The sequence below is a fragment of the Aythya marila genome, assembly GCF_965140915.1.
Source record: "Aythya marila genome assembly, contig: HAP1_HAP1_SCAFFOLD_154, whole genome shotgun sequence".
NCBI classification, from domain to species: Eukaryota; Metazoa; Chordata; class Aves; order Anseriformes; family Anatidae; genus Aythya; species Aythya marila.
The window spans coordinates 1,230,180-1,300,399 of NW_028137218.1; the positions used below are offsets into that span (position 1 = coordinate 1,230,180).

Genomic DNA, 70,220 nt, shown 5'->3' on the forward strand with positions numbered 1-70,220 from the left:
CACCTCGTACTCTCCTACAGAGCCCTTGTGTTGCTGCGAGGACTCATTGCTCTTGTCTCTTGCTCACCGTGCTGCTCCGGGGCAGTTCTGTGTCCACAGGCAGGGACAGGCCAGGGGCACTTCTCTAATACAGCTGGCTCTGTACCAGCATCTGCAGCATAAAAGGATCTGCTGAGGGCAGTGCCTGAAGGCTCAGATATTCTCCCAAAGCTACTCCCACAGATATTGCAAAGTAAAGATAACTTTTTGAAGTATAGATATAGTGCTAAATCTGGGTGGGAACAGGCAAAGGAGAGCTCTGCAACTGCAGGGAACACAGCATGTACAGGGAAAGCAGTCTGCTTCATTGTCATACCTCAGTTGACATTTTGTAGACTGAATACAGTGAATCACCCCAAAACATCTAATGACATTGGAAATAAGTTGGATGCAATGATCCTTGTGGGTCTCTTCCATCTTGGCTATTCCGTGAGTCTCTGACTCTGAAGGAGGCCAGCTATCTGTACACACCCTCCATGGCCAAAGAACCACTTGTGTGGGAGGCACTCAGTACAAGTGCCCCCATCCAGCTGGCTCTGCCTTCCCAGCCTGACCAGCACAACCCTGCAGAGTGCCCCACAGCCCCATGCACCACAGTCCCCTAGCTCTACAGAGCAGCACCGCCAGCTGAGGGGCTATGGGCAGCATGGGCAGGGGCTGCAGGAATGGCTGCTCAGGCCAGCCCAGACGTGCTGGCCTGGGACAAGGTTGTGTGGGACATGGGGTGTCCTGGGAGCAGAGCAGGGCTCTGTGTGTGTGCAGTGGTGGTGCCTGAGGAGCCCCAGGGCCAGCAGTGTGGTGCTGTTCTGGGGAATAAGGCTGGCCTGGGTGGTTGCAGGCTTCCCTGGTGAGTAGTGTCCTGGGGTATCTCCTGCAGATGGCAGCAGCAGGGACACTGCACTGACCCCCCACTTCTCCATTTGCTGCTTTGTTGCCATCCCAGCCTAGGCTGCTCTGCTGGGCCAGGCTGGGCTGGGCTGGGCTTAGCTGGGGAGACTAGAGGCAGGTGTGGAGAGCTGGGGAGGGTCTGGGATGTGCTGGCCTCCTAGGAGACACTGGGAGGACCAACAGGGTGGACACTGCCACTGTCCATTTCCACTTGCCTCTCTCACCTGGCTCTGGTCCCCCTGTTTGTGAGCACTGGCTCATTTGCCTACCTGAAGTTCCCTTCATTCTCCACCCCATCGACGCACCTGCTGGTGGCAGTTCTATACTCATCCCTGAATCTTTTGCTGGCGGTTCAGTACTCAGTGGTGCCTCCAGCAGTGACCTCCCTCATCTACTTCATAAGGAACCAGGAGCTCAGGGATGCAGTGAGGAAACTCTTTGAATACATGCTTCAAGCAAGTCTTTGCAGACATTCTTCTTCTACATTAATCACGTGCCTACAATCGTTTCAGGACACTGACGTTTTCTGAAATAAACTGTTACGACAATTGTCTTTAATTTTATTTATTTATTAATACCGTCTAAAGCTGGTGAATTTGACTTACTTTTATTCTTAGTGTCTGATATGTTTTTTTTTTTGTTTTGTTTTGTTTTGTTTTGCTTGGTTTTTTTTTTTTTTTTTTTTTTTTTTTTTTTTTTTTAAGTTTTGACCCAATGCTCTAATGTACTTATAGAACTGGGCTTCTTGTGCAGATAATGACAATAAAGAAGAGAACAGAATTTTACTGGTCTCATGTCCCATCTCCTCCCATCTCTTCTGCACCTGGGGGAGCAGCCCCAGCATGCACGAAGAGCTCAGACCGAGAGCCCAGCTGCCACATGGAGGAGCAGCCCCAGTGGCCTTTGGGGCTGTCCCTCACTGCCCACTGGGCTCTGCCTCTCTGCTGCCTGCAGGTCGGGGCTGCTGCTTCCCTGGAGCCATGGCCATGGCCAGCAGCAGGAAATGGCTGTTTCCCTGCTGCTCTCTTTGGGCTTCCACTTTGTTCTCTTGTTCCTTTGCATTTCTCTTAGCCCTCAGATCACGAGTATCTAGGTGACAGTCCTGATGTCTCCACAGTGGCATCTCTGCCATATCTTTGCACTCATCTTCCAAAGATAGTGTCAGAAATACAACCCAGGACACCTTCCCTGGACAGGCCTGTTACTTTTCTGGGCTTCACCATGGATCAGAGTCCCCTAGAGATCACTGAAAGACTGTGAGATGTCTTCTTGGTTGCACATAGCCTAGCAAATAGTAGCTGGCCTTTTACTAGCCTGGGAGTGTCCCAGATGTGCTGGGACTGATGGCAAATGGTATCCTGGAGGGGAATCTGGAGCTGCCCTGTGCCTGGGCCAGGTCTCTTGTGCTGGCCTGGGGACTGGGGCTGGACCTGTGGGACACAGGCACTCTGTGCTGGGGATCTCCCAGACAAGAGACCAGGAGTCCTACAGCTTCATGGACCTCCATTTCCAGAGCCATGGCTGGCCCCAAAGGATCTACGTCCTTCAGGTGAATTTTCAGGATCTATATTCATCACAGGAGAAGAAATACTGATGGTCACCTGTACTTGCATTGTCATCGCTTTCTCCATCATGGTGTACTCCCTCATCTTCCAGGTACTTCCACCCATCTCGAATAAACAATCCCTCTTGAATGTCCCCTTTCCAGATGCCTGTCTGGACCTATGCACTTCCCATGGTTCTCCTGCTTTGTCCTCCCCTTACTCTTTGATCATTCAGACCGCTCTCACTGACCCAGTTGCTGCTTTGAGCTTCATTGAGTTCAAGCTTGCCCATCGATTAGCAGTCTGCCTAATTGTTTCTGTAGTAAGCTCCTCATCATTTATCATTGAATTAAGATCATATGGAATCATACTAATCTTAATACCTATAAATCTGACTGGAGACATACAAGATGAGGTGCTTGCTTTGCTGTTTGGAAAATTGCTGCATGTTTTCCTGTTGTTTGTTTTAAAATAAGGAAAAACCCTTCTGTGTGTAGACAGGTCTCTAAGGAAAGGAGGTGGGAGCTGGTGCAAAGGGGCTCTAACATCCAGCTGCAGACTTCAGTGCAGAAGTGTGGTGTAAGAAAAAGTGATACAAGCACCAGGTGGCCAATGAGAGAAATGTCAGGGTTGGGGTTGTGAGGAGCAAGGTTGTCCATGCACTGTCAGGCCTCAAGACTCTGCTATTCCTCCCTATGGGTGTCTGCATAGGAGAAGCCCTGGATTAATATCAATTGAAGAAAGATGCTCAATACTGAAATGCAACAATATTCATCCTTCCAAATGAGAAAAGATTTGTATTAGGTGCTTTTTGAAATCTTCCTCCTTAAATACAGCATGAAAGCTCCCCAATTAGTTGTCCAAGTCTTGAAGACTTGAATAAAACTATGGAAGACATATGGTTCCTTAGGTGTTTCTGCCTTTTAATGAGTTCCATGGTGGATTTTGGTGCTCAGTCTGTGAACATCAGGTACTGAGAGGAGAATGATGCAACTACTTGAGAACATAAAGTCAGAAGGAAAAGTTGAAGTGACTTGGAGTATTAATGGGCCCCACTGAGGGCTGTTACCAAGAGATTCTCCTCAGGGACTTGTTAGGACAGATAATTGGAGGCCATGATTACAGATAGGCAAAGCACAGTGCTGAGAAAAGTCTGGGTTTGTTGTGCTGCAGTAAAAGGGCCAGGTCCTGACTCCAGCCACTAGAAGGGAATGTTCTGCACCCCCATGTCTGGCTCTGGGCTCCTTCTGGGGGTTTGTGGGGTGTGGTGGGCAGTGTGATGCCATAAGAAGAACAATGGTATGACACCTTCCTGCCTCTGCACAGGGTCTCAAGAAAGCAATGAGCCCCCTTGCAATGACTGTATCTCATCTCCTCAGAAGCTCTATCCAAGGGGACAAAAATGTCAGGGCTGCTGGTGCCTTCTCTTCTTGACAGTGCCCACCAATTTGTCCTCTCCAGACTTTCCTATGTTGCCCCACACTTTGCCCTATTTCCTTCAAATCTGCAGACACCCATCTCTGTTAACCACCTTGCTCTCATCCTAGCATTTCCGTGGTTTCACCAATGTCTCATTAACCCTCACCAGCTGTTCCTTGAAACACAAAACTGATCAAAGTGTCTGATCAAAGACACTCTTTGGGTGACCTCTAGCACCACAGCACAACTCTTTTTTTGGGACATTTTGTCTTCTTCATGGCCAATGCCAACCTTCCAAGGTGCATTTTCTGGCAGGTTTTTCTCTCCTGCTCTTTCCTACTACCAAAGAAAGTTCCACCTGGGTGGAAACCACTCCTAAAGTAGGCATCCCAACCCATTGGCCTTCTTGCGGCCTGTCAGCCAACCAGACAGAATTCACCTCACGAGCATCTTCCTAGCCATGGGCCTGCTGCTGGCCTTGCAGCTTCTTGTTTAGACACAGCCAAGCCTTGTGCCTCCTGCTGTCCAGTTGTGTACTCAAACAGAAGGGACAGGACATCCCACATTCAGGCCTTCTTTCTGTCTGGGTCCTCCTGGGTATGTGGGCAGAGGGGATCCCACAGTCAGCATGCCAACCAGGTGCCTTCTGCTGGCCTACCAGGACCATTGGCAGATGTCAGCTGAAAAGTACAGATCCCAGGTAGAAGTGTGACCTGTCAGCTACTTCAGACAGAAGTGACCTCAGAGCCCCTTTCTGTGACACGTTCTTGTTGCTGCCCTATCAACTGCAGAGACAGAAGTGACTTCACAGCCACTGCCACAGGCCAATTCCTCCTGCTGGTTCAGGAGATCCTGATGCAGAACTGAGCTCATCAGAGCATTCCCACCCATCTCCTCCTTGTGGCCTACAAGCTGATCAAATCCATGGCCCCTCACATTCATTTTGAATGCCATGTGACTGCACAGCAATCTCATGGTTCCTGTCCTGCCACAAGGGAACAAGAACCTAAACTTAAGGGTTAGGAAAAGGGTTAAGGGTGAGCAGGTTAATGCACAGGAAGACAGGCTTTGGATAATAGTTGTTCATGTATGGCATTAGAGACTATGGCGAACCTTTCTGGGTGAGAGATTAAACAGATGTTTAGTGGGACGGTTTGTTGTTCTGCTTGGGGTGTCAGGTCTGTGGTTAGGGTATGGGCAAGCTCTTTGTTTGAAGGTTTTATTTAGGTCTGCAAGAATACCAGGGTTAAATAGAGCATTTTAATGCTAGTGTTAAGGGCAGGGATGAGGGTGAGCAAGAGAGGAAAGGGGTTATGGACTAATTTTGGCTAAGGATATTGTGGTCAAAAATTAGAGCAGTGGATTCCTGTAAGGGTGTGGAGTGGCATTTAGATTTAAATATTAATGTAACAGGTTAAAATAGGGTAAGGGCCTCACATGACTATTTTGTCAGCTTTAAGGTGGATTCGACTTTACGTGAATATACTTACCTCTCCAAAATTGTTAGCTTCTGCTATCCAAGCTCTTCTTTCCTCCCCCAAATGTCACATCTCTCCTGGCCAGGCTCCTCCTGCCTTCCCCGTAAAGAAGTTTTTGCCAATATCCAACCTAAACCTCTGGCACAACTTTAGCCTATTCCCCCTTGTCCTATAAAAGGGCACATGGGAGAATAGACCAATGCTCACCTTGCTACAGCCTCCTTTAAAGTACGTATAGAGGGAGATATGGTCACCCCTGAGCCTCCTCTTCTCCAAACTGAACAAGCCCAGCTCCCTCAGTAGCTCCTCGTAGGACTTGTTCTCCAGACCCCTCACCAGCTTCGTCGACCTTCTTTGGACTCGTTCGAGCACCTCGATGTCCTTCTTGTAGCGAGGGGCCCAAAACTGAACACAGTACTTGAGGTGCGGCCTCAACAGAGCTGAGTACAAGCCAGGATGCCGTTGGCCTTCTTGGCCACCTGAGCACACTGATGGCTCATATTCAGCCAACTATCCACCAATACTCCCAGGTCCTTCTCTGCCAGAAAGCTTTCTAACCACTCATCTCCCAGCCTGTAGCTCTGCTTGGGGTTATTGCGCCCCAGGTGCAAGACCTGGCACATGGCCTTGTTGAACATCATACAGTTGGCCTTAGCCCATGCATCCAGCCTATCCAGATACTTCTGCAGAGCCTTCCAAGTGCTGCATGATGACACTCAAGATAACCTGTTCCATGAGCTTCCCTGGTACTGAAGTCAAACTAACAGGCCCATCGTTTCCTGGGTCCACCCTCCAACCCTCATTGTTGATGGGTGTCACATTTGCTAGCCACCAGTTGACTGGGACCTCCACGGGTAGCCAGGACTGTTGATAAATGATGAAAAGTGTCTTGGTCAGCTCTTCCACCAGTATCCTCATGTGGATCCCATCTGACCCCACTGACTTGTGTACATCTAAGTGCTGTAGCAGGTCTCCAACCATGTCCTCATGGATTATGAGGCCCACATTCTGCTCCCCATCCCCTTCCACCAGATCAGGGGGATGGGTACCTGGAGAACAACTGGTCTTGCTGCTAAAGACTGAGGCAAAGAAGGCATTAAGCAACTCAGCCTTTTCCTCATCTCTTGTCACTAAGTTTCCTCCCACATCCAGTAAAGGATGGAGATTCTCCTTAGTCCTCCTTTTTGTGTTTTTGTATTTATAAAAACATTTTCTGTTATCTTTAACATCAGTAGCGAGAGTGAGCTCCAGATGAGCTTTGACCTTTCTAATTTTGTTCTTGCACATCCTCATAAGATCCTTATAGTCCTCCTGAGTGGCCTACCCTCTTTTCCAAAGGTCCTAAGCCTTCTTTTTCTTCCTAAGCTCTAGCCACAACTCTCTGTTCAGCTCTCTCTCCTTCCATACTGGCTGGACTTTGGGCACGTGGGGATGGACAGTCTGCTCCTGAGCCTTGAAGATTTCCTTCTTGAAGAGTGTCCAGCCTTTCTGGACTTGTCTGCCCTTCAGAACTGCCTCCCAAGGCACTCTTCCAACCAGTGTCCTGACCAGCTCAAAGTCTGCTTGTAGAATGCCTCATCTGTCTCCTCATCCTGGTTTGGCGGTCAATAAGATATCCCCACCACGATGCCTGCCTTGTTGGCCTTCCTACTGACCCTAACCCATAGGGACTCAACAATATCATTCCCAGATTGAAGTTCTGCAACATCAAAACACTCCTTAATATAGAGACCCACACCACCACCCCTTCTGTTCTGTCTGTCTCTTCTGAAGAGCCCATAACCATTCATTGCAGCACTCCAGTCATGGAAGTGGTCCCACCGCATTCCAGTGATGGCAACCAGGTCACAGAGTGCCTTTTATTTCTTTTTTTCTTTGCTTTTGAGCAATGGCTACAGTTATATTATATTGTACATGCAATAATAAAATCTCTGTTTATGACCCAGAGGAATTAGGCACTTCAAATGTCACTCAGATGTCACTCTGCCATCTCCAATATCACCTGGTGTCTGCCTCTGAACAGCTCCCTTTTGGCCTCTGTCTCCATTCAAAGTGCTGAAAGCTGAGACAAGCAGCTTACATACTGCCTGGTTTGTGCCCACCTGAACCAAGGCAAGAGGAATCCCAACTACAGTGGGATTCTGTGAGGCATGGGAGAGGAAGATAAGCCCCCTTCTAGCCTCTGAACTGCATACAAAGTATGAGATGCCTGGTTTGACTCAGCTGAAACCCTTCCCTCAGCAGGGGGAGGGAGATCCTTGAGTGGGTGTTCTGCCCAAAACCAGGACATGGAAAGGTGATCCTTGGACGTCATACCTATTCTGAAATGAAAAAGGACAGTGCTCCCACTACAATGGAGGGAAGGAACATAAATGATTACTTTAGTGTTTTTCAAAGTTGATTCCCCTGGAGGCCCAGGGACTTATCAAGCACTCCCTATGCTGATGAGCTGGGCCGGGCTCATGGGCCCAAGGGGAGCTCCTGGCAAGCGGGCAGTGCTGCAGAGAGACAGCTCTGCCCAGGAGCAGCTCCTCTGCACAGCGCAGCAGCAGGGCTGGGGGCACTGCCTGCAGGGGACAAGAGCAGCTGAGAGAAGGGAGGGAGATGTTAAAGGCAGTGTGGAGGGGGGATGCTGAGAGCTCACTGCAGGAGAAATCTTCACAGCCCTGAACAGGGTAAGTCTGTGGCTACAGGGCCATGCAGCTCTTGTTCCTGATTCCATGTCCAGATTTGCTGGCAAATCCTGCAGCCTATGGAATTTTTCAGGAGCACTCTCAGAGTTTCTCTACTGCAGAGGAGTATGACAAGCTCTAGAGCAGGGATTGCCTGCCCAAACTGTCAGAGGGACAGGACATGAGGGTTCCTTCTTTAAGGGCCAGCTGCAGGCTGTGCAGCCAGGGTGCAGGCAGGGGTGGCCAGGGCTGTGGTACAGAGCAGGGTTTCTGCCATGCCCCAGGGGCTGTGTGCCGGGGCAGAGCCTCTGCTACCTGCCAGGCTCAGCACTCAGCCTGCTCAGGGAGCTGCCCAGGGTGTTATGGGGAGAAGCTGTGGGTGGAAGGAGCCCCCTAACAGGACAGGGTAGGGCAGGGTCCTGCTGGTGCCCAAAGGCTCTTGCCTGGGGAAGGCTCCTCAGAGCTCCACAGCACCCCCAGGGAATTTTGTGGGGAGATTCTTGTCAGGGAAGTCCAAGGCAGGAGCTACCTGAAGGGAAGGCACTCTCTGGACTCTCTGCTTTCATGCCTGCCATGAGGGTGAATCATGGGGATGATAATGATGATAAGAGTTGTCAGGTTATTAGAAGGGGCAGAAGCTCAAAGAGCATGCCTCTGGACTGTGGGCATCTGAGATCCATGTGCAATGCACTTTACCACATACCGTAGCACAGTACTGAATCATGCTGATCACACAGATGATCCACCTGATCCCTTAGGCACCCTTAGACAGAAAGAAACAGAGCTCATAGGGAATAGACAGTACGTCTTGTGGAGAGGGTTTCTGTGAAACACAAATGAGGTTTTGTGCAGAGAAGTTTTTCTAAGTTGACACAGTCTTTTCCTTCGTGGACAGCCAACCATGTTCTGAGGAAGCAAATGTCCAACAGCAGCTTCCCCACTGAGTTCCTCCTCCTGCCATTCGCAGACACACGTGAGCTGCAGCTCCTGCACTTCGCGCTCTTCCTGGGCATCTACCTGGCTGCCCTCCTGGGCAACGGCCTCATCCTCACAGCCATAGCCTGCGACCACCGCCTCCACACCCCCATGTACTTCTTCCTCCTCAACCTCACCCTCCTAGACCTGGGATCCATCTCCACCACTGTTCCCAAAGCCATGGCCAATTCCCTGTGGGACACCAGGACCATCTCCTACTCGGAATGTGCTATACAAGTTTTATTCTTTTTCTTTTTCATCTCAGCAGAGTTTTCTCTTCTCATCATCATGGCCTATGACCGCTACATTGCCATCTGCAAACCCCTGCACTACGGGACCATAATGGCCAGCAAAACTTGTGTCAACATGGCAGCAGCTGCCTGGGGCAGTGGCTTTCTCTATGCTGTGCTGCACACTGCCAATACCTTTTCCCTCCCCCTCTGCCAAGGCAATGCTGTGGACCAGTTCTTCTGTGAAATTCCCCAGATCCTCAAGCTCTCCTGCTCAGATGCCTACCTCAGAGAAGTTGGGCTTATTTTGCCTAGTGTGTGTTTAGCCTTTGGGTGTTTTGTTTTCCTTGTGCTTTCTTACATGCAGATCTTCAGGGTTGTGCTGAGGATCCCCTCAGAGCAGGGCCGGCACAAAGCTTTTTCCACATGCCTCCCTCACCTGGCTGTGGTCTCCCTGTTCATCAGCACTGCCTTTTTTGCCTACCTGAAACCCCCCTCTATGTCCTTCTCCTCCCTTAATCTTTTGCTGGCAGTTCTGTACTCGGTGGTGCCTCCAGCAGTGAACCCCCTCATCTACAGCATGAGGAATCAGGACCTGAAGGAAGCCATGTGGAAAGTGATGAATGGAGGTTTTTCAGAAGGAATAAACTGTCTGTGTTCTTAATGTTAACTGTATACAGACCCAGAAATCTTTCTATTTGTTTCTATTTTTTTTTCTTTTTTACTTTGCTTTACTTCTCATAGTGTTCCCCACAAAGAAACATCGTTGGTCATACCTTCGTACACTGTATGTACCTGTCTCATGTGACTCCAAGTCTTTGTATAAATGGTGGGTCAGGCTTTCTGTGTATTTTAATAAAAGAAAGGATCATACATTGACTTACTTGCCTGATACCCTTCCTTGTAGACCTGTGGTGGAGCTTCAGAGACACATGGCAGAGGTGGAGGGGAGAAGAATCCTGCCACAGCAGCACTGCCAGGGTGTACCTGTGATTGTTCCCTATTCTTGGATAGCACCACAGAGACAGTGAATTCACCTGCCTCTGTACACAATAGGCGAGAGGAATGATGGCAGGCAGGCATCTTTCTGGAGGAAAGCGGGAGCTTCCTGGAGACCCCAAGCACTTGGCAGGGACAGTGTGTGCCCAGGATTCAGTAGCACATGGAACCCATAAAGCACGGGCACGTCCCAGGTGGAGCCACCCTGAGGTGCTAAATCTGGGTGGGAAAAGGAAAAGCAGAGCTCTGCAACTCCAGGGAACACAGCAGGCATAAGGAAAGCTCTCTGTTGAATTGGTTGTTATACCTCTGGTGAAATTTCATAGATTGAATACAGTGAATCACCCCAAAACATATCCTGACATTGGAGATGTGTTTGACTCGATGATCCTTGTGGGTCCCTTCCAGCTCGGGCTATTCCATGAGTCTCTGACTCTCAAGAAGGCCGGCTATCTGTGCCGGCTATCTATGGCCAAGGAACCACATGTGTGGGAGGCACTCAGTGCCAGTGCCCCACACCAGCTGGTTCTGTCTTCCCAGCTTGACCAGCACGGCCCTGCAGAGTGCCCCCATGGCCCCACGCACCACAGCCCCCTTGCTCTGCAGAGCAGCACCACCAGCTGGGGGCTGTGGGCAGCATGGGAAGGGGCTGCAGGAATGACTGCTCAGGCCAGTTCAGATGTACTGGGCTGGGGCAAGGCTGTGTGGGACATGGGGTGTCCTGGGAGCAGAGCAGGGCACTGTGGGTGTGCAATGGTGCTGCTTGAGGAACCCCAGGGCCAGCAGTGTGGTGCTGTGCTGTGCTGGGGAGTGGGGCTGGCCTGGGGGGCTGCAGGATGCCTGTGGGAGGGGAATGTCCTGCAGATGGCAGCAGCAGGGACACTGCAACTGCCCTCCACTTTTCCATTTGATGCTTTGGGGTCTGCCCAGCCTGGGATGCTCTTCTGGGCTGGGTTGGGGAGAGGATAGGAGATGAAGGTGTGGAGAGCTTGGGAGGGTCTGGGCTGAGCTGGCCTCCTGGGTGAGACAGGGAGGACCAGCAGAGCAGGGGCTGGGATGGACCATTGTTCTCTGCACACTCTGGGAAATGCTGCCTCAGGGCAATGATCCCAGAACAGCTCCTTGCAACCACCATTCCCAGACTGGGCTCTTGCCACAGCTTACACAAGTGGTTTATATTTCCTCCTCTGAGGGATATCGAATTAATGTATCAGGAGTCCATGTCTTTATTCTCCATATGAGAGTGCACAAGATGTGGGCGTGGAGAGATGACTACCAGTGAGCAGAAGTTCCATAAGATATTCCCTAGGAGTATACTGTGGGACAGACAGTGACTCAAGGTCATCTTCCTTTGCAGGCAATGTGCCCTGGGAATGCACTTGAATGAAACAAATCTAGACATAAAGACTTTCTCACCTACCACAGAGAGTTTTGAACACTTCCCTAACATGTGCACTCAGTGCTTGATAAGTTTTTGCATATTGAGGTGGTCATTTCCTTCAGGATGCCCTAAAGGAGCTGAAGAACTCCCAGGGAAATGTGAGTCCAAAAATGTGGGAGGCCTTCTGAAGCATGAGCTGCTTGGCCCACAGGGTACCTGAGGAATTGTGCAGGGCATCCCCTACACCGGGTATTCCTGGATGGGCTGGGAAGAGGCCTGCTGAGCACAACACCTCCTTGTAGCCCTGTGGATCCTGGCTGTGAGGTAACGTCTGTCCCAGCAGCTGGCTGGACAACAGCAGGGAGGCAGAGCCTCTGAGGTCATAAAGGCCTTCGGAAAGCTGCCCCCAACAGGGTGACACATTTGGGGAGACCAGGGGAAAGCTGAGAGAATAAAGGTGGGAGATTTGGGGGAGAGAAGAGGGACTTGGCTAACAGAAAGGAAAGATCTGGAAGAGGTGAGAGGGGTTCAGGCAAGGCTGTGCTGCTGCAACACTTACTAGGAAAACATCCATGTCAAGCCCTGGCAATATTTTGAAGCAGTAACCATCAGCCCTACTTACCCCTACATCTAAATGCTATCCCTCTCTCTGCAAGGAATTCACTACTCTTACTCCTAACCCCAAATCTCACTTGGCGTGGGTTTGCCAAGTCCCAAATCCATAAGGCCTTACCATACACTCTTAGCTCAATTCTCACCCTATTCCTCAGCCTTTCATCCCTAGCATTGAATTCCAGCCTTAACATGATTCCTCAACAGAGCCCTGAAGAAAATGCCAACATAACATAACATAGTCTCTACACTAGAAACAGACTAGAAGCCAACGCAGTAAACACAGACCTCCCTCTAATACTCTGCCCAACTACTAACCCTGGAAGGCAAGATCTAATCCCTAAACCCTAACCTGAACACCTAATCCCCAAATGCTGCATTCCTGCGGTCTAGTCACCTAACTGAAGCAGTTTGGCCTCATGAAGCTGAGAGAACAACTCTGCAGACACCAAGGTCAGTGAAGAAATAGGCTGTGGAAGTGCTCCAGGTGGTAGAGCAGAAGTTCCCCTGCAGCCCATGGTGCACCGTGTTGGAGCAGATCTCCACATGGCAACTGATGGAAGACCCCATGTGGGAGCAGTTGTATGTGGCCTGAAGGAGGATGCAGTCCAGGGAGAGGCCCTGCAGGAGAAGACTCCAGGTCAGAACTGTGGAGAGGAGCCCAGCTCTAGGCAGCCCCTTGTTATGGGGCCTTTCTTCTGAGGACAAACTTGTATTGACCCTTTGATAGATGCACAGGCAAGGACAGGACTCAGGATGGCATCGCCCTTCAGGAAGGAACTACCTTTGCAATTCCCTTGAAGTGTGGAACTCCTGGCTGTGTCAGAGCTTGAGCCACTGAACTGTGCAGGCAGACCGAAGTCCCACTGTGACAGAAGCAACCTCGTGCTTCCCCTGAAGCCACTCCCCTCCCAGTCTTCCTGAACTACCATTGACACTGCAGACTCAAGCAAACAGAGATAAAAGGGAGTGCGAGAATGCCAGTGCTGTACAAACTCAACGACAATGATACATGATATAGCAAGTAACTGCAACACGACCTGAGCACCAGCTCATCACAAGCACCAGCTTCATGCTTAGTTGGTTTGAAAGGACTGAGAACAGGACTTTAGAAAAAGCATAAATCTTAGTATGCACTCAGCCTCACCAGAAGTAGCCCTGCAGAATGACAACCCATCTGGCCGCTCATGGCTTGGACAAGTGTACAGTTTGCTGGTTGAAGAACTTTCTAAATGGCCATGCTCAAAGAGTGAAGGAGTGAAGGGAGTTCAGTCCAGTTGGTGTCAGTTGACCAGATGTCCAGTTTAGTCATCAGTGACATTCCCCAGGGCTTGGGATTGGGTCCAGTTTTATTTAATATTTAGATCTATGATCCGAATGAGAGGATCAAGTACACCCTCAGTATATCTGCAGATGACAAGAAGTTAGGTGGGACAGTTGATCTGCTTGAGGGTAGGAAAGCTTTGCAGAGGGATGTGGAAAGGCTAGATTGATGGACTGAGTCCAATCACATGACATTCAACAATGCTTCTGCACTTGGATCATAACAACCCCATGCAGTAACATAGGCTTGGGGAAGAGTGACTGGAAAGCTGTCCAGAAGAAAAGCACCTGGGGATGTTGGTCAACAGCCAGCTGGACATGAGCAGCCACCACCCATCATGGACAGGGACTCTGACATCTTCCAATAGATCATCTGTGCTTATGAGGTCACTGTCAGCTGAAGATCTGATAGGCCACGAGCAGGCCCATGGCAGGTGAATATTCCTGTGATAACAGTGGTGCCTGAGTCGCTGACAGGCTGAGAGCAAGGGTGGCCTGTGCTAAGTGCTGTGAGGACCCTGGTGCCTGAGAAGCCAGTAGGCCAGGAATAAGCACATGGCTTGTGCGGGTCTTTGGGAGCTTATGATGTCATGTCAGCGATGGCACCCCATGCTTGATTATTCCTGAAATCCGACAGAAACCCCAGGCACCTGTCTACTGGTGCATCACACTACTTCATTGGGAACAGAAACCAAACAGGTGTCTATGTGGTGCTCAGGTCAGTGGTGCCTGTGGAGCTGACAGACCAGCAGCAGGCCCACAGCTCTCGTAAGAGCTTGTGAGGTCACCGGAGCCTGAGAAGATGACAGGCAGGAAGGAGACCCATGCCTGGGAAATGTACCTGTGATGCCACTCCTGGCTGAGTAGCCAATAGGGCAGGAGCAGGTGCATGGCCAGATAAGTTCTTGGGAGGTCACTGGAGCCTGACTACTTCCATGGCGAGTATGCATCAGCTGCACGGATATCAGAGAATCACAGAGTCATAGAATGGTTTGGGTTGTAGGAATTCTAGTGACCGTCTAGTCCACATCCCTCTGCTACAGGCAGGGACACCTTCCATTAGGCAGCATGTGCCTATGAGGTCATGGTCAGCTGAGGAGTTGATAGGCCAGGAGCAGTCCCCTGGCCTGTGGATGTCATTTGGATGCCAGTGGTGCCTGTGTAACTAAGTGGCTGAGAGCAAGGGTGGCCTGTGCTAGATGCTGGGAGGACCCTGGTGCCTGAGAAGCCAGGAGGCCAGGAATAAGCACATGGCTTGTGTGGGTCTGTGGGGAGGTCACTGGTGATCAATTAGCTGATAGGTCAGGGCAAGGCCCACGGATTGTACAGGTACCTGTGAGGTCACTGGTGCCTGAGGAGGTGGCAGGCCTGGAACAGGCCAAGAACTTTTGTAGGTGTTTGTGAGGTCATTGCTGCCTGACTACAGGCCAGGAGCAGGCCCATGGCAGGTGACGATGCTATGGCATCACCTGGAGCTGAGTTGGGCAGAATCATGAAATAGCCCGAGTTGGAAAGAATCAAGGATCAGTGAGTCCAACTCCAGCCACCAGACAATAAAATAAATTATATATGTATCTAAAAAACTATACAAACTGTAAATACATATTAAATATTAAAATATATAATGTATATATTTATAAAAGAATAAACCTTTTACATATGTATAATACATGTAAAATTAATGTAATGAAAAATAAAATAAAAAAGTAAAATAAAATAAAATAAAATAAAATAAATAATATAATTAATATAATATATTATACTGTATAATATAACATAATACTGTATAATATGTATAATATACTGGAATACTGTATGTAATATAAATATATATCAAATAAAAATATAATATAATCTATAATATAATATCGGTAATTATATATTATATAATATGAACTATATAATAATACATAAAATATATAAGAATAATATTTAATCTAATAAAATATATAAAAATATAATAATGTATAAGTAATATATATATTGTATATATTCATTAAAATGTGTGTTCTATTAAAAATATAAAATGTATATATATGTGTGTGTATTTATATATATATATATATATATATATATATATATATATATATATATATATATATAAAATAAACTATATGTCTGAGAGCGTTATCCAAACACTTCCTGAACCCTGCCAGGCTTGGAGCTGTGAGGAGGCTGGGAGGCACCGCAGGGCCATGCCTGGGCACGGGGCCAGGAGGAAACCACCGTCTTCCTGCCCGGGCGCCATGTCACGTGGGCTGCGGTTTGTGCACCTGCAGTGGCAGGCAGGCTCCAGCTCCCGACCCGCCGCGGGGAATAACGGCCCCTGGGTGACACGCTGAGAGCCAGGGAGACGCCTGAGGCTCTGGGCTGCAGCTCTGCTGCCAGGGCAGACCCTGGACCAGCTCTGGCTGCTGCCGGGACCCCACAGGAGGCTCCCTGGGGAGAGACGGGACAGCCAGCACCCCCATAATGGAGCTCTGGCCCTGCCCAAGGGCCTTTCCCAGCTGCTGCTGCCAGCACAGAGGGGGCTGTATCAGGGGCAGGGGCTGGTCCCTTCCCAGCCTGACACAGCCCCACTGCAGGACCAGTCCCCTGGATCCCATGGCGCAAGGATGGCCGGACAATCGCACCTTGGGCTCTTGGATGCTACAGCTTAGGAGATGCTCTGTGCTCCCACAGCAGGCTGCAAGGGGTGTCAGAGCCATCTGCCCCCACACCCAGCCCTACCCCACGATGATCTCCCACCGCAGTGACGTGAGACCCGCAGCGGAGCCGTCCCTCATATATGGTCATGAAGAGCGCTGGAGAAGTTCATTGGAGAGCTGGGCTGCGTCGGAGGGGAGATAAGTGCCGATAACGTCTAAAAAGGTGCCTGCTGTTTCGATTGGCTCCTCCTGCAGCTGGGACAGCATCTGCACAGATATATTGCCCTCCCATCATCGCCATTGCCCTGTGGGTCCCCAGGAGCTCCAGCAGCAGGGCTGTGCTGTCAGGACAGGAGCCTCAGGATGGGGACAGAGGGACTCCTGTCCCCTTGGGTGCTGTGGTTGTTCCTCTGGGTGCAGCCTTGCAGAGGTAAGTGCCAGCTTCTCTGTTCCACAGCCTGGGGCCAGTGGGCAGCAGTGGGTTCATTGGGATCCCTCTGGGAGTGGGGTTGCTTTGCAGGTACCACTGAAATGAGGGGTAGAATGTTCTGAGTCCCTCAGCCTGTTCCTGTCTGGATGGGAGAGTGTAATCCATTTCCAGAGCTCCCATGTTTTTGGCAGCCCATGTCCAGTTGTATTTCTAGACACCTTGTCCTCAGATACCCTTTTGGGACCCCTTGTTCCTTAGCACCAAACCTCTGGAGCTGGAGGAGGCCCAGGTGCTGACAGCCAATGCCTGGGGTGTCCAGGAGATGTTGCGTGCTGCTCCCTGCCCCTGCGTTATGGATAAACCCTGATCCTAGGAGGGGAGGTTGTACACCCAGACAAAAGGTGACTGGGACTTCTGCACCAAAGGTGGCAGAGAGGTGTCCTTCCTGGGAGGCCTGGCCAAGTTTAGAGGCTAGGCTGACAGCAGGAATGAGGAGAGGACTCAGGCTGGGGGGTACCTTGAGATTGACTCGGTGCCCCCTGTACAGACAGGGAGCCCTAGGTGTTTTGGTGCATTTTGGAGAAGCCTGGGGCAGGTGGGCCAGGGGAAAGTATTGGTCAAGGAACATGGGGCTGTTCAAGGGGTGCTGGACTGGGGAGGAACAGGAGTCTTGTGCAGGGCTGGGGGAGGTATGCAAGTTGGCATGGGGAGGGGCAGGGAGCCACTGGGGTGGGAGAAGGTGCTGAGGGCTGTGGGGCAGCAGATGGCTGAGGAGGACTGGAGCTGGGCACTCCCAGCCCAGCGCAGCGCATGGGGACATCCCACTGCTCCAGGAGCAGGGCTTCCACCCTGGGGTCTGTGACTGTGCCTGATCCAGGGACAATCTGAGACCCTCACTGTGGGGCTCAAAGCTCTCCTGACTGTTCCCCTGTTGATGTTTGAAGGGGCTGCGGAGGTGAGGCTGGTGAATGGCGGCAGTCGCTGTGCTGGAAGAGTGGAAGTGAAACAACAGGGCCAGTGGGGGACCGTGTGTGGTTATTCGTGGGACGAGAATGATGCTGCAGTGGTTTGCAAACACCTGGGCTGTGGGGTTGCTCTTGGAGCTCCTCAGTATGGACACTTTGGGGCAGGATCTGGGCCCATTTGGATGTTTGCTGTTAATTGTCATGGCACCGAGTCTGCCCTGTCTCTCTGCCGTCACAGTGGACGCGGTGAATCCTACTGTTCTCACAATTCGGATGCTGGAGTGATATGTTCAGGTAATCGCTCAGCCCATTCCCCACATTTTGGGGATGGGACAGGGGAAAAGGGTAACACCTCACAGGCCAGGGCACTGATAAGCTTGGTCTGTCACTGCTGTTGTCCCACATCCCAAGGAAAAGCCCAGTGGAGCCCAGCCCAGATACCCAAACCCAGACCTGTCCTTGAGCTGGAGCAGTCAACCCTGGGGAGATGCCCGGGGCTGGGAGAGGAAAGCCCTCACCCTTCCCCACTGTGCTGCCTGGTTCCCATCTTTCTCTTCCATTTGCCCAGGCCCTGTCTGGCAGGCTGGTCCCTATGCCAGGGGAATCTAGAGCAACTCCCCCAGCCACCAGCAGCCTCAGGGAAGGGCGTGCAATGGCCCAGGACTTTTGGGTTGTACCCCGAGCAGACACGAGAACCTCAGCCAAAGCAGAGGGGCTGCTCAGAGGGCAGGAGCACTGGGCTTGTGCAGAGGAGCAGGGTGGCAAATGGCACCTGGTTCCTGTCCCGGGGTCACCCCATGAGAGCCAGCCCCCAGGGACATGGCCACTCCAGGCCATGCTGACCCACTGCTCAGCCTCTCCTACCTAACCCATGCCCCAGGGGCTATGCAAGAACGTCCTGTCTCTCCTCTCTGCCTGCCCTCACAAGGGGAGCTCGTGTCAGCCCAGGGCTGCTCTCTGCCTGCTTTCCTGACCCATGCATGGTAGGTGGCTGGGGACGTGCATGCCCAGCACCACACTGTCCTTGCCAGAGAACCCCCCTTTGCGGAGGATCCCCTGAAATGCCCCATCTAACAAGAGCTCCCCAAGAGCCCCACCATTCCCTGGGAACAGCGGGGCTTTTTGGCAGATCCAAGAATTTCTTGTAACTGGTTTGAGCCTTGTGGGGAACAGCAGGCTGAAGTAGCCCCGAGTTCCTGAGCCTGTTTCCCTGGGCCCACGTGCTGTGGGTGTTGCTGTGCTGGGTCTGGGGCCAGGCAGCCCAGGGGCTCCGGGCAGCAGCAGTTTGAGCAGTGCCTGTGGCTGGGGGCTGGGAGAGAGGGCAGCCCATGGGTGCTGGGCTGGATTCTGAGGATCAGAAGGGTAGTCCTGACCTGTTTGTGCCATCAGCACCCACTGAGAGCTGCTGGGCTGGCCGTGGGGCTCTGCATGTGGCCACCTCAGGGATGAGGTGGGAGATAGGCATGGAAGTGCCAGAGGGCTCTGGGAACTCACAGGTCTCCTTGGTTGCTCCAGGATTTGTGCGGCTGGTCGGAGGGGACAGCCCCTGCTCAGGAAGTCTGGAGGTCCACGACAGGGACCAGTGGAAAGCTGTCTGTCACTCCCACTTTGGTGCCAAAGCTGCCGAGGTGGTGTGCAGGGAGCTGCAGTGTGGCACAGCCCTGTCTGTCCATGGGGCAGCTCAGCTGGGAGAAGGGGCCGGTCCTGTCTGGGACAGAGAGCTGCAGTGTGTGGGGAATGAATCCACCATCCTCTTCTGCCCCTGGGGGGCCCCCAAGGACAAGGCCTGCACCCACAGCAATGGCATTCATGTCACCTGCACACGTAAGGACTTTGAGTGGGATGATGGCCATGGGGGCTGTGGTTGGAGCTGGAGAGCAGTGTGGGCACTAGGCTGTGCTGGGTGGGGGAGATGTGAGGAGAGGTGGTGGTCTGCAGCCCTAAAATTAGAGTGCTGCAGGAGGAGAAAGGCACATTGTCTCTTTGGCCACTCCTGCAGCTCCTGTGGGAGCAAGAGCACAAATGTGGCCTCTCTCACCCTCCTTTGTCCCCAGAGTACACAGGGTTCAGGCTGGTGAACGGCAGCAAAGCGTGTGAGGGCAGGGTGGAGGTGGAGGTGCTGGGGACGTGGGGGACCCTCTGTGCCTCCTGCTTGGACCTCTCGGACGCCCACGTTCTCTGTCGGCACCTCGGCTGTGGCTTTGCTGAGTCCATTCCTGGAGGAGGGCATTTTGGGAGAGGAACCGGCCCCGTCTGGAGAGACTCGTTCCACTGTGACGGGACTGAAGCCCACCTGGGGCAGTGCCTGGTGACTGCCCTGGGGGCCTCGCCGTGCTCCCAGGAGAACGCTGCTGCTGTCATTTGCTCAGGTGAGTGCTGGGCAGTGCTGCAAAGTCCATTTGCCCCTGGTGTGTGACACGGCCACCCACAGCTGGGGACCCCACGGCAGTGCCAGGCTGAATTTCTCCTCTCGCCAGGCCCCAAGTCTCTGCGGCTGGTGGGCGGAGGGAGCCGGTGCGATGGGCGCGTGGAGGTCTTCCAGCACGGGACGTGGGGCAGAGTCCTGGATGAGCAGTGGGACATGCAGGAGGCCAGCGTGGTGTGCCGGCAGCTGCAGTGCGGAGAGGCAGAGGCAGCCTACACCCCCGTGAGGGCCGAGCGAGGACCAGGACCTGTGGGGCTGCGTAGGGTGCGGTGTGCAGGGCACGAGGCTAACCTGAGCCTCTGCAACACCTCCCTGCCTGAGAGCACACCGGCAGAAGGGATCATGGAGGACGTGGGGGTCGTGTGCCGGGGTGAGTGGTGCTGCACGTCCCCCAGGTGTGGGGCTGGGAAGGCAGCCAGCCCCTGACGGCCGGGGTTCTCCCTGCTGCAGGGAGCCAGCGGGTGCGGCTGGTGGACGGGGCCGGGCGCTGTGCCGGGAGAGTGGAGATCTACTACCAGGGGCGCTGGGGCACCGTCTGCGACGACGCCTGGGACCTGGCCGACGCCGCCGTCGTTTGCCGCCAGCTGGGCTGCGGAGGGGCCCTGGAGGCAGCCGGCTCTGCTCGGTTTGGGGAGGGCTCCGGGCAGATCTGGCTGGATGGCGTCAACTGCTCCGGGGCCGAAGCTGCTCTCTGGGACTGCCCTGCCGAGGCCTGGGGGCAGCACAACTGCAGGCACAAGGAGGACGTGGGAGTCATCTGTTCAGGTCTGTGCTGGGAGTGGGGCTGAGAGCTGGGGCCAGTGAGGCTGGGGCGAGGGTAGAGCCAGGTAGGGCTAAGGCTATCAGTGGCTGACATCCAAGGACATCCCTGGGGCCTTTCCTCCTTCCAGAGTTCATGGCCTTGAGGCTGGAGAACAGCGACGGCTGCTCCGGGCGCCTGCAGGTTTTCTACAACGGGACGTGGGGCAGCGTTTGCTCCAACTCCATGACCACCGAGACGGTGTCACTTGTGTGCAAGGAGCTGGGCTGTGGGAATGAGGGGGATTGGGAAATAATCAGAAACTCTGCCAAGCTGTCTGGCACTGCATGGCTGGATCACGTGGAGTGTGGGAAGAGAAACAGCTCCTTCTGGCAGTGTCCCTCTCGTCCCTGGAATCCGCAGTCGTGTGATGACCTCCGAGAAGAGACCCACATCACCTGCAATGGTAAATCTGAGCCATCAAGGCACCAGGTCCTGTTCCCCACTGGGTATGGTGAAATGCAGAGAAGGAACCCAGAGGGGCTTTGACTTCCTGCATTAGACCCTGTTGCTGCTGGTGGCACAAAGGTGACTTCAGCTCTCAGAGCCACCCATGTCCACCAGCAGCAAACAGCCGGGCTGCCAGCAGCTGCCTGGGGGATGCAGAGGCAACTCCAGGCAAGGTCTCAGAGGAGACCATGCAGGGCTTTCAGGAGTCCCCCCTCCTGGGACAGCCTCCTGCTGCTCTGTGAACCAGGGACCCTGTAGGGCCGAGCACTTGGTTCCCCCCTGCAGTGCCGTGTGTGTCCCCTGAGTGAACAGGGTTCTGCTGCTGCCCTGACCCAGCATGGGGATGTGCAAGCAGAGGTCAGCCCTGCTTTCTTCTGCATGACCCCCAGAGCAGCCCTTTTCAGCCCAACTTCTCTTTCCTTTGGGACATGGACAGAAAGGCCGCAGGTGGCTGCATGCCCCAACTCCACCAGCTGCACAGGTAGGGAGCTGCCCCTGCACGTGCCCTCCTCACCTGGCAGGGCTCTCCCAGCTGTCCTGGTGCCATGGAACATCGCTGCCTCCCCAGACAGGGAGAAGATCCGTGCTGTGGGAGGCAAGGACGGCTGCTCGGGCAGAGTGGAGATCTGGCACCGCGGCACCTGGGGGACGCTGTGTGACAATGCCTGGGACATGCGGGATGCCGAGGTGGCGTGCAGGCAGCTGGGCTGTGGCCCCGCGGTCTATGCCCTGGGCCAGGCTGCTGCTGGAGAGGGGACGGGCCCCATGTGGCTGATGGAGTGCAGGGGGACGGAGCTGTCTCTGCAGGACTGCTGGGCCCAGCCAGGGAACAGCAGTGCCTGCCAGCATAAGGCAGATGCGGCTGTGCATTGCTCAGGTGAGCAGTGGGGCTGGGAGACATGGCTGGGGGCTTGGCAAGGAGCTGGCTTGGGCATCTGCTCTTCTGGATCCTGGCATGGCCCCGCTGCTGGCCTGAGCAAGGGTGTTTCTGCAGGGTGGGGGGCTGGTGGTGGGTGGGGAGCAGCCTCAGTGGGGCTGGATGTGCCAGCACATCCCCTGGGCTGCCTGCACTGTCCTGTGAGCAGCCCAGAGCAGAGGTGCTGGGCCCTGTCCTTGCCACCCTGCCCAGCCCCAAAGGAGGGACAATTCAGGGGGCACATGCTGGGGTCATTTGCCAGAGAGGCTGCCTGGTGCCACAGCCCCAGCCTCTCAGCCCAGCTCTCCTTCTCCTCTCCTGCAGCTGCACCCAGGACAACAACATCCCCCCCACAAGCAGGTAAGCTGTCCTTCCCCTGGGGCTGGGGCTGTCCATGTCCACGCTGTGACCCACAGCCAAGGGAAGGGGCTCCTTGCTGGGCTGTGAGACTCCCAGGAGGTCGAAGGAGCTGGGAGAAGTCTGTGATGGACCCAGTGGGGTGGGAGCTGCCCCATCACCCAGCCCTGTCCCCCCAAGACCATGTTGCCTTGTGTGGTCAGCAGTGGCATGTCCTGCCCCCAACCTCTCCCTTGTCTGATGCTGCCCCTGACATGTTCCTGTTCATGCAGATCCCCCACGGGGTCGTCCGACCACCATCAGCGAGACACTCTCGGTGCCTGTCATCCTCTGCATCATCCTGGGGGTCCTCCTCTGCCTGCTCCTGGCCCTCCTGGCTGGGCAGGTGCGAAGCGTCAGGGCTCGGCGCAGAGGTGGGTCCTTCCCCAGTGGTCCTGGGGGGGAGATGCCTCCTGGCAGGGCTGGGCGTGCTGAGGGTGTTGGAGATGGGTACAGGCAGAGCTTTGTGCTGCCTCCTGCCCCATGTGCTGCCCCACTGACTGACAGACCATGGGGCACCAACATCAAGGGGTGGAGAGAGCCCAGAACCTGAGGCATCAGTTCTGGGGTGAGAAGAGAAATGTGAGAGCTGGGCTGGGTGAGACAGGGAGGATGCACTGCTGGCAGTGCTCTGGGCAGCACTGGCAGGAGGAGCATGGGGCAGCGGGGTCCATCACTGTGGTGTCAGCCACCGCGCAACAGGGCACGGGCTGTGCTATTGATGTGTGGGGCAGAGATGGAGCAGCTCCATGGGAAGGGGAAATGAGGGAACTGGTGTAGGGTCTGCACTGGGATGTGACCCAGGGACCAAAGGGGCACAAGGGCTGTCTCCAAAGGGATGGTGTGAGGCTGCCCCAGACCATCTCCATGGGGATGCTGCCCTCCCTGGGGATGTGGTTGCAGTGCCAACACAACACAGTGGGGCTGTGCTGTGGGGACAGCCCTGTGCTGGACCCGATAATGGGGCTGGGGAAGCCCAGTGGGGTCCTGTCCCTCTCTGCCCATGCCCAGACCAGCCCTGCCTCTGTCCCCAGGCTCCGGGAGAGCTGGGGAGCCCTTCGCTGAGGCCGTGTATGAGGAGATCGCTTACAGCCTGGCGTGGGAGAAGCAGCCGAGGTTCAGTCTCTCAGGTGGGTGCAGGTCCCTGTGGAGGCACATCTGCGGGGCCCTTTCTCCCTGCCCCAGACCAGGGCTGTGTCCTGCAGCTCCTGCCCATGGTCCCCAAAATCGCTGGGCTGTGGGGATTTTGGGAGAGCATCCAGGTGCTGAGCCCCAAAAAGGAGCTTCTTCCCCACCAGCTCTGCCCATCCCAGAGCGGATAGCCCCTCTTTGTTTGTCCCTGAATCAAGGACTAAGTGAAGGGCTTTCCCAGGGCAGCTGTTGGAGTCCCTCTGAGAATTGTCTCTTTCCAAGGAACTGGTCTCCTCCCCATGCACCCCCAGCTCTGTGGGTGCCCATCCCCAGCAGTGTTGACCACCAGTCAGGGCAGCAGGGCTCATCCCACAGCACCCACTGCAGCTCTCTGCAGGCTCCTTTTCAGAGGGGTCCCTGACCCAGATGCAGCCCTACCCCAGGCACATGAGGAGGAGGATGGTCCAGGGGTAAGACCCTGGACCCAGGGATAAGAGGTGGTGAGGGAAGGTAAGTGGTGAGGGGTAAGACCCTAGACCCAGGGATAAGAGGTGGTGAGGGGAGGAAGGGCTCCATTTCTCCTCCCTGCAGACAGACCAGACGGACAGCAGTGCCACCGAGTCTTATCATCAGAGCTGGAAGCATGAAGGCTCTGCTGTGACCCTGACACCAGCAGCATGTCAGCCCTGTGTCCCCACACACCCTCCCATCCTCTGCTCTGCAGGACATCTCTTCTCATTGCCACCACCTTCCCTCTCCTTTCAGATGTCCCTGTCCTGCCTGGAGGTTACCCAGCAGATGGCTATGATGATGCTGGGGAGGTTTCTGACCCTGGGGAGGATCCTGTCCCTGGGCAGGGGGACTGGGAAGTGCCCAGGACACCAGAGGAAGGAGCTGGGCACAGGGATGTAGTCACAGGTGAGAGGGCAATGCAGCACTGCCACTTCCTAGGTGCCAACCCCAGGCCTAGGAGAATCCATGCCATATTGAAAGCCTGACCATCCATGGAGAACCTGTCCTGGGATATTTTGTGGGGGCTTGGAGAATGGACTGAATGTATCAGGCTGGTGAGGACGAGGAAGGTGATAAACAGCCCCGAGGGGCACCCCACAGGCCCCACCACAACAGCCTGCCTTGATGCTTACAGGGGGAAGCCTGCACTCCTGGAGAAGTGCTGGGGACCCTGGAGCTGAGGGAGACACCTTGTCACCTTTCCTGGGGACCACGGGCTATGACGATGTTGAAGAGGTGTCTCTGGCATGTCCCCATGAGGACACCCAGGATGTGACACCGCAGCCCCCTGCACAAGAATTCCAGAGCCCCAGGCCAGCAGAGCCCAGCCCTGCCGAGCAGCTGGGTGCAGCCGGGAGGGAGGAAAGCTCAGTGCCACTGGGAGAGCCATGAGCATCAGGGAATGGTGTCCCTTTTCCAGCAGTCAGCAGACGCACATGGGTATTTCCCCTCTTGGTATTCCCCTGTTTTTATGCTGCATGTTGGTATTTGTTCATATTAAAACCCTCTGGGGGCTTTGCTCCACGTCCAGTGTTTCCCTGACCATGTATCTGGGTGTCTTCCTGAGGCTGATCAAGGGGAGCAGAGCTGAGAAACACAGCAGTCGGGGAGGGTCTCGTCATAGGGTCAGTGTCTGGCTGTGGTGCTGACAGAGCCCCTGGTCCCTGGACACTATTCCTACTGACAGAGACATTTCTGTCCTGCCAGCCACAGGCAGTTTCCAGGCAAAGTGGATCTCTGGGAAGCCCTGTGAGGCACTCACTGGCAGTGCCCACCCTCTGCTGCCTTGGGCCCCCATGGAGCCCAAGGATACCTGCCCAGCACCCACTGGCAGGGATACCTCTCTTGCAGGTGTTGAATAAGTAGAAAGGTGGGACCCTTGGGCAGGGCTTGGAACCCAGACTGCCTTCCCAGCTCCTGCTGGTGGGTCCCCACAGCCTTCCAGTTCTTTCCCAGTAGGCTTCTCTGCTGCAGGCTGGGAGGTGTTTTTGGTAGTGGGATGGTGGGCTGGAACACCTATTGGAGCATCTATTTAATCCGTTTGGGTCAGCTGTCCTGGCTGTGTGCCATGGCATTGTCCTGCATACTCCCAACCTACATGTTGTGGGGACAGTATGAGAGATGGAGAACCCATTGATACGGTTCAGCAGTAAGTGAAACACTGGTCTGTTAACAATACTGCTTAGGTCTCAAATGCAAAACTCAGCTCCATATGAGCTTCTCTAAGTAGAACCATAGAGATTGAAAGAGTTTCAAGGGGGAAATGAATCCTAGCACAGGAGCTAGCAGGACTCATCGAGAGAGCATTAACTATGACGGGGAAGGGGATAAAACAGGGATCACCAGAGAAGTGCCTGGGGGAACAATGCTGAAGCTGAGGGTGAGGCAGATGTCTCATCTGAAGTGCATCTACACCAATGAATGCAGCACGGCCAACAAACAGGAGGAGCTGGAAGCGATTGTACAACAGGCTAACTCTGACCTAGTTGCTGTAAGGAAGCATGCTGGGATCACTCCCACTACTGGAGTACTGTGATGGATGGCTACAAGCTCTTCAGAAGGGATTGACAAGGAGGGAAGGGTGGTGGTGTGGCTCTTTATATTAAAGAGTGTTTTGATGTTGAAGAGCTTGGGGTTGGGAATGGTAGAGTGTCTATGGATAGGAATCAGGGGAAAGGCCTGTAGGGGTGACATCTTGGTGGGGGTCTGTTATATGATCGTATGACCAGACTGGTAAATGAGGTTTAGGAGTTCTTTTTGCTTTCCATGTTTAGAGATAGGACAGAGTCTTAGAGGGAGGTTTTCGTGTTCTGCTTTGGGGAGCCAGTCAGAGTTTAGTGTAAGGGCTAGATTTTTGGTTATTTTTTTGTTTGTTTATTTGTTTTTATGGTGTTTTACTGGGTGAGGGCTGGTGTTAAGGCTGGCAATCTAATGCTAATGATTAAAAGCTAGGCTTTATTGAGAGTTAAGACTAATGCTAAAAGGTAACATGTCTGGGGTTTGACTTCAAGGTAGGATTTGAGGATGGGGATTAGAGCAATGAGTTCCTTCCAGGGTGCGGGATTTAGAGTAGCTGTAGGTGTTAAGGTTACTGGTTAGAAATCTTACCAGGACATAACATGAATATTTTTCAAGTGAGTGTTGCAGAAGCATCAGCCTTACCTGAACCCCTATCACTGCCTCCTAATCCTTCCTTCCTCCTAGCCAAACCCCTCTTCTTTCCCCTAAATCTCCCACCTTTATTCTCCCAGCTTTTCCCTGTCCTCATCAAATGTGTCACCCTGTTGGGGGCAGCTTTCTGATTACCTTTATGACCTCAGAGGCTCTGCCTCTGTGCTGTTGGCCAGCCAGATGCTGGGACAGACGTGACCTCACAGCCAGCATCCACAGGGCTGCAAGGAGCTGTTGTGGTCAGGAGGCCTCTTCTCAGCCCACCCAGGAGCACGGGTTGCAGGGAGTGCCCTGCACAATCCCTCAGATACTCTGCCTGCCAACCAGCTCATGCTTCAGAAGGCCTTCCACATGTCCAGAGTAATTTTTCCTCATGTAGCCTTTATCAGCTCCAGGGCATCCTGAAGAAAATGGACGCCTCTCTGTAGAAAAGTGATCCAAGAACTGCTTTCTCAATTTCTTCTGCACAGCTAAAACGACACACGTTTACACCAGCCATCAGCCTGAAGGTGGCACATCAGGTCCTCAGACAGAAGTGCCCTGACACCCACCTGCACAGCCATGGGCCTCCTGCTGCCTCCTGATGTCCTGAGGCACAGCCGACCTCCGACCTCCGCAGAGCATCCCCACCCATCTCTTCATTGATTCCTGTGACCTGACCAGACCTATGTCACCTCCCCTGCCTCCTCCAAGACCAAGTGATTGCTGCAGAACCTCTCAAGCCCTGCCCAGCCTCGTGGGGCCAAATCCCTTCATTTACATCATAAGAGTGCAGGAATGAGGGATTTGAGGTTTGGTTGTTCAGTTTAGAGTTTAGGGATTGTATTTTACCTTCCAAGTTTAGGAACTGGGCAAGGTCTTAAAGGGAGGCTTGTGAGTTCTGCTTTGGGTAGACAGTCAGTGTTTAGGGTATAAGCTAGATTTTTGGTTAGGGTTTTATTATGTACCTTGTTACAGGATGATATCTGGCAATATAATTCAAGGAATTAAGAACTAGGGATTAGCAAGAGCAATATGTTAAGACTAAAGTTAAAAAGTAATTTGTTTGGGGTTTGACTTCAAGGTAGGAAATGAGGTTGGGGTTTAGAGCAGTGGATTCTTTTCAGGGTGAGGGAGAGCATTTAGTACTAGGTTAGCACTAGGTTTTCAGGTTGCTGGTTGGAAATTTTGCCAAGGCCTAACACAAATGCTTTCCCAGTGAGTGTTGCAGAAGCATCAGCCTTACTTGAACCCCTATCACCTCTTTGAAATTTTTCCTTTCTCTTAGCCAAGTCCCTCTTCTCTCACCAAGGTCTTGCACCTTTACTCTCCCGGATTTCCCTTGGCCTTCCATACGTGTCACCGTCTTGGGGACAGCTTTCTGAAGGTCTTTGTGACCTCAGAGGCTCTGCCTCCTTGCTGTTGGCCAGCCAGATGCTGGGACACAAGTGACCTCAGAGCCAGGATCCACAGGGCTACAAGGAGCTGTGGTGATCAGGAGGCCTCTTTCGAGGTCTCCCAGGAGCAGTGGGTGCAGGGGATGCCCTGCACAATCCTTTGGGTACTCCGTCTGCCAACCAGCTCATGCTTCAGAAGACCTCGCACAAATCCAGACTCACATTTCCCCACGTAGCCTTTGCAAGTCCAGAGAATCCTGAAGGAAATGGCCACCTCTCTGTAGGAAAGTGATTCAAGAACTGACTATATATTTTAGAAAAATGTTGAGAACTCTTCAGAGGAGTTGCTGTGAAAGTCATGATGACTAGCATTGGTCATATCCATATGCAGTGAACAAAGGCCCAGCCAAGACTGCTCTGTGGTTCCCCCTTGTCGCTCCCAGGAGGCCAGCCCAGCCCACTCCCTCCCCAGCTCTCCACACCTGCCTCTCCTCTCCCCAACCCAGCCCAGCAGAGAAGTCCAGGCTGGGCTGGCCCCAAAGCAGCAAATGAAGCAGGGGAGGTCACAGGCAGTGTCTCTGCTGCTGCAATCTGCAGAAGAAAAACCCTACCGATCCACCTTCCCAGACAGCCTGCACTCTCCCCTGGGCCAGTGCCACTTCCCAGCACAGCACAGCACCACACTGCTGGCCCTGGGGCTCCTCAAGCAGCACCACTGTACACACACAGCACCCTACTCTGCTCCTGGGACACCCCATATCCCACACAGCCTTGCACCAGCCCAGCACGTCTGAGCTGGCCTGAGGAGTCATTCCTGCAGCCCCTTCCCATGCTGCCCAGAGCCCCCAGCTGGTGGTGCTGCCCTGCAGACCGAGGGGACTGTGGTGCATGGGGTTATGAGGCACTCTGCAGGGCCGTGCTGGTCAGGCTGGGAAGGCAGAGCCAGCTGGTGGGGGGCACTGCCACTGACTGCCTCCCACACAAGTGGTTCCTTGGCCATGGACGGCGCGCACAGATAGCCCGCCTTCTTCAGAGTCAGAGACTCGAATAAATTCATTGAAGGGACCCACAAGCATTTTCAAGTCCAACTCATTTCCAATGTGAGGAGAAGTTTTGGGATGATTCACTCGATCCAGACTAAGAAATTTCACTGGTTGAATAAGTAATAATTTTCCCAGTCCCTTTCCCATTGCCTTGTGTTGCAGAGCTCTCCTTTGTCTATGGAACACAAATAATGATCATATTTCTCTCTGGACATCTGTATCATCTTATCATCATTAGTAGATATCTTATCATCAGTAAAACAAAGTAAGAGTAAAAATAAAAGGAAAACAAAATGAAAACTGTATCTCGGTCTGTAATGAGTCGCATTATCAGTGATATGCAGAGGACAGTAACTATATTGCTTCTGAAAAACACCCAGACATCACTTTCCACACTGCATCCTTCAGCACGTGATTCCTCATGCTGTAGATGAGGGTGTTCACTGCTGGAGTCAACACTGAGTACAGAATTGCCAGTAAAATATTCAGGGATGAGGAGGACATGGATGGGGGTCTCAAGCAGGCAAATGCGCCAGAGCTGATGTACAGGGAGACTATGACAAGGTGAGGGAGGCAAGTGGAAAAGGCTTTATGCCGTCCAGGCTCAGAGGATATCCTCAGCACAGACCTGAAGATCTGCACGTAGGAGTAAAGAATGAAGAGAAAACACATTAAAAGTGAACATGCAGTAAAAACAATAATCCCAACTTCTCTGAGGTAGGCATCTGAGCAGGAGAGCTTGAGGATCTGGGGAATTTCACGGAAGAACTGGTTCACAGCATTGCCTTGGCAGAATGGTAGCGAAAATGTATTGGCAGTGTGCAGCACAGCACTGAGAAACCCACTACCCCAGGCAGCTGCTGCCATGTAAACACAGGTTTTACCACATATGATGGTCCTGTAGTGCAGGGGTTTGCAGATGGCAACGTAGCGGTCATAGGCCATGACGGTGAGAAGATAAAACTCTGTTGGAATAAAGACAGCAAACATAAAGACCTGGGCAGCACATCCCGGTAAGGAGATGGTCCTGGTGTCCCAGAGGGAGTTGGCCATGGATTTGGGGGCAGTGATAGAGATGCAGCCCAGGTCAAGGAGGGCGAGGTTGAGGAGGAAGAAGTACATGGGGGTGTGGAGGTGGTGGTCGCAGGTTACAGCTGTGAGGATGAGGCCGTTTCCCAGGAGGGCAGCCAGGTAGATGCCCAGGAAGAGCGCGAAGTGCAGGAGCTGCAGCTCGTGTGTGTCTGCAAATGGCAGGAGGAGGAACTCGGTGGGGAAGCTGCTGTTGGACATTTGTTGCATCTGGGCATGGTTGCCTGTCCATGGAGGAATAGAGAGTAACATGTTAGAGAGACTTTTCTGAGCAAAAACTAAACCTTGTTTCATAGAAATCCTCCTCACCAAGACTGCATTCTCACTGCATCTTCATCTGAAGAAGACTTGCTCCTGCCTGGAGCTCTGCATCTGTCTGCCTAAGGGTGCCACAGACACCATGCAGATCCCCTTTAGACTGAGCAAGAGTTAGTACTGCCAAACAGTATATAGTGAAGAGCACCAGGAATGGACCTCAGACATCTGCTGGCCAGAGGCATCTCCCTCTTTACAAGTGCTGAGAAGGAGTTCCAACAATCCCACAAAACACAAGGAAGGTTGTGTTGGTGCTCTCTGTAAGCTAAAGAGTGTGGAGTGAAATTGTGAGGCTCCTCAGACCTAGAGGTCCCTTTCAGTATAATGCTCTATTAGTTTCAGTCCCTTGTATAATCCTGACAGCAGCATTATCATCCCCCTGACTGCCCTCCAAAGCAGGAAGTTGAAAGCAGAGACCTCAGAGAGTGCCTTTCCTTCAGGTATGGCAGGTATTGTTCTTCCCTTTCAAGAATCTCCCCTGAAGATGTCCTGTGGGTGCTGTGGAGCTCTGAGCAGGCTGCCCCAGGAAGCAGCCTCTTAGCACCTGCAGGAACCACCTGCCCTGTCCTGCCCTGCTAGGGGGGTTTCCTTCCACCAAAATCTCCCCGCAGTGCCTCAGACAGCTCCCCGGGCAGGCTGAGTGCTGAGCCTGGCAGGCAGCAGAGGCCCTGCCCCAGCACAAAGCCCCTGGAGCACAGCAGAGACCCTGCTCTGCACGACAGCCCTGGACACCCCTGCCTGTACCCCGGCTGCACAGCCTGCAGCCAGCATTGAGGGAAGGAACCCTCATGTCCTGTCCCTCTGACAGCTTTGGAAGGTAATCCCTGCTCTGGAGCACTCTCCTCTTATACAAAGAAACTGTGAGTGTTCTTGTGAAAAATCCTATAGGCTGTGGGATGTGCCAGCAAATCTGGAGATGGCACAGGAACAACAGCTGTGCTGCCCTGCAGCCACAGACTTACCCTGTTCAGGGCTGTGAAGACTTCAACAGTGAGCTCTCAGCATCCCTCCTCCACACTGCCTTTAACATCTCCCTCCCTTCTCTCAGCTGCCCTTGTCCCCTGCAGGCAGTGCCCCCAGCCCTGCTGCACTGTGCAGAGGAGCTGCTCCTGGGCAGAGCTGTCTCTCTGCAGTGCTGCCCGCTTTCCAGGAGCTCCCGTTGGGCCCAGGAGCCCTGCCCAGCTCAGCAGCATGGGGAGCTCTTGACAAGTCCCTGGGCCTCCAGGGGAAATCAACTTTGAATCAGACTGATGCAATCCCTGATGTTTCCTCCCTTAGTTGAGGAGTGACACTTAGTGTCTGCAGTGTCATTTTTCCTATCATGAGAAGTTTCATCAAAGAATCAGCTTGTCCTCTTTCACTTTTAGGCAGGACACGCAGCCTATGGCTGGCATGAATCACATTTTCCCAAGCTGAGGGAAGTGATCACAGGGAGTCAATTGATGCATCTTATTCTGAGTTTGATGTCCTAGGCCTGTAATGGAGCCCAGAACCTTCCATACCAGTCACAAACCCACACAATTTCCGATTTCTCTAAACTCTCTTCAGATATGTAAAAAATACTCTAGATTAAGCTCCCATGGTAGGTACGGGAGATAGAGAAGAGTGGTGAGTAGTTCAAATCATAGAATCATAGAATATCTCAAGTTGGAAGGGACCCACAAGGATCACATCCAACTCCTGGCACCACACGGGTCTACCTAAAATTTTAGACCATGTGACTGAGTGCACAGTCCAAATGCTTTTTAAACTCTGACAGGCTTGGTGCACTGACTACTTCCCTGGGGAACTAGTGAGGTGTCCAACCACTGTTCTGTACTTGTATGCTGCTCACCTGGGATCCTCACTAAAAGTCTTTTATTCTTCTTCCTCACACCCCTTGGGATGTGGGACCCCACAATTTCAGGATAGTGACTGCCAGGGCTGACACAGATCATCACATCCCTGACCAGCTCTTTCTGGCATGCAGGTATCAGATCCAGGTTTGTGTTTACTCTGGTGGCCCACCTGGCAGCTGGACCTAGAAGCTATTTCAAGACGCTCTAGAAAGTACCTGTACTGTTTCCACAGAGCTCTGTTTCCCTTCTGGAAAATGGCAGGAATGATAAAAAGCCCCCAGGGAGACCCACACTCATACATCCAGAGACTTCTTTGGGGTGCTTAACAATGACTATGTCCACTTGGTCGCCCTGGCTGCAGGTTCTTTTTCTCCCACCATGCTATCCCTTCTCTGCCCCCTTCTCTGATTGACACCCACAAGGGCTCACGGAACTTTTCACAATGTCACATAAAGGAGCTCCATATATCTAAGCAGCTTCAATGAGGAAATCTAACTCTGGATCATTCCAGCCTGTCTGTCCTGAAGTCTGCATCCACCCACTGAAGGATCCCATAGCTGCATGTCCTGTCCCACCATGCCTTGGCAGTGACTCAATGGATGTCAGAAATCACAGGCTGCAGCTTGTTCTGATCTGTGCTCCTGGCTGAGGGTGTCGCTACATCTTTGGGCTGTCACATCTCAGCTGTTGGACCATGCCAAACTCTGCCTGCTGTCTGCAATGACAATGAGAAACAGAGCTGGGATGAGCAGCTCTAGCAAGAAATGGGTTTGCTTTCGGTCTATGTCTGCATCCCCTGTGGGCCATTGGTGGAGGTTATGCAGCTCTCCAAGAATCTCAAGGTACTGCTGAGAGGCACACTCTGAAAATGGTTGGTCTGTTCCTTGACAGATACATAAAGGGATAAGTAAAGGATGGAGGAGAGAGAAAGGAGTTTGAGAGCACAGGCACATGAGTGCAGTGTCCTACGTCTACTAAATTAACAGGTTCCAACAATTCCCTTGTAGGGAGAGGGGCCTTACTGAGACATCTTGATAGATTGGAATGGAGGTCAGTCACCTACCATTTAAAATTTAACAAGAACTAATGCCAGATGCTGCACATCAGACAGTGTATTCCTGGACATACATGTAGATTGGGGGATGAGTGGATGGAACATAACCCTGCAGAAAGAGATCTGGGGGCTGTGGTTCATGGTAAGCTCAGGATGAGTTAACAATGTTCCCTGCAGTGACCATGGTTGAGTTGATCCTGCAGGAGGGCAGCATAGCTGAAAAATAGCAAGCTCACAACTCTGGTCTTTGGGAGAGCAGTCTTTGGCCTCTTCAATATCTGCTCAGAAGAACACTGTGGGATAAGATCCTGGAGAAAAGAGCAGTCCAACAAAGATTGTTAATATTCCAGGATAACCTCCTACAACATCAATAACAGCACATCCCAGGAAAGATGAAATCAGGCAAAAATGGCAAGAGGCCTGCATGGATGAACCAGGAGATCCTGGCCAAACTCCAACCCAGAAAAGAAGCAGAGCAACACTGGAACAGATAACATGAGAGGAATACAGAGGCCTTGTGTGGGCATGTAGGGATGAATATCGGAAAGCTAAAACCTGACTCTAATGGGATTTGTCCATGGATGTCTACGGCAGTAAGAAGGGCTTCTGGAAGTACATAGGTGACAAAAGAAAGTTTCTGGAATATGTGGATCCACTGCTGAATGAGGCCCAGGATCTGTTGACACAGGACAGGGAAAAGACAAGAGGTGCTGAGTTCCTTCTTCACCTCAATCAGTACAGGCAAGGCTGCCCTTTGAGAATCCCAGGTCACAAAGAAAGGGGAAAGTCATGTACACTTGGAGGGAGTGGGTCAGGTCAGGGCATACTAGACCAAATGGGATACACAAGTCTATGGGAGCTGATGGGATTCACCCATGAGAGCAGAGGGAGCTGGCTGATGTCCTTGCAAGGTCACTCTCTTGGTCATCTGGGATCAGTCCTGCTGACCAGGAGAAGCACCCCAAGACTGGAGGAAGGCATATGTACTTCCTAGCTGCAAGAAGGACAAGGATGAGAGCCCAGGGAAGTACAGGGTGTTCAGGCTCCATTCCATCCCTGTGAAGACGATGGAGCAGTTCATCCTGGAACCCATTTCCAGGCTCAGGAAAGACAAGAAAATCATCTGGAGCAGCTGGGACATCTTCATATAGCGGAGGCCACGCTTGACCAATTTGGACATGAAATGTCCATGCTGAAATGACTGACCTGGCAGAAGAAGGCCGAGCAGTGGTTATAGATCTCCTCTGACTTCAGTAAGGTTTTGTAGTGGACTAACCTGAAAGTAGCTAAGCACCACACAGCAGCTAATTTTGTCCCCCCACCCAGTGGGTCTAAAAGTGAGAAAGCTTGTGGGCTGAGATAAAGAGAGTTTAATAAGTAAAGCAAGAGCTCTGAACACATTCAAAGTAAAATGAAAATAAAATAAAATAATGAAATGAAATGAAATGAATTGAAATAAAATAATAAAAATAATAAAATAAAATAAAATAAAATAAAATAAAATAAAATAAAATAAAATAAAATAAAATAAAATAAAATAAAATAAAATAAAATAAAATAAAATAAAATAAAATAAAATAAAATAAATGTAATAAAAAGAACTCGTTATTCTCCACTTGTCATTGACGAGCAGAAGTTCAGCCATTTGCAGGAAAACCATGTTTCATCAAGTGTAACCATTAGTTGCAAAGGAGGATGTAATATTTTTCAATATTCCTCACACCATGAATAAAAGAAAAATACAGACTTTTTTAGTGTTTCTTCAATAGCTCAATAAATGCCTATCTTTTTATTTCTGTCTCAGCTCAGCATAATAGACACATCAACTTAGTAGAGCAGGTCCAGAGCAAGGCTACAAAATCTTTCAGAGGGCTGGAGCAGGTCTGTTATGTAGAGAGGCTGGGAGAATTGGGGTTTGTCAAGATGGAAAAGAGAAGGCTCCAGGGAGACCTTACAGCAACCTTCCATTACCTAATACGGGCCTACAGAAAAGCTGGGGAGGGACATTTTATCAGGGAATGTAGTGACAGGACAAGAGGTAATGGCTATAAAACTAAAAGAGAAAAGTTTTAGATTAGATATTAGACATTCACTTACTGATGAACCACGTAAGCACAGCATCAAGGGTTTCTGTTTCTCATACTGCCCCCCATGACATGTGGGTTGAGAGCATGCAAGATATTGTGATGGGACACAGTCAGAAAAGCTAATGCAAAGAGATCAAATTGCTGTTCCCCACCATTCAGCCCCCCCCTGCAGCCCACTACCCCACTACCAAAAGCATGCCATGGACAGCAAACACACCTTCTGTAAAGAGAGGCTGAGAGAGTTCGGATTGCTTAGTATCGAGAAGACAAGACTCCATGAGAAATTATTGTAGGTTTCTAGTACATAAAGAGGACCTGCCCATGTGTGCAGTGATGAAGTGAAGGGAAGCAGAATGAGGAGAGGAGAGGAGAGGAGAGGAGAGGAGAGGAGAGGAGAGGAGAGGAGAGGAGAGGAGAGGAGAGGAGAGGAGAGGAGAGGAGAGGAGAGGAGAGGAGAGGAGAGGAGAGGAGAGGAGAGGAGAGGAGAGGAGAGGAGAGGAGAGGAGAGGAGAGGAGAGGAGAGGAGAGGAGAGGAGAGGAGAGGAGAGGAGAGGAGAGGAGAGGAGAGGAGAGGAGAGGAGAGGAGAGGAGAGGAGAGGAGAGGAGAGGAGAGGAGAGGAGAGGAGAGGAGAGGAGAGGAGAGGAGAGGAGAGGAGAGGAGAGGAGAGGAGAGGAGAGGAGAGAAGAGAAGAGAAGAGAAGAGAAGAGAAGAGAAGAGAAGAGAAGAGAAGAGAAGAGAAGAGAAGAGAAGAGAAGAGAAGAGAAGAGAAGAGAAGAGAAGAGAAGAGAAGAGAAGAGAAGAGAAGAGAAGAGAAGAGAAGAGAAGAGAAGAGAAGAGAAGAGAAGAGAAGAGAAGAGAAGAGAAGAGAAGAGAAGAGAAGAGAAGAGAAGAGAAGAGAAGAGAAGAGAAGAGAAGAGAAGAGAAGAGAAGAGAAGAGAAGAGAAGAGAAGAGAAGAGAAGAGAAGAGAAGAGAAGAGCTAGGGATCAGGTAGGTATAAACTTCTATTCTGAACTGGACTGCTGGTGAACAAGGTGCCCAAACTCCATTTTACACTGTCAGGCACACTGTCATTCAGGTGAGAGGGCTGTTAAATGAGGTGCCTCATTCTTCATTCAGCACATGGAATAGTAATTTCTGTGCAGGAGGAGTGGGTTTTCCTCAGAGAAGTCTACCTTACTTGTCACTTTTATCTTCTCCTAGTGTAGACCTGCATGCCCTGAGGCAGCAAATGTCCAACAGCAGCTTCCCCAATGAGTTCCTCCTCCTGCCATTCACAGACACGCGTGAGCTGCAGCTCCTGCATTTCAGGCTCTTCCTGGGCATCTACCTGGCTGCCCTCCTGGGCAACGGCCTCATCCTCACCGCTGTAGCCTGCAACCACCACCTCCACACCCCCATGTACTTCTTCCTCCTCAACCTCGCCCTCATCGACCTGGGCTCCATCTCCACCACTGTTCCCAAAGCCATGGCCAATTCCCTGTGGAACACCAGGGCCATTTCCTGCACAGGTTGTGCTACCCAAACCTTTCTGTTAGTCTTTTTCATCTCAGCAGAATGTTATCTTCTCACCATCGTGTCCTATGACCGCTACGTTGCCATCTGCAAACCCCTGCACTATGGGACAATAATGGCCAGCAGAACTTGTGTCAACACGGCAGCAGCTGCCTGGGGCAGTGGTGTTCTCAACACTGTCCTGCACACTGCCAATACCTTTTCCCTCCCCCTCTACCAAGGCAATGCTGTGGACCAGTTCTTCTGTGAAATTTCCATAGATCATCAAGCTCTCCTGCTCAGATGCATACCTCAGAGAAGTTGGGCTTGTTGTGGTTAGTGTTGTTTTAGCATTTGCTTGTTTTGTTTTCCTTTTGCTGTCCTATGTGCAGATCTTCAGGGCTGTCCTGAGGATTGCCCCAGAGCATGGCCAGCACAAAGCCTTTTCCACTTGCCTCCCTCACCTGGCCGTGGTCTCACTGTTTCTCAGAACTGTCTTTTTTGCCTACCTGAAGCCCCCTCCATGTCCTCCTCCTCCCTGAATCTTTTGCTGGCAGTTCTGTACTCGGTGGTGCCTCCAGCAGTGAACCCCCTCATCTATAGCATGAGGAACCAGGAGCTGAAGGATGCAGTGTGGAACCTCATGACTGTTTTTCAGAAGTGATAAATTATCTGTCTTCCTTCTCATATCACTCATAATATAACTCATTACAGGTGAGATGTATTTTTAATTTTTTTCTCATTTTGCTTTTCATTTCTTGAGGTAATATTGTGCAAAAAGAAATTATTTTTTCATCTTCTTCCATGTAAACACCCACCTGTTTTGAATGACTCTGAGATGTGGTGGAAACAAGGTTTATTTAAAGTGTGTTTGAGATATATTTAAATAAAAGGAAGGACCTGCAGTGACTTGCTTGTCTGAGATCCTTCCTCAGACACCTGTGGTGGAGCTGCAGGGGCACTTGGCTGTGTGTAGAGAGTCCTGGCACAAGAGCACTGCCAGGGAGCCTCAGGGCTTGGTCTTTCCTGTCCACAGGCAGGGTCAGGCCAGGGGCATGTCTCTAACACAGCTGGCTCCGTACCAGCATCTCCAGCATAAAAGGGCATCTGCCTGGGGCAGTGCCTGAAGGCTCAGCTCTTCTCCCAAAGCTGCTCAAATGGATATTGCAAAGGAACGGAATTGAAGTAGGCTCCTTGCTCTGTTTGATTCCTTGTGGGCTTATGAGGATGAGATCAGCTGATCACCCAGGGTCAGCTTTTAGGCAGGGAGGGCTGATTCTGGTATTGCCTACATGGATATGGTGACTCTACCAGCCTGTATCCACAGCATGCAGTAGGTGTGAAGGCAGGCAGGCATCTTTCTAGAGGGAAGTGGAAGCTGCCAGAAGAGCCCAGGGAATCATCAGGGACGGTGTGTGTCAAGGAATCAGCAGGGCATGGAGCCCACAGAGCATGAGCATATCCAGGGTAGAGCCACCCAGAGATACTATGCAAGATCTGGGCTGGAACAGGCAAAGGAGAGCTCTGCAACTCCAGGGAACACAGCAGGCATAGGGAAAGAAGTCTGCTGAGTTATTTGTTACACCTCTGGTGAAATTTCATAGACTGGATCTAGTAAACCACACAAAACCATCCCTTGACATTGGAAATTGCTGCCTTCAGGGGGCAGTGGCAACCTGGTTCAGGAACGGCACGGCGACCAACCCCAGGCCGCTCAGTCCATTGGCTCACAGACACCAATGTGGTGGATGGCAAATGGCATTTATTGTCGAGTCACATGGTGTTATATAGCCGAGGCCCACAACGTCACTTCCGCTTGCTTATGTCACAGACCACGCGCTACTGTCCATTAAGGGAGGGGCTCCACCTTTCCGTACAGCGCGACATCTTCTGGATGCCAGACCCTAACTACCCACATTTCCCCCCTCCCTATGCACAACCAAATTAGCTAAAATATAACCATCTAAAAAACGGTTCTGGTAACAATCTTAAGAGGCAGACATCATAACTTAAATAAAAAACATAAGGCACAATAACCAGGAGAAAACTAGGAGGTAACTGGTAATCCTGAGTAAATACACTCTTAAAGTAGTTGTTGGTGTTCTACCAACATAATGTAAACTTTCTCTAACCGACTTTTAACAAACGACACAAGCTTATTTAGTATACAAGGTCCAAAGATAAGATCACACAAAGGCATTGCAGCCCCCCACCCACGGAGGCCGCTTTGCTGTTGTCTGGATTCTGCCAGTGTGGAACTCTCAGGCTTAGACAGGACGCTTGTGACTTATTGGCTTCTCTTGTCACCGGGGTATACGGATTATGGGGGTGTCTGATGATCTGTTCCTGTGAACAGAAACTCAGTTTTCATTAGTTTTAGTCTGAAGGTCCGGTTTGATGGACTTAAGCAGACACCATTTGACCCTGCCATCTTTTTTGACTGCAGCATACCCTCGTCCTGTCAGAACTAATTTCCACCCTTGTTCCCATTCTCCCAGCTCATTTCTAACTATAACTGACGGGCCTTCTTCTAGCGCTCGAGAATTTTCGCGCTCGCGATTTCAAACCCATTTGTTTTTAGTTTCTGAGACTGTTGACACTAGCTGGTCCACTTGACTTCCTGACAGCGCAGCGATCAGGATATCGTCCATGTATTGGATGATAGTCGTGGTCGGATCACTGTACCGAACTGGCACCAGCGCCCGATCCACTGTGATCTGGCAGATAGTAGGCAAGTTGATCATTCCTTGAGGCAGCACTTTCCACTGGAAGCGTAAGTTGGGGTGTTGGCTGTTTGGAAACACAACAGAGAAAGCAAATCGCTCCTTGTCTTCTTCATGTAAAGGTATTGAGAAAAAACAGTCCTTAATATCAAGGACGGCACAAGGTTGCCCTTCCGATATCATAGAGTTCATATGCAAAAACATTAGGACAGGACCCATTGGTTGCTACGACTGGGCCTTTTGCCTCCACAGGCAGTGATGAAGAGTCGACCGCTGCCTGGAGACGATCTGCAAATTGTGTAAAGCTCTCACTTTCACTTTGTTTTATTGTTGACCATGGCGATGGTTTGGCAATAACTCTAGAGGCTGTCCGAATAGTTTCTCTGGCCGCACGAGTAGTTGCCATAACTTCATGGGCACACAGGCCCTGGGCTTGCGCCTGGGGGGTGATCATTGTTGGGTCCATACCCATTAGCCACTGCAGGCTAGAGCCATATAGTGGGTGATCCGCCCCAGTTACTTGGGCCAGTTGTCTCGTACAGTTGTCCTCCCATTCTTGTTTAAAAACGATCATCCCTGCCCCATCAAAAATCAGTCTACAAGTTTGTTTTATATCAAACGGGAGCATATCGTCTCCCCCAAAAACACCATCTATGAGGGTGGAGACCATTGCAGAATTAAGTTCTTTATCCGCGATGGCTTTAACAATCGCTTGTACATCCTTAGGGTTTATTGGTGAGTGGACCCTCTGTTCCCCGTCCGTCACCCGGACCTGGAACGCTAGTGTGGCCAATGGAGCCCAGTCGGCACATGCAATCTTAATTTTCCTCCAATCCGTGAGACGAATTTCTCCCCCTCACGGTGCAGCTTTATTTCGGATGGGGATATTTTTGCTTTTGACTCAATCTGTCCCCATTTCCTCCTCCTCCTCCGAATTTGAATCGGTATCTGATCCGGAGTTGGAGCTCGACTGACTCGTCACCTCTGAGTTGATACGACCTTCACAAGGATTTCCATCTTCCTTATTATTCCAGGAGCATCCTCCCTGCCGGGCTGGTCCCACCACTCCAGCTGCCCTTCACCTGAATCCAGGAGTTTTCCCGGGTTTTGGCACCACTTGTTGCCTTCACGGGGTAGTGGCGACCTGGTTCAGGAACGGCACGGCGACCAACCCCAGGCCGCTCAGTCCATCGGCTCTCAGACACCAATGTGGTGGATGGCAAATGGCGTTTATTGTCGAGTCACATGGTGTTATATAGGCGAGGCCCATAACGTCACTTCCGCTTGCTTATGTCACAGACCACGCGCTACTGCCCGTCAAGGGAGGGGCTCCACCTTTCCGTACAGCGCGACATCTTCCGGACGCCAGACCCTAACTACCCACAGGGTGTCCAGAGAAGAGCCCAGCCCAGACCCTGCTCTGCTGGTCCTCCCTGTCTCTCCCAGGAGGCCAGCCCAGCTCAGCCCATCCCCAACTCTCCACACCTCCTTCTCCTTTCCCCAGCCCAGCCCAGCCCAGAAGAGCAGCCCAGGCTGGGAAGGCCCCAAAGCAGCAAATGGAGGAGTGGAGGGCAGTGGCAGTGTCCCTGCTGCTGAAATTTGCAGGAAATTCCCTTCCCATGCAGGAAATTCCCTTCCCACAGGCATTCTGCAACCCTGTATGCTAGCCCTGCTCCCCAGCACAGCACAGCACAGCACAGCACAGCACAGCACAGCACAACACAGCATCACACTGCTGGCCCTGGGGCTCCTCAGGCACCACCACTGCACACACACAGCACCCTACTCTGCTCCCGGGACACCCCATGTCCCACACAGCCTTGCACCAGCCCAGCACGTCTGGGCTGGCCTGAGCAGCCATTCCTGCAGCCCCTGCCCATGCTGCCCACAGCCCCTCAGCTGGCGGTGCTGCCCTGCAGAGTGAGGGGACTGTGGTGCTCGGGGCTGTGGGGGCACTCTGCAGGGCCGTGCTGGTCAGGCTGGGAAGTCAGAGCCAGCCGGTGTGGGACACTGCCATTGAGTGCCTCCCACACAAGTGGTTCTTTGGCCATGGAGGGTGCACACAGATAGCCCTCCTTCTTCAGAGTCAGAGACTCATGGAATAGCCTGACTAGGAGGAACCCACAAGGATCATCAAGTCCAACTCATTTCCAATGTCATTAGATGTTTTGGGGTGATTCACTGTATTCAGTCTATGAAATTTCACCAGAGGAATAACAACAAATCCAGCGGATTGTTTTCCCTATGCCTGCCATGTTTCCTGGAGTTGCAGAGCTCTCCTTGCCCTGATTTAGCACCTTGAATGCTTTAGCACCTGGGTGCCTCCACATTGGACAGACTCATGTTCTGTATGTTCCATGCTCTCCTGCCTCTCCTGAGCAACAAGAAGAATCAGTCCTCACAGTAACAGAAGGGCTCTGAACAGGAATGTGGGAGGTGAAAGAGAGCAGCCTAGAAAAAAAAAAAAAAATAATAAATCCTGGGGCCCCCTGGCAGTGCTGCTGTGCCAGGACTCTTTTTCCCTCCACCTTTCCAGACATCCAAGTGCCCCTGCAGCTCCACCACAGGTCTCTGAGGAAGGATCTCAGACAAGCAAATCACAGCAGGGTTCTTTCTTTTATTTAAATACACAGAGAGCCTGGCTTCTTGTTTACTCCATGTCTCAGAGTCACACAGACAGGTAGATACTGAAATGGAAGGGGATGAATAATGACATTTTTGTGTACAACACTATCACATGTAAATCAAAGATAAGATAATGCAACACAACCACACACAAATTTCCAACAACTAGGCCTGTAATGAGCTACATTATAAATTATATGCAGAGAAAGAATGGCAGTTTATTGGTTCTGAAAATATCCAGTTACCAATTTGCACACTGCATCCTTGAGCTCCTTGTTCCTCATGCTGTAGATGAGGGGGTTAACTGCTGGAGGCAACACCGAGTACAGAACTGCCAGCAAAAGATTCAGGGAGGAGGAGGATACAGAGGGGGGCTTCAGATAGGCAAATAATCCAGTGCTGATGAACAGGGAGACAACAGCCAGGTGAGGGAGGCATGTGGAAAAGGCTTTGTGCCGTCCATACTGTGAGGGGATCCTCAGCACTGCCCTGAAGATCTGCACGTAAGAAAGCACAACATAAAGAAAACATCCAAATGCTAAGCAGGCACTAACCACAAGAAGCCCAACTTCTCTGAGGTAGGCATCTGAGCAGGAGAGCTTGAGGATCTGGGGAACTTCACAGAAGAACTGGTCTAGGGCATTGCCTTGGCAGAGGGGGAGGGAAAAGGTATTGGCAGTGTGCAGCAAAGCATTGAGAAAGCCACTGCCCCAGGCAGCTTCTGCCATGTTGACACAAGCTCTGCTGGCCATTATTGTCCTGTAGTGCAGGGGTTTGCAGATGGCAATGTAGCGGTCATAAGCCATGATGGTGAGAAGAGAAAACTCTGCTGAAATGAAAAAGAAAAAGAAAAAAATCTGAGCAGCACATCCATAGGAGGAAATGGCCCTGGTGTCCCATAGGGAATTGGCCATGGCTTTGGGAACAGTGGTGGAGATGCAGCCCAGGTCGAGGATGGCGAGGTTGAGGAGGAAGAAGTACATGGGGGTGTGGAGGCGGTGGTCGCAGGCTACAGTTGTGAGGATGAGGCCGTTGCCCAGGAGGGCAGCCAGGTAGATGCCCAGGAAGAGCGCGAAGTGCAGGAGCTGCAGCTCACGTTTGTCTGCGAATGGCAGGAGGAGGAACTCAGTGGGGAAGGTGCTGTTGGACATTTGCTGCCTCTGGGCATGGTTGCCTGTCCATGGAGGAATAGACAGTGACATGTTAGAGAGACTTTTCTGAGCAAAAACTAAACCTTATTTCAAAGAAAACATCCTTAACAAGGCTGTATCCTCACTGCATCTTCATCTCAAGAAGACTTGCTCCTGCCTGGATTTCTGCATCTGTCTGCCTAAGGATGCCACAGAGACCATGAAGATCCTCTGTAATCTCAGCAGTAATCAGTGCTGCTGGTAAAGAACACCAGGGGTGCATCTCAGGTATCCACTGGCCAGAGGCATCTCCCTATTTACAAGTGATGAAAGGGACATCCAACAATCCCACAAAGAAACAAAGAAGGTTGTGTTGGTGCTGCCTGTAGGTTAAATGGTGTGGAGTGAATATATGAGTTTCCTCAAAGACCTACAAATCTCTTTTAACTGTAATGCTTTATGAGTTTAGGTCCCTTCTACAATCCTAACAACACCATTATCATCTCCCTGACTGCCGTCCAAAGCAGGAATTTGAAAAATGAGACCTCAGAGAGTGCCATCCCTTCAGTTATGGCATGTGTTGTTCTTCCCTTTCAAGAATCTCCCCCAGAAATGCTCTGGGGGTGCTGGGGAGATATGAGGAGCCTGGCCCATGTAGCAGCCCCCTGCCAGCAGCAGGACCCTGTCCGGCCCTGGCCTTCTGGTCCTTCCAGCCACAGCTTCTCCCCACAGCACCCTGGGAAGCTCCCCAGGCAGGCTGAGTGCAGAGCCTCGCAGGTGGGAGAGGCTCTGCCCCGGAACACAGCCCCTGGGGCACAGCAGGGACCCTGCTCTGCACCACAGCCCTGGGCACCCTTGCTTGCTCCCTGCTTGCACAGCCTGCAACTGGTCCTGTGAGAAGGAACCCTCATGTCCTGTCCCACTGATAGCTTTGGTAGGTAATCCCTGCTCTGGAGCTTGTCATTCTTCTGTTATACAAAGAGAATTCTCCAAAGATAAATATCCAAAGAGTTCTCCTGAAAGATCCCATAGGCTGTGGGATTTGCTAGCAAATCTGGAGATGGCACAGGAACAACAGCTGCGTTACCCTGCAGCCACAGACTTACCCTGTTCAGGGCTCTGAAGATTTCTCCTGCAGTGAGCTCTCAGCATCCCCCACTCCACACTGCCTTTAATATCATCCTCCCTTCTCTCAGCCGCCTTTGTCCCCTGCAGGCAGTGCCCCCAGCCCTGCTGCACTGTGCAGAGGAGCAGCTCCTGGGCAGAGCTGTCTCTCAGTGCTGCCCGCTTGCCAGGAGCTCCCCTTGGGCTGAGAAGCCCAGCCCAGTTCAGCAGCACAGCTCCAGCCTAATGCCTCTCTGTCTCTCCCCTCTCTCATGTCCCTTGAGATGTCCCTGGGCCTCCAGGGGAATCAGCTTTAAAACACACTGAAGTAATCCCTGATGTTCCTTCCATCAGCCGCTGAAGGAATCTCATTTCCAGCACTGTCCTTCCTTATTCAGAAAATGGATGAGGTCCAAGGATCACCTTTCCATGCCCTGTTTTAAGGCAGGACACTCCTGCAAGGACAGGGATGGATCTTCCTTCTCCCTGCTGAGGGAAAGGTTTCAACTGAGCCAACCAAGGCACCTCCTTCTTTGTTTGCTGTCCAGAGGCTAGGAGGATACCTTAATGTAATCCAGATGTATTACCCTGCTCTCTCTTCTGTGACTCACATTTGGAAACTGCCCTGGCTATGTTACGCAGTGACCATTCACTGCCTCTACTGTGAACAGCGCAGGGAGCTCTTGGCAAGTCCCTGGTCCTCCAGGGGAATCAACTCGGAATCAAACCAATGCAATCACTGTTCTTCCTGCTGTCAGCTAGGGAGAGACACCTATTTCCAGTGCTATCTTTTCTCTTAAATCAAAATAAATGTTTGATATGGGAATCATCTTTTCTTGTCCTTTTATTAGTTAGGACACCCACAAATTTTATTCCATTTCTTTCAAGCACCTGTTAATATTCCGGAGAATGAATCTTTTTCGCTGCAAATGAAATCTCTCTGTCTACACAGACTACACAACCCAGCAAGCTCATAGAATCATAGAATATTTGGGGTTGGAAAGAACCTTAAGGTCTAGTTCCAGTCCCCGTGAAATGGGCAGAGTCTCGTCCCACCTGACCAGTTTGCCCAAGGTCCCATCCAACCCGACCTTAGACATTACCAGCGATGAGGCATCCACCACTTCTCTGGGCAACCTGTTCCAGAGCCTCACCACCCGCTGCGTGAAGAATTTCTTCTTTAGATCTGATCTAAATCTGCTCTCTTTTAGCTTAAAAGCACTGCCCCTTGTCCTATCACTACACTCCCTGATACAGTCTCTCCAGATATTTATCCTATGTGTCTCCCCCTGTTCTCTTAAGAGTAGGGAGGGAGAGAGTGGCTGTGCGGTGCTTGGCTACCTCCTGGGGATAAAGCACATCACATCTGGGGACACAAACCTGACAAACAAGTGATAAAGGAGGCAGTGAGGGAGCCAGACCTGGTCAGTCACACTGACTGGTGAGAGTATGAGAGAGGATGTTTCTTCCAGTGAGTTTATCTGACCAGGTTTCTTGTCAGTTGAGAAACCAAGGGAAAACAGGGAATACTGGTACAAGGGGATGTCCTATAAGGAGAGGCTGAGGACACTTGGGTTGTCTAGTCTGCAGAAAAGAAAGCTGAGGAGCAACCTCATTTTTCTCAGCCACTGTCTTAGGAGGGCAAGTGGAGAGGGAGGTGATGACCTCTTCTCACTGGTAAATGATCAGAGAAAGCGTGCAATGGCACACAGATGCACCAGGGAGGTCCAGACTGGAGAGTGGGAAAGTTGTCTGTACTGTGAGGGTGGTCAGACACTAGAATAGGCTTCCTTGAGACCTGTTTTTTTTTTTTTTTTTTTTTTTTTCCCAGCCTGTCAGTGTTCAAGAAGCATTTGGACATTGCCCTCATTGATATGCTGTAACTTTTGTTTAGCCCTGGAGAGATCAGGTAGTTGGACCAGACAACCTTTGAAGGTCTCTTCCAACTGAACTATTCTGTTCTAGTCTAGTCTTGTCTAGTCTAGTCACTACCCACGTGCGTAGGCCCATTTGTGTATTGGAAGACCACAATAATGCTTCCTGGAGTCTTCTTTTCTTCAGGCTAATCCCAACTCTCTCAGCTGCTCTTCACAGGACATGTATTTGGTGTGCATGGCATGCTTTTGGTAGTCAGGTGGTAGGTTGCAGGGGGTGCTGGATGATGAGGAACATCAATTTGATCACTCTGGGTTAGCTCTCCTGGCTGTGTCCCATGGCAATGTCCTGCACACTTCCAACCTACATGTCATGAGGGGCAGTATTAGAATCAGAAACCCTTGATGCTGTGTAGACACACTCCATGACTGTTTCTAAACCTTCTCAAAGCCCCTGCACTAAAACACCTCATCCCTGGAGAATCCTGTGCAACAGCTGTCTTGAAGAGTGTTTGTTTTGTTTTCATCTTTCCTTTAACATGTGACCAAGTCTTGGAAGACAGCAGATGTTACAGAAGTCTTTGTTTGGAAGACATAGTTGAGGCTGAGCTGAGAACTAAGTGAAAAATATGTGTTTATTGAGTTAATTAAGCAACACTGAAAAAAAAATAAAATTCTTTTGTTGATGGTATGCAGAATGTTAGGAAACACCTTGACTTCAGTAAGGCTTTTGACACCGTCTCCCACAGCATTCTCCTCAAGAAACTGGCTGCTCTTGGCTTGGACTGGCGCACGCTTCGTTGGGTTAGAAACTGGCTGGATAGCCGGGCCCAAAAGGTCGTGGTAAATGGAGTCAAGTCCAGTTGGAGGCCAGTCACTAGTGGTGTTCCCCAGGGCTCGGTGCTGGGGCCGGTCCTCTTTAATATCTTCATCGATGATCTGGACGAGGGCATCGAGTGCACCCTCAGTAAGTTTGCAGATGACACCAAGTTAGGTGCGTGTGTTGATCTGCTTGAGGGTAGGAAAGCTCTGCAGGAGGATCTGGATAGGCTGCACCGATGGGCTGAGGTCAATTGCATGAAGTTCAACAAGGCCAAGTGCCGGGTCCTCCACCTGGGATGCAATAACCCCAAGCAGAGCTACCGGCTGGGAGATGAGTGGTTGGAGAGCTGCCAGGCAGAGAAGGACCTGGGAGTGATGGTTGATAGTCGGCTGAATATGAGCCAGCAGTGTGCTCAGGTGGCCAAGAAGGCCAACAGCATCCTGGCTTGCATAAGAAACAGTGTGACCAGCAGGTCTAGGGAAGTGATCGTCCTCCTGTACTCAGCTCTGGTGAGGCCACACCTCGAGTACTGTGTTCAGTTTTGGGCCCCTCGCTACAAGAAGGACATTGAGGTGCTTGAGTGGGTCCAGAGAAGGGCGACAAAGCTGGTGAGGGGTCTGGAGAACAAGTCCTACGAGGAGCGGCTGAGGGAGCTGGGCTTGTTCAGCCTGGAGAAAAGGAGGCTCAGGGGCGACCTTATTGCTCTCTACAGATACCTTAAAGGAGGCTGTAGAGAGGTGGAGGTTGGTCTATTCTCCCACGTGCCTGGTGACAGGACGAGGGGGAATGGGCTTAAGTTGCGCCAGGGGAGTTTTAGGCTGGATCTTAGGAAGAACTTCTTTACCAAAAGGGTTGTTAGACATTGGAACAGGCTGCCCAGGGAAGTGGTGGAGTCAGCATCCCTGGAAGTCTTTAAAAGACGTTTAGATGTAGAGCTTAGGGATCTGGTTTAGTGGGGACTGTTAGCGTTAGGTCAGAGGTTGGACTCGATGATCTTGAGGTCTCTTCCAACGTAGAAATTCTGTTATTCTGTGTAAATATGGCATTTGCCTTTGCAAGTAATGCTTCTTGCAGCTAGGAGTGGCCTTGCAACGACATCAGCCAGCTCCCTCTGCTCTCCCGGGTAAATCTCATCATGTCCAATAGGCTTGTGTATCCCATTAAGTCAAGTATGCCCTGACCTGACCCACTCCCACCCAGTGTACATTTTCCTTGCCCCTGTCCTTCCCCCAGTCTCTGTGGCCTGTTTTTCCCAAAGGCCATTCTTGCCTGTACTGACTGAGGTGAAGAAGGAATTCAGCACTTCAGCCTTTTCCCTGTCCTGTGTCAACAGATCCTGGGCCTCATTCAGCAGTAGGTCCACATATTCCCAAGTGTTCTTTTTGCCACCTATATATTTCTAGAAGCCCTTCTTACTGCCTTTGACATCCTTGGTCAAATTCCATCCGAGTTGGGCTTTAGCTTTCCGATATTCATCCCTACGTGCTTGGGCAAAGCCTCTGTATTCCTCTGAGCTTATCTGTTCTTGTTTCCACCATTGCTGTGCTTCTTTTCTGTGCTGGAGTTTTGCCAGAACCTCCTGGTTCATCCATGCAGGCCTCTTGTAATTTTTACCTGACTTCCTTACTCTTAGAATGGACTGCTCTTGATGTTGGAGGAGGTGATCCTGGAATATTAACCACCTTTCTTGGACTGCTCTTCTCTCCAGGGCCTTATCCCATAGGACCCTTCCAAGCAGATGGCCGAAGATGCCAAAGACCAGGGCTGCAAACTTGCTATTTATTTTGTTTCTCATTGTCATTGGAGACAGCAGGCATAGTTTGCCATGGTCCCACAGCTGAGGTGTGACAACCCAAAAATGTATCGATGCCCTCAACTGGGAGCACAGACTAGAACAAGCTGCAGTCTGTGCTTTTTGACATTCGTGAAGTCACTGCCAAGGCATGGTGGGACAAGTCATGCAACTTGGAATGCTGCAATGGGTGGATACAGACTTTAGGACAGACAGAGTGGAATGATCCAGAGTTAGATTTCCTCATGGAAGCTGCTTGGATATATGGAGCTCCTCTATGTGACCTATGAAAAGTTCTCTGAGCACTTGTGGGTGCCAATCAGAGAAGGGGTCACTAAGGGTGCTATCATGGTGGGAGAAAATAACCTGCAGCCAGGGCAAGGAAGTGGACATAGTCATTGTTAAGCACCCCAAAGAAGTCTCTTAGAGTAAGGGTCTGGGAAAAAAAAAAAAAAAAAAAACCCTGAGGGTTTTTTATTGTCCCTGCCATTTTCCAGAAGGGGAACAGAACTGCGTGCAAACAGTCCAGGTGGTTTCTGGAGTGTCTTGGGATAGCTTCCTTGTCTAGCTTCCAGATAGTCCAACAGAGGTAATACAAACCTGGATCTGATACCTGCATGCCAGAAAGAGCTTGTCAGGGATGTGATGATCTGTGTCAGCCCTGTCTGTCATGACCCTGAAATTGTGGGGTCCCAGATCCCAAGGGGTGTGAGAAAGGAAATAAAAGACTTTTAGTGGTGATCCCAGGTGAGCCGCACACAAGTTCAGAACAGTGGTTGGATGCCTCACAAGTTCTGTGCAGGGGTGAGGAGGCAATAAAGCCCTGGGCTGGTGTCCTCTTGTGGTCCTCAGTGGAAGGAATGGCAGCCCTAGATAGCTGAGAGGACAAGGACCTCAGTTCTGTTGGTGGAGGTCCCAACTGTGATATATGTTCATCTGATTCATGTCAGTATGGAACAATGCTAGGGCCGCATGGTATGATGAATGTGACCTTCTGTCTTACACACCCTTGTATAACCACAAGTCTAAGAAAAACTGAATGGTTAATGTATAGAGTTCTTGTACCTTGCAAAGGAATTTGTGTCACTAGAGAGCAGTTCTGTCTGTCTCTGGGTCCTGCACTGGCAATTTAATTCTTCCACAGATGTGGTTTCTTCCCTTTCCTCCCAGTGTCCCAGTCTCCCCCTCATTATAGTCAAATTATGAAATCTTCAGAAATATTCCTCAAATCCATGAGCCTATTTGCTTTTGTTATTCCAAACTCTTATTCCTAACAGTTACAGCCTTTTTTGTCTTTGTGGTTGATTTAGCACTGCTATAGATGTGACTGTCCCTGTGAATGGCCTGTGAGGAATGTTTTAACTACTCGTGAAGCGTCAATAAGAGAGCTATTTGTGTTTGTATGTTCTTTCTTTGAAGTCTCTGATGTCTGGGGGTTTCAGAACAACTGCTAACAACTAGTGACTGTTATGGCTTCTGAATGGGACAATATGCAAGCCCCTGATATCTGTCCAGGTGGCCAGGAGATTAAGGAGAAGAAAAAAGAAGCTGAAGGATGGTTAGGAGACAAAACTTGCAGAGGACGCTGTGTAAGCTTTTGACATGCTGCCAAGGAGCACAAAGGGGAAGGACAAGAAAAAAAACCTGAAGACTACGAGCCTTCAGCATGAAAGACCCCCAGAGAGCCCCGGGGGACCAGCGGAGACTGATGCGCATGCTCCAGTAGGAGGGTTTGGATCCCGGAAGCTAATTATAATAACCCAGGTTTTTTTAGAAGTAGTAATGAATATGTATTAGTCTAGGAGCATAAAAATCAGCTACTTGATGTAACTGGGGTGCATCCTGGTGGAGCGAAGACTCCCGGCGCACCCAGCGCTGTTTGCTTACATCTATTCCTTTAATAAATTGTAAACTTTGATTATAATCCTATTTTGAAGACTGAGCCATTTATAACACAACCATGCCAGAGACCTCAGCTATTCCCACCACAATCTGTCCAATGCTTTTGCATGTCTGTGCTTGTTTCTCTGCAGATAACTCTTATGTCACTTCAAAATAAGTGATAATAAATCTTTCTCCATTAATTTTCTCCCAGTTTTGGGGAGGAGAGAGAGATGATATAGGGGAGTTTTATATGATTTAGCTAACTGCCAAGGGACTGCTCCCAGGTTAGTGACAAGGCACAAAGGAAGGCAACAATTTTAGGCAGTATACACTGACAAAATGCCAATACCTATATTCCCAATCTCTGAAGTCCTAATGACTGCTAACCTGGACATCCTCTGGCACCTCGAATGTCAAATGGAGTTTGCATTTGAACAACTCACTGCTCTTCTCTATCTCCTGTAATTACTGTGGGAGCTTAAGCTAGAGTATTTTGTACATACCCAAACAGAGGTGAGAGAAATCACATCACCCATGTGTGCATTTGTGGCTGATAAGGAAGGTTCTGGGCCCTGTTTCAGGCCTGGGATATCAAACTGAGAATGAGATGCATGAATTGACTGACTGTGGTCACTGCCCTCAGCTTGGGAGAATGTGATTCCTGACAGCCACAGTCTGGGTGTCCTGCCTAAAAGTGGAAGAGGACAAAGTAATTTTTTGATGAAACTTCTCATGATAGAAGAAATGACATTGCTGGCACTAAGTGTTGCTCCTCAGCTAAGGGAGGGAACATCAGGGATTGCATCAGTCTGATTCAAAGTTGATTCCCCTGGAGGCCCAGGGACTTGTCAAGAGCTCCCTGTGCTGCTGAGCTGGGCCGGGCTCCGGGGCCCAACGGGAGCTCCTGGCAAGCGGGCAGCACTGCAGAGAGACAGCTCTGCCCAGGAGCAGCTCCTCTGCACAGCACAGCAGCAGGGCTGGGGGCACTGCCTGCAGGGGACAAGAGTGGCTGAGAGAAGGGAGGGAGATGTTAAAGGCAGAGCGGAGGGGGGATGCTGAGAGCTGACTGCGGGAGAAATCTTCAGAGCCCTGAACAGGGTAAGTCTGTGGCTGCAGGGCAACACAGCAGTTGTTCCTGTTGCCATCTCCACATTTGCTGGCAAATCCCACATCCTATGGGATCTTTCAGGAGGACTCAGGACTCAGGAGTTTTTTTTTTTTTTTTTTTTTTTTTTTTTTTTTTGGATAAGAGGAGAATGACAAGATCTAGAGCAGGAATTACCTGCCAAAGCTGTCAGAATTACAGGAGATGAGGGTTCCTTCTCACAGGGCTGGCTCCAGGCTGTGCAGCTGGGTTGCAGGCAGGGGTGGCCTTGGCTGTGGTGCAGAGCAGGGTCCCTGCTGTGCCCCAGGGGCTGTGTGCCAGGAGAGGCCTCTGCTGCCTGGGAGGCTCAGTACTCAGCCTGCCTGGGGAGCTGCCCAGGCCACTGCAGGGAGAAGCCATGTTTAGAAGTAGCCCTCAAACAAGGGCAAGGCAGGGCAGGGTCCTGCTGGAGCCCAGGGGCTGATGCCTGGAGCAGGCTGCTCAGAGCTCCACAGCACTCCCAGGGCATCTTTGGGGAAGATTCTTGAAAAAGAAGAGAAACAGCTACACTGCCAGAAGGGAAGAAGCTCCATGGGGTCTGTTTCACTTTTCTGCCCTGAAGGGCTCTCTGGACAAGTCACAGCAGCTCCTTAGCCACTGGACACAATGAATATGTCCCTGGAAATTGCCTTGGGAAAGGATGTGTCTGCAGGGCAGAGCTGAGCACACTGCAGGTGGGACAGGGTCTGTGAGCAATGGCAGGGAAGAGATGTGGAGACAGGGAAGGAGCTGCCAGTAGGGACAGTTCCAGGCAGCAGTGATCTGTGTAGGGAGGGAGAGGGAACTGCTGCCTGAAACACCAAGAGAGGGGGGATACAGGCACTTCCTGCCAGGCCTGCAGTGCAGGCACCTTCTCTGCAGCAACCCCCTGCTCTCCTCTGCCACCCAGTACATCAGCCAGTCTCAGCGCCTGGGGATTTAGTGCATGAACCACCATCTCCTCAGCTGGACCTCCAGAGGAAGAAAGGAGCCTGTGTCCTGCAAGGTGATACACAATGATGAGGCTAAGAGTACCTGCCCTGCAGTGTCATGTCTCTAGGTGGCATGCAAGCTTGGTAGGGTGTAGGTTTCACTGCATGCCCATCTGCTTTTCTCTCTGTCAGCTGGTTGGAGCATTGTGGTATTCATTCTCATTTCTCCACCTGTACGTGGCTCTCCTACTTCCTTTGTCTGGGAAGCAAGTGCGTGTAAACATCTGTTCTGACACGGAGTGCTGGGTACTGCTCTGAGCATTTCTTCTTGGGAACAAGGTGTCCAAACTCTATTATAACCTGTCAGGCATGCTGTCATTCAGTTGGGTGGGTTGGATAACAAGCTGACTCATTCAACTCAGGGAATGGTGATTTTTGTGAGAGAAGGTGTGAGTTTTGCTCAGAGAATTCTGCCTTGTCATTGTCTTTTCCTCTAGTGACAGGTGCACATGGCCAGATGCAGCAAATGTCCAACAGAACCTTCCCAACAGAGTTCCTCCTCCTGCCATTCGCAGACACTCGCGAGCTGCAGCTTCTGCACTTTGGGCTCTTCCTGGGCATCTACCTGGCTGCCCTCCTGGGCAACGGCCTCATCTTAACAGCCATAGCCTGCGACCACCGCCTCCACACCCCCATGTACTTCTTCCTCCTCAACCTCTCTCTCATTGACCTGGGCACTATTACCACGACTGTCCCCAAATCCATGGCCAATTCCCTATGGGACACCAGGGCCATTTCCTATGCAGGTTGTGCTACCCAGGTCTTTATGTTTGTTGTCTTTGTTGCAACAGAGTTTTATCTTCTTACCATCATGGCCTATGACCGCTACATTGCCATCTGCAAACCCCTACACTATGGGACAATAATGGACAACAGAACTTGTGTCAATGTGGCAGCAGCTGCCTGGGGCAGTACTTTTCTCTATGCTGTGCTGCACACTGCCAATACCTTTTCCCTTCCCCTCTGCCAAGGCAATGCCCTGGACCAGTTCTTCTGTGAAATTCCCCAGATCCTCAAGCTCTCCTGCTCAGACACCTACCTAAGAGAAGTTGGGCTTCTTATTATTAGTGTCACTATAGCATCTGGGTGTTTTGTTTTCCTTGTGCTGTCTTATGTGCAGATCTTCAGGGCTGTGATTAGGATGCCCTCCCATCAAGGACGGCACAAAGCTTTTTCCACGTGCCTCCCTCACCTGGCCGTGGTCTCCTTGTTTGTTAGTACTGCCACTTTTAGCTACCTGAAGCCCTCCTCCATTTCTTTCCCATCCCTCGACCTTTTGCTAGCAGTTTTGTACTCGGTGGTGCCTCCAGCGGTGAACCCCCTCATCTACAGCATGAGGAACCAGGAGCTGAAGGATGCAGTTAGGAAAGTGATTTGGTGGATGTTTTTCAGTTCTTATAAAGATCCCTTCACTCTCCACAAATGAACGTCAGTAATCCTCTTCCAGGCATGTTTTTGTGTTTTTGTTGTTCTCATTATACACACACACACACACATATATATATCTAGTCATTATGGCTGTTTGTGCTCCTTGCATCCCTGCATAAATATTTGAATATTTAGATTCCCCAAATTGCTATGAATCCACGAACCTGTTTGCTCACATATGAAAGCTGTATAAATGTGCATTTAACACTGTGAGGGAGTCAGTGAAGACTCTCATAACATTGCTGTACTAAAATGGAAACACCCCAATGCTATGCTCAAAGCCTGAGCCTGAGCTGTCTTTACCAAACCAATGCCAAGGCCCAAATAATTGCTGCTCATAAGAGTCTGTTCCTCTTTTGGTTCAGGAGGAAATGGATCATTATCACATTTGTGATCTTTCAGAGACCAAGGGCTAGATTTAAGACTTACCCATGGATGTCTACTGACAACAGAGGCAGTGAATGGTCACTGCATTACATAACCAGGGCTGTTCCTACATCTGAGCCATAGATGATGTCCTTCAGGAGAGGCATCTGGAGCTGCCTGCGGAGCCCAGGGTACTTCCAGGGACAGCAGAGCCTGGTATGAGCCATGACTTAAGCCCCTTTGAAAGTGAGATCTCCCACTGTGCTCTCAGCCACAGGGAAAGAACTAAAGCCAGGTATTCACAGGGAACCTGCAACCCTGAAGTCTCAGAGAAGAGAGTGGGCACTCAGAAGGCAGAGGGAAGGGAATCTGAGGAGTTATTCATTTCCCCTTTCATGAAGTACCTCTGTTTGGTACAACACTACAGCCCATTTCCTCTGCACAGCAGCACTGCCAGCTTGAGGGACAGCTTGTGGGGAGCATGGAGATGGCCATTCCCCACCGCCAAGGGGAGCTGATTTTTGAAATTTGACCAGCTCCATCCTTCTGCTGGCATCAGTGTCTATACTGGGGGAGCAGCCACCAAGACAGTGGATCAGTGTTGGGTCAGGGGCTAGAAAGCACTGACTAACCTGATCTACCTGTAAAACTATCACTGCTCAGAGAAAATGATCATAGAATAATAGAATCATAGAATATCCCAAGGTGGAAGGGACCCATAAGGATCATTGAGCCCAACTCCTGACTCCACACAAGTCTATCCAAAAATTCAGACCATATGACTAAGAGCACATTTCAAATACTTCTTGAACTCCAACAGGCTTGGTGCCATGACTACGACCTTGGGAAGCCTGTTCCAGTACGTGACAACCCTCTCATTGAAGAACCTTTTACTGATATGCAGTCTGGACCTCCCCTGTTGTAGCTTGACACTATTCCCTCAGGTCCTATCACTGATCACCAAACAGAGTAGATCGGTGCCTGCCCCTCCACTCCCCCTCATGAGGAAGACAGACTACAATGAGGTCTCCTCTCAGCCTCTTGTTTTCCAGGCTGAACAGGCCCAGAGACCTCAGCCACTCCCCATACATCTTCCCCTCTAGGCCCTTCACCATCTTTGTAGACCTCCTCTGGACACTATCCAACAGTTTCACATCCTATTTGTACTGTGGTGCCCAGAACTGCACACAGTACTCAGGGTGAGGCTGAACAAGTGCAGAATAGAGTGGGACAATCACTTCCCTTGACCTACTAGCAATGCCGTGCTTTATGCACCCCTGGATATGGTTGGCCCTCCTGGCTGGCAGGGCACACTTCTGGCTCATATTCAGCTTGCTGTCAACCACAACCCCCAGATCCCTCTCTGCAGGGCTGCTCTGCCCAGCTCTCCATTCTGTCCAGATCTCTCTGCAAGGCCTTTCCACCCTCATCAGAGTCCACAACTCCTCCAAGTTTGGTGTCTCCAGCAAATTTGCTCAGAACACCTCCTAGTCCTACATCCAAATCATTTACAAAAACACTGAAGAGGACTGGACCTAAAATGGAGCCTTGAGGTACCCCACTGGTGACTGCCCACCAGCCTGATGCAGACCCATTTACCTCAACCCTTGGAGTCCTACCCATCTGCTGGTTATTCACCCAACGTATGATATTTTTGTCCAGCTATATGCTGGATATTTTGTTCAGCAGGATCCTTTGTGAAACTGTGTCAAAAGCTTTACTGAAATCCAAAAAGATCACATCAGCTGGCTTCCCTTGATCAACTATATGGGTGATCTTGTCATAAAAGAAAATCAAATTTATCAAACAGGACCTACCTTCCGTGAACCCATGTTGACTAAGACCAATGACTACATTGTCCCCCAAGCACGTTTCAGTATCTACAAGGACAATCTTCTCCATAATTTTACCAAGCATTGACATGAGACTAACAGGCCTGTAGTTAGCAGGATCTTGTCCTTCTTGAAACTGGCACAACATTTGCCAACTAGGACCTCTGCAGATTCCCAAGACTGTTTTAAAATAATTGAGAGAAGTCCTGTGATGATGTCAGACAGCTCTCTGAGCACTCTGGGATGAATCCCGTTTGGACCCATGGACTTGTATGGATCCATGTGGTGCAGCAAATCACACTCACATTCAGGGTCAGTTGGGAGTTTATCATTCCTACTGTTACAGTCCTCGCAGCACCTGGAGTCCCGAAACCCACCCTTGGCGTTGAAAATGGAGGCAAAGAAGGCATTAAATGTCTCTGCTTTGCCTATGTCCTTGTCTGTGAGGTGACCTTCCCAATCAGGTAGCGGACCTTTGTTTTCTCTGGTCCTCCTTTTTCACATATTTAAAATAAAACTTTTTATTGTCGCCCACAGACCTGGCCAGCTTCAACTCTAATTGGGCTTTGGCTGCATGTATTTTCTCCCTACAAACATGAACAGCGTCCCTGCAGTCCTTTCACATTGCCTGACCATGTTTCCAGCACCCATACAATTTCTTTTTATGCCTAAACTCCAGAATAAGATTCCTGGTCAGCCAAGCTGGCCCTTATGCCCCACCATTTGCCTAGGCGATCGGCTCTGGGGCAGACGCGTTCTGCAGCGGAGTGGGGGATCGGGCCAGGCAGGGCTAATTTTTCCAGCATCGAGCCTACTTGAGGGAGCCGCCAGGACCCGGCAGCCCTCGTGAGGGAGGCTGATGAGGCGTAGGCGGAGCCAGCAGCGCCCCCTCCCCAGCCGTTCAAAAGCTGCCCCTAGGGAGCGTGAGCGACCAGGAGCGCAGCGAACAGGACGGGCAAACAGGGCGTGGCGCATCAGAAGGGCATGGCACGGCAGTTAGTGCGGCAGTTCGCGCAGGAAGGGCGAGCAGGAAGGGCAGAGCGCTCCCCCCGCCCATACAAATACCTCCTTAATGACAGCCGTTAGCTAAGTGACAATGGTCTCCACCAGGCACGGTGCGCTCTCCAGGAAGTCGGTACACACCCAGACCGACTGCCCATTAAAAAACGCAGCAGTTCAGGTCACCGGATGCAAGGAGTGTCTGAGCCTGTTCCTGCCATCGGCGGGAGGCAGAGAAACTGCGTGCTTGAGGTGCGAGCAGGTGGATGACCTGGTCCGCATGGTGGCGGAGCTCAAGGAGGAGGTGGAGAGGTTGAGGGATATCAGGGAGTGTGAGCGGGAGATAGACTGGTGGAGCAACTCCCTGAAGGGCCTCAAGGAGAGGTATCGAGGTGAGACACCCCAAATGGGGGTGGACCCCCTGCCCTGTCGCTGTCTGGCAGAGGGAGGGGATCTGGGAGTTGAGGAGGAATGGAAACAGGTCCCTGCTCGACATCGCAGGCGATGCCCTCCCCTTCCGGCCCCACCTTCCCAGGTGCCCTTACGCAACAGATTTGAGGCCCTGGAGCTCGACAGACCTGTAGCTGAGGAAGAGGTAGCAAGTGTTTCCAGGAGGATGCCTAGGGCAAGAAGGTCGACTCCACGCCTCAGGACTGCCTCCACCAAGAAAGACGGAAGGGTTATTGTTGTGGGAGACTCTCTTCTTAGGGGAACAGAGGGCCCTATTTGTCGGCCTGACCCTACCCGTAGGGAAGTCTGCTGCCTCCCTGAGGCCAGGGTCAGGGACGTTGCCAGGAAGCTTCCCAACCTGGTACACCCCTCTGATTATTATCCTCTTTTGATAGTCCAGGCAGGTAGTGACAACATTGAAGAGAGAAGCCTGATGGCTATCAAACGAGACTTTAGGGGGCTGGGTCGGTTAGTGGATGGAGCGGGAGTGCAGGTGGTGTTTTCGTCCATCCCTACAGTGGCAGGGAGGGGTACAGAGAGGATGCGGAAAGTCCACCTGTTAAACACATGGCTTAGGGGCTGGTGCCAACGCAGAAATCTTGGGTTTTTCAACCATGGGGCACTTTACTTGGCACCCGGCCTGATGGCAGCAGATGGGTTCCTATCTTTTAGGGGAAAAAGGATCCTGGGCCAGGAGCTGGCGGGGCTCATTGAGAGGGCTTTAAACTAAGTAAGAAGGGGGATGGGGCTGAAGCTAGGATTGTTGGAGCTGTGCCAGGGGGAACAATGGCAAGGCCCAGCTGAAGGTAAGGCAATGGCCCAGCTGAAGTGCATCTACACCAATGCACGCAGCATGGGTAACAAACAGGAGGAGCTGGAAGCCATCGTGCGGCAGGCAGGCTACGACTTGGTTGCCATCACAGAGACGTGGTGGGACCAGTCTCATGACTGGAGTGCTGCAATGCCTGGCTATAAGCTCTTCAGAAGGGACAGGCAGCACAGAAGGGGTGGTGGTGTGGCTGTCTATATTAGAGAGTCTTTCGAGGTTGTAGAACTCGAGGATGGGAACGACAAGGTCGAGTCCCTTTGGGTTAGGATCGGCAGGGACAACAAGGCTAGTGTCCTGGTCGGGGTCTGCTATAGACCGCCGAACCAGGATGAGGAGACGGATGAGGAGTTCTACAGGCAGCTGACAGAAGTTGCGAAATCGTCAGCGCTTGTTCTCATGGGGGACTTCAACTTCCCTGACATATCATGGAAGCCAACACAGCCCTGAGGAAGCAGTCTAGGAGGTTTCTGGAGAGCGTGGAAGATAGCTTCCTGACGCAGCTGGTTAGTGAACCTACCAGGGGTGGTGCCCCGCTAGACCTTCTCTTCACAAACAGAGGAGGACTGGTGGAGGATGTGATTGTCGGGAGCTGTCTTGGGCAGAGTGACCACGAAATGGTGGAGTTCTCTATTCTTGGCGAAGCCAGGAAGGCGACCAGTAAAACCGCTGTATGGGACTTCCGTAGGGCTGACTTTGTGCTGCTGAGGACACTGGTTGGTAGAGTCCCCTGGGAGGCGGTTCTGAAGGGCAGAGGAGTCCAGAAAGGCTGGGCGCTCTTCAAGAGGGAAATCTTAATGGCACAGGAATGGTCTGTCCCCTCGTGCCCAAAGAAGAGCTGGCGGGCAAGAAGACAAGCCTGGCTCAACAGAGAATTGTGGCTTGATCATAGGAGAAAAAAGAGGGTTTATAATCTTTGGAAAAGTGGACAGGCCACTAGGGAAGACTATAAGGATGTTGTGAGGCTGTGCAGGGACAAAATTAGAAAGGCCAAAGCTCACCTGGAGCTCAATCTGGCTACTGCCGTTAAAGATAACAAAAAATGTTTTTATAAATAGATCAACACAAAAAGGAGGACTAAGGAGAATCTCCATCCTTTACTGGATGCGGGGGGAAACTTAGTTACAAGAGATGAGGAAAAGGTGGAGGTGCTTAATGCCTTCTTTGCCTCAGTCTTTAGCGGCAAGACCGGATGTTCTCTGGATACCCAGTACCCTGAGCTGGTGGAAGGGGATGGGGAGCAGGATGTGGCCCTCACTATCCACGAAGAACTGTTTGGTGACCTGCTACGGCACTTAGATGTGCACAAGTCGATGGGGCCGGATGGGATCCACCCAAGGGTACTGAGAGAACTGGCAGAGGAGCTGGCCAAGCCTCTTACCGTCATTTATCAACAGTCCTGGCTATCGGGGGAGGTCCCAGTTGACTGGCGGCTAGCAAATGTGATGCCCATCTACAAGAAGGGCCGGAGGGCAGACCCGGGGAACTACAGGCCTGTCATTTTGACCTCAGTGCCAGGGAAGCTCATGGAGCAGATTCTCTTGAGAGTCATCACACAGCACTTGCAGGGCAAGCAGGCGATTAGGCCCAGTCAGCATGGGTTTATGAAAGGCAGGTCCTGCTTGACGAACCTGATCTCCTTCTATGACAAAGTGACGCGCTGGGTGGATGAGGGAAAGGCTGTGGGTGTGGTCTACCTTGACTTCAGTAAGGCTTTTGACACCGTCTCCCACAGCATTCTCCTCAAGAAACTGGCTGCTCTTGGCTTGGACTGGCGCACGCTTCGTTGGGTTAGAAACTGGCTGCATAGCCGGGCCCAAAGAGTCGTGGTGAATGGAGTCAAGTCCAGCAGGAGGCAGGTCACTAGTGACATTCCCCAGGGCTTGGTGCTGGCGCCAGTCCTCTTTAATATCTTCATCAATGATCTGGATGAGGGCATTGAGTGCATCCTCAGTAAGTTTGCAGATGACACCAAGCTATGCGCGTGTGTCGATCTGCTTGAGGGTAGAAAAGCTCTGCAGGAGGATCTGGATAGGCTGCACCGATGGGCTGAGGTCAACTGCATGAAGTTCAACAAGGCCAAGTGCCGGGTCCTCCACCTGGGATGCAATAACCCGAAGAAGAGCTACCGGCTGGGAGATGAGTGGTTGGAGAGCTGCCAGGCAGAGAAGGACCTGGGAGTGATGGTTGATAGTCGGCTGAATATGAGCCAGCAGTGTGCTCAGGTGGCCAAGAAGGCCAACAGCATCCTGGCTTGTATCAGAAACAGTGTGACCAGCAGAGCTAGGGAGGTGATCGACCCCCTGTAGTCAGCTCTGGTGAGGCTGCACCTCGAGTACTGTGTTCAGTTCTGGGCCCCTCGCTACAAGAAGGACATCGAGGTGCTTGAGCAGGTCCAGAGAAGGGCAACGAAGCTGGTGAGGGGTCTGGAGAACAAGTCCTACGAGGAGCAGCTGAGGGAGCTGGGCTTGTTCAGCCTGGAGAAGAGGAGGCTCAGGGGCGACCTTATCACTCTCTACAGGTACCTTAAAGGAGGCTGTAGAGAGGTGGAGGTTGGTCTATTCTCCCACGTGCCTGGTGACAGGACGAGGGGGAATGGGCTTAAGTTGCGCCAGGGGAGTTTTAGGCTGGATCTTAGGAAGAAATTCTTTACCGAAAGGGTTGTTAGACACTTGTGTTGGGTCTGTCTGAGCTGGAGTCACCTTTTCCCTGCAGCAGCCTGCACAGTGCTGTACTCTGCACTCGTAGCTGGAACAGCACTGATATCACTCCAGTGTTGTGTCTATTGCTGCATAGTGCTGGCACAGCATCAGGACTCCTTCCAAGCCCCCAAGAGCCAGCAGGCTGGGGATGGGCAAGTGATGGGGAGGGGACATTGCTGGGGCAGCTGACCTAAACCAACCAAAGGGATATTCCATAACACCTGATGTCACTCTCAGCAATAAAAAGGGGGGCTCTCGTGGGGGAGGGGGCTGTTCCTCCTGAACAACCACTGCGCGTTTGAGGCCCTGCTTCCCAGGACGTGGCCGAACACCGCTCGCTGATGGGAAGTAGAGAATAATTTTTTCTCTCTCTGTGCTTCCGCGCAGACTGATTGTTTCTTATGTCTCTGTTTTTCCTCCCCATTCCCTTTCCCTTTAATTAAACCTTTCTCATCTCAAACCTTGAGTTCTCTGTGTTGTATTTTCTCCCCCTTCCTCTTTGAGGAGAGGGGGAGTGAGAGAGCGGTTGTGGTGGAGCTCGGCTGCCCACCTGAGTAAAACCACCACGGTCCTTTTAGTAAGGAGGGACGTTGCACCCCCATGCTGCGTCTCGAACCCGTGACCTCAGATTTCTCTTCACATCACCAGGTGAGGGTTATGCGAGCACCTCGAGTCAGTGAGCCAGGCTGCCCAGGGAAGTGGTGGAGTCACCATCCCTGGAAGTCTTTAACAGACGTTTAGATGTAGAGCTTAGGGATATGGTTTAGTGGGAACTGTTAGCGTTAGGTCAGAGGTTGGACTCGATGATCTTGAGGTCTCTTCCAACCTAGAAGTTCTCTGATTCTATGCTTCTTATTGACTTCTGATATCCTGTGTGCAGTTCTGTGTTCCGCGGTACAAAAAAAAAGACAGGGATCTCCTGGAAAGAATCCAGCAGAGGGCCACAAAGATGATATGGGGCCTGGAGCATCTTCCCTATGAAGAAAGGGAGAAAACAAAGCAAGTTGAAGTCCTTTATAAGGACAAGGGCAGTCAATCTCAATGTATTTCTTAGTTCCTCAAAGAATAATTAGTGTTGTCATCCTGGTTGGGTTATCTGTAATAGACTCCCACAATGACATCCTCTTTGTTTTTCCCTTAATCCTAACCCAGAGGATCTCAACATTGCCATCATCAACTGCAAGCTCCATGCAGTCCAGCCTTTCCTTTACATACAGCACCATCCCACCGCCTTGCCTGCCCTGCCTGTCCCTACTGAGGAGCCTGTAACCATCTATTGCAACACACCATTCACAGGACTCATCCCACCAGGTTTCGTTTATGCTGATGATATCATTGCTCCAGAATTGGGCCAAGAATTCTAGATCATCCAGTTTATTCCTCATATTGTGTGCATTTGTGTAGAAACACTTCAAATGCACCTCATAGCATGCAGAACCTGGTGGAGAAGCCCGAAGGACCTCACTAGCACACATTCCTTCTAATTCTGGCACTCCATCCCTTATTTTATCACTGACATGCCTGGTTTTATCCCTTTCCCCTTTTGACTCTAGTTTAAAGCCCTGTCTATCAGCCCTAATAATTCCTGGGCAAAAATCCTTTTCCCCCTCTTAGAAAGGTGCATCCTGTCTCATGCCAGGAGGCTTGGTGTCGCATAGACCTTCCCGTGATGAACAAACCCAAAGTTCTGCTGGTGGCACCAGTCTCGGAGCCACGTATTGATGAGCCGAGACTGCCTGTCAACATTTTTTCCTCCTATCAGAAGGACAGAGGCAAACATGACCTGAGCCCCATATCCTTTAACCAGTCTCCCCAAAGCTCTAAAGTCCCTTTGGATTGATCTCAGACTTCTCCTTGCTACATCATCATTACCAGCCTGAAAGAAACAGTAGTGGGTAGTAGTCAGACAGCTGTACCAGATGAGTGACTTTCCTGGCAATGCCTTTTACCTCAGCCACAGGGAGGCAGCAGACTTCCCTGTGGGTTGGGTCTGGATGGCATATCCGTCCCTTTCAGAAGTGAGTCCCCATGATGATAACCCTTCTTTCTTTCTTGACAGAAGATGTAGTCCTGCAAGGGGTAGGTTGCCTTGCCTTAGGCACCCCTTCCAACTGGGATGGGCTTTTGTCTACATCGTTGTTTTGACTGCCATGTTCTAGAGCTTCATAGCTGTTACAGGTGGGTAGTCAGGAAGGTGAGGTGGGCAGGGAGAGGGCTCACCTACCACCCTGAGCAGGAACCTGCTTCCATTCCTTCCCTTGGCCTAGGTCTCCTCCTCCTGCTTGGCGAGATGGGGGAACTTTTGTCTTTTATGTAGTGGCTGCCTGGTGGGATAGAGGAACCTTTGTTACTCGTGTTGTGGCTGGCTCATGAGTCTGCCTCAGGGAGGGTAGAGTATGCTTCCACCAGTCAGCTTCCCTCTCCACCTGCCTGATGCTCCTCAGCCTGTTCACCTCCTCCCAAAGCTTCTCCACCGGGCTGAGCAATTCTTCAGCCTGTGCACACCTCCCACAGGCATACCCACCACTGCTGCTGTAAGACACCAACAGAAGATTCAGGCACACCTTGCAGCCAAGGACCTGTATGGTTGCATGTTTCCCCAAGACCTCTATCCAGGTAGCCACATCGGTAATTGTGGCTGGAGAGGCTGCCAGAGTTGCAGAGGCCATGACTTTCTGCTGGGTGGATACCATGGCTGGGCTCTTCACGAGCAGTTCACAACCACCGTTGGGAAAGAGCAGTGAGGACGCCCTCCCTGCTCGCCCTGCCTGTGTGAACTGCCCTGCAAACTGCCATGCCACACTGATTGCCTTTCCTACTCGGCACACTCCTGGTCACTCATGCTCCCTAGGGGCTGCCTTTGCTTTGACTGGGGGTGGGGGAGGGGTGTTTGCTGTGGGCTCTGCCAATGCCTCATCAGCCTCCTTCATGAGGGATGCTGGGTCCTGGTGGCTCCCAAGTGGCCTCAATGCAGGAAAGAGCCTTGCCTGCCTAGATACCCTCTCCGCTACAGAACACATCTGCCCTGGAGCCGAGCTCCTCGTTTGTGATCACAAGTTTGTGATTTCTTTATTCTGGAATGCCTGATAGAGTTTCTGGGAAGTTTTCAGTAGTATCCTTGTACCAGCTGTACTCCAGGTTCCCTTTGGGAACCTTATTTTGAGAATTACCCCACTCACCAGGTAACCTTGAGGAGCAGGGATTACAAACACCAGAAAGACCTCAAAACACAGGACTGTCATACACTCTGACTGCACAGTCCAGCCCCTTCTCCCCTGAGTCAGAAGGGACCTCTGGAGGTGTCCATTACCATCATCTTCTCTGAGCACCTATAGCTTTACAGGTAGATTGTGTTAGTCAATGTTTTCTGCAGCTGGGTTTTGAAAATCTCTGAGCCCATGACTCACTATTTTGGTGGCCATTCCCTCAGTATAGACACTGATGCCAACAGAAGGATGGAGCTGGTCAAATTTCAAAGATCAGCTCCTCTTGGGCAGTGGGGAATGGCTGTCCCTGTGCTCTCCACAAGTGGTCCCCAAGCTGGCAGTGTTGCTGTGCAGAGGAAATGGGCTGTGGCGCTGTGGGATAAATCTGCATGGCCATGCTGGTCAGGGTGGGAAGCAGACTCATCCAGGTCCGGATCACTGGGCTGGACCAGGCTGAAGTACTTCATGAAGGGGGAAATGAATCTATGCTGGGTCTGGCTGGGATGGAGTTAACTTTCCCTGCAGCAGCCCATATAGAGCACTAGATAGAATGGCACTGATATCACACCAGTGCTTTTTCAACTGCTGAGCAATATTGAACAGCATTAAGACTCCCTCCAACTCCCCCAAAAGCCAGCAGTCTGGGGGTGGGCAAAAAGTGGGGAGGGGACATCACCAGGGCAGCTGACCTAAAATGACCAAAGGGATATTCCATACCATATGATGTCACAGTCAGCAATAAGAGGTAGAAAAAGGAAGAAGAGGGGAGGGGTGGGCTGTTGTTGTCAAAATGTCTGTCCTCCCAAATAATGGCTATGTGTGTTGAGGCCCTGCTTCAAGGACATGGTCAAGCATCACTTGTTGATGGGAAGTAGAGAATAATTTCTTTCCTCTCGTTCTATGCTTCCACACGGCCTTTGCTTGTTTGCTTGTTGTTGTTGGTTTGTTTTATTTTTCCCTCTTCCTTTTCCCATCAATTAAATTACACTTATCTCAACCCATGTTTTCTTTTCTTTTCTTTTCTTTTCTTTTCTTTTCTTTTCTTTTCTTTTCTTTTCTTTTCTTTTCTTTTCTTTTCTTTTCTTTTCTTTTCTTTTCTTTTCTTTTTTCTTTTCTTTTTTTCTTTTCTTTTCTTTTCTTTTCTTTTCTTTTCTTTTCTTTTCTTTTCTTTTCTTTTCTTTTCTTTTCTTTTCTTTTCTTTTCTTTTCTTTTCTTTTCTTTTCTTTTCTTTTCTTTTCTTTTCTTTTCTTTTCTTTTCTCTTTTCCTTTCCTTTCCTTTCCTTTCCTTTCCTTTCCTTTCCTTTCCTTTCCTTTCCTTTCCTTTCCTTTCCTTTCCTTTCCTTTCCTTTCCTTTCCTTTCCTTTCCTTTCCTTTCCTTTCCTTTCCTTTCCTTTCCTTTCCTTTCCTTTCCTTTCCTTTCCCTCGTTTTTCTTTTTTCTTTTTTCTTTTTCCTTTTTTTTTTTTTTTTTTTTTTTTTTTCCCAGCATACTTTCTTCTTCCCCTCCCCTTCTGAGGAGGGTGAGTGAGAGAGAGGTTGTGGTGGAGTTCAACTGCATAGCTAGGTAAAAACAACAAAGAATCAAAAACACCCAGTGGTGTGATATGCCATGATATCCTGTGTTATCTTGTTTATTACAAAGGTGCTATGAGAGAGTCTTCACTGACTTACTGTTACATGAATATGTATAAAGCATCCATATAAAACAGTGCAGTTTCACTCATTAATTGCAGTGGGAGGAATCCCAACACTTATGTGGAAATGCAAGAAGCCAAAGATGTCACAATTGAAATAAGGAGAGAAAAAAAAATAATAATGATAAAAACAAACAAGTAAACAAACAAGCAAAAAAAAAAAAAAAAAAAAAAAAACAGGCTGGAATGGGATACACAATTTTCATTTATGGAGAGGGAAAGAAACTTTCTGAGTACTGAAAAACATCCCCCAAATCAGTTTCCTAACAGCATCCTTGAGCTCCTTGTTCCTCATGCTGTAGATGAGGGGGTTCACTGCTGGAGGCAACATCGAGTACAGAACTGCCAGCAAAAGATTCAGGGAGGAGGAAGAGATGGAGAGAGGCTTCAAATAGGCAAACATGATATTGCTGATGAACACAGAGACCACGGCGAGGTGAGGGAGGCACGTGGAAAAGGCTTTGTGCCGGCCCTGCTCTGAGGGCATCCTCAGCACAGCCCTGAAGATCTGCACATAGGACAGCACAAGGAAAACAAAACACGCAACACCTGAACAAAAGCAAAAGATAATGAACACAACTTCTCTGAGGTAGGCATCAGAGCAGGAGAGCTTGAGGATCTGGGGAATTTCACAAAAGAACTGGTCTAGGGCATTCCCTTTGCAGAGGGGGAGGGAAAAGGTATTGGCAGTGTGCAGCACAGCATAGAGAAAAGTGCTGCCCCAGGTAGCTGCTGCCATGTTGACACAAGTTCTGCTGTCCATTATTGTCCCATAGTGTAGAGGTTTACAGATTGCAACGTAGCGGTCATAGGCCATGATGGTGAGAAGATAAAACTCTGCTGTGATAAATGCGACAAACATAAAGAGCTGGGCAGCACAACCTGCATAGGAAATGGTCCTGGTGTCCCAGAGGGAATTGGCCATGGCTTTGGGGACAGTGGTGGTAATAGTGCCCAGGTCAAGGAGGGCGAGGTTGAAGAGGAAAAAGTACATGGGGGTGTGGAGTCGGTGGTCGTAGGCTACGGCTGTGAGGATGAGGCCGTTGCCCAGGAGGGCAGCCAGGTAGATGCCCAGGAAGAGCCCAAAGTGCAGAAGCTGCAGCTCCCAAGTGTCTGCGAATGGCAGGAGGAGGAACTCGATGGGGAAGCTGCTGTTGGACATTTGCTGCCTCAGGGTATGGTTGGCTGTCTATGGAAGAAAAGAGAGAGACAAGTTAGACTTCTCTGAGCGTAAGTTATATTTCAAAGAAAGCTCCTCAGGAAGACACAGTGTCACTCCCTTGTGAGGAGGATGTGCTCCTTCCTGGAACTCTGGATTTTGCTGTCGAAGAGTACAATAGGGACCAGGCAAATCCTTGGTGGACTTAGGAGCAGTCAGTATTGCTTCATAGTGTCTCGTAAAGGGCACCAGAAATGGATTTCAGGTGCCCATTTTGCTGACGTAGCCTGTGCAATCTGTACAGGTGTTAGGGTAAATTAGGAGGTTCTTCACAGACATACAAATCTATTTCACTGTAATGTTCTAGGATCTTCAGTCCCTTCTATAAACCTGGTAAGTCCCTTATAATCTCCATAATTGTCCCTCATGGCAGGAAAGTGAAAGCAGAGTTCTGAGAGTGCCTTCCCTTCAGGTATTCCCTGCCTTGGTCTTCCCTATCAATAACCTACCCCAGAGATGTCCTGGGGGTTCTGTTGAGCTGTGAGCAGCCGGCTCCAGTGTTATGCTTTAACCCAGGTGGCAGCTAAACACCACTGTTCTCTCATCCTCCCCCCTCCCACTCTGGGATGGGGAAGAGAAACAGGAAAATGAAGCCTGTGAGTTGAGATAAAGACAGTTTATTAAGACGGAAAATAATTAATAATAATAACAATAATAGTGCGAATAATAATGTGTATGAAACAAGTGATGCACAATGTAATTGCTCACCACCCGTTGACCGATGCTCAGCCTGTCCCCGAGCAGCCAGCCTTCCCACCCCTGCTAGCCACCCCTATATATTGTTCAGCATGATGTCAGATGGGATGAAATACCCCTTTGACTAGTTTGGATCAGCTGTCCTGGGTCTGTCCCCTCCCAGCTCCTGATGCATGCCCAGCCTGCCCGCTGGCAGGACAGAGTGAGAAGATGAAAAGTCCTTGGCTTAGTGTAAGTACTGCTCTGCAACAATTAAAACATTAGCATGGTATCAGCACTCTTCTCAACCTAAGCCAAAACATAACACCCTACCAGCTACTAGGAGGAAAATTAACTCTATCTTAATTGAAACCAGGACACCCAGGAAGCAGACTCCCACCAGCAGGACTCTTTCCTGCCCTGCTGGGGGGACCTCTTCCACCCACAGCTTATGTAGGTAATCATTGATCCAGGGAACATCCCTGTCCTCCACAGTAGAGAAGCCAGCACAGCCCCTGTGACATGTCCTATCAGCCATGGGAAGTGGCAGCTATAGAAGAACCCTCTAGGATTCTGCATCTGCCTGCTCTCTCACAGACACTTACCATGTTAGAGCTCCATGTTAGAGCTGTGAAGATTTCTCCCTTTGGGAGCTCTCAGTATCCCCCCTTCACACTGCCTTTAACATCTCCCTCCCTTCTCTCAGCCACCCTTGTCCCCTGCAGGCAGTGCCCCCAGCCCTGCTGTGCTGTGCAGAGGAGCTGCTCCTGGGCAGAGCTGTTTCTCTGCAGTGCTGCGTGCTTGCCAGCAGCTCCCCTTGGGCTCAGGAGCCCAGCCCAGCTCAGCAGCACAGGGAGCTCTTGACACGAGGGAACTCCGGGGGGACTGATTTTGAATCAGGCTGAAGCAATCCCTGATGTTCCCTCTCTCAGCTGGGGAGAGACATTCCCCATGTGGAATGACACAGCAGTGTCATTTCTCCTACTGGGAGAAGATTCATCAAAGAATTGCCTTGTCCTCTTCCACTTTTAGGCAGGAGAGACCAATTGAAACTCCCTGATATTCAGCAAGGACAGATCCCAAGTTGTGCCTCTGAAGTGGACAACTGCCGTACCATGACACAGGTTAGGGACAGTAGAGCTTTATATAATAGAATCCAAATGGCTAGCAACAAATTCAATCAGATGAAACAGAATAGTTCAGTTGGAAGGGACCTTCAAAAGTCATCCAGTTCAGCTGCCAGACCCCCTGAGGGCTAACCAAAAGTTAGAGACTATGTATGAGGGCAATGTCCAACTGCCTGTTGAACGCTGACAGGCCTGGGGCATCAACCATGTCGCTGGGAAGCCTCCTCCAATAGTTGACCACCCTCACAGTACCGAAATCTTTCCCAATGTTCAGTCTGACCATCCCCTATGTGCCATTCCCACACATCCTGTCAGTTACCAGGGAGAAAAAAGATCGTCACCTCCCTCTCCACTTCTGCTTCTCTGGAAGTTGTCAGGAGCAATGAGGTCACCCCTCAGCCTTCTTTTCTCCAGACTAGACAACCCAAGT

General features: G+C 51.0%; 5 protein-coding genes across 5 annotated transcripts; 3 read left to right on the forward strand and 2 right to left on the reverse strand.

Annotated features, from left to right (window-relative positions):
- Positions 1 to 8,958: 8,958 nt before the first annotated feature.
- On the forward strand, positions 8,959 to 9,909 carry LOC309891076 (olfactory receptor 14A16-like; the record flags this gene model as incomplete). Its single annotated transcript, XM_082785461.1, has 1 exon — positions 8,959 to 9,909. The coding sequence occupies one exon, from the start codon at positions 8,959 to 8,961 to the stop codon at positions 9,907 to 9,909; it is 951 nt and encodes a 316-aa protein (XP_082641587.1).
- Positions 9,910 to 19,066: 9,157 nt separating this feature from the next.
- On the forward strand, positions 19,067 to 24,632 carry LOC309891077 (scavenger receptor cysteine-rich type 1 protein M130-like; the record flags this gene model as incomplete). The annotated part of the gene is made up of 9 exons (XM_082785462.1): positions 19,067 to 19,256; positions 19,658 to 19,972; positions 20,081 to 20,398; positions 20,479 to 20,793; positions 20,919 to 21,276; positions 21,799 to 22,154; positions 22,823 to 22,963; positions 23,624 to 23,719; positions 24,445 to 24,632. 9 exons carry the CDS (start codon positions 19,067 to 19,069, stop codon positions 24,630 to 24,632), a joined length of 2,277 nt encoding a protein of 758 aa, XP_082641588.1.
- Positions 24,633 to 27,206: 2,574 nt separating this feature from the next.
- LOC309891079 (olfactory receptor 14C36-like) lies at positions 27,207 to 41,276 on the reverse strand (the record flags this gene model as incomplete). Its single annotated transcript, XM_082785463.1, has 6 exons — positions 27,207 to 27,373; positions 29,856 to 30,563; positions 39,412 to 39,544; positions 39,766 to 39,963; positions 41,004 to 41,065; positions 41,267 to 41,276. 6 exons carry the CDS (start codon positions 41,274 to 41,276, stop codon positions 27,207 to 27,209), a joined length of 1,278 nt encoding a protein of 425 aa, XP_082641589.1.
- Positions 41,277 to 42,764: 1,488 nt separating this feature from the next.
- Positions 42,765 to 43,697, reverse strand: LOC309891080 (olfactory receptor 14A16-like; the record flags this gene model as incomplete). The annotated part of the gene is made up of 1 exon (XM_082785464.1): positions 42,765 to 43,697. The coding sequence occupies one exon, from the start codon at positions 43,695 to 43,697 to the stop codon at positions 42,765 to 42,767; it is 933 nt and encodes a 310-aa protein (XP_082641590.1).
- Positions 43,698 to 53,734: 10,037 nt separating this feature from the next.
- On the forward strand, positions 53,735 to 54,694 carry LOC309891081 (olfactory receptor 14C36-like; the record flags this gene model as incomplete). Its single annotated transcript, XM_082785465.1, has 1 exon — positions 53,735 to 54,694. The coding sequence occupies one exon, from the start codon at positions 53,735 to 53,737 to the stop codon at positions 54,692 to 54,694; it is 960 nt and encodes a 319-aa protein (XP_082641591.1).
- Positions 54,695 to 70,220: the final 15,526 nt, after the last annotated feature.